Raw genomic sequence first — 72,089 nt, forward strand, 5'->3', positions numbered from 1 at the left:
CTCCCTCACGCACGCCACCGCCACCATCACCAATCGTTGGCCCTCACGCGTGTCAGACACCTGCAGAGAGCAATAAACACTCAAGCACAAGAAGACAACAGAAGCATACAACAGAAAAAAACAAGAAAATAGAAACAAAAAGTTGTTAAATGGCTATAAAAAGCCACAATGAACAATAGTTCTCTCTTCTGGCAATTTCACGAATATTAGAAACAATAAAAGGTGTTGATTTAGATATTTTCGGGGTTTTTTTTCTTTGTTTTCCATTTTTATTTATTTATTATTTTTACAAATCTATTTTAATAAAAAAGGTGCATAGAATAAAAAGAAAGAGGAGGGAGCATACCTGTGGCCGGGCATAGCACCACCGTCGGGAGTTCCCCTCCGCTTTTCAAGGCCGCAAAAACCCATTAGGATTTCGCTTAGGCGGCGGCCGAAGTGACAGGCCGAAAGGCCCTTCCTTTTTTTTTCTTTTGTTTTTTGGTTTCAAAATACCCAAATCGGGTATATATTTTAGGAAAATGGATTTTTTTTTTAAAAAAAAATTGTGTTTGGGGCATTTTTGGCCCTCCAGCATGGCAGCGCTACGGCGGGGCTACGGCGGAGCCACCGCGAGAGCTCGCCGGTGTGTGGCCAGTTTCTGGAAATGTTGAGAGAGGGGGAGGGAGATTTCTTTTTTTTTAAAAATGAAAGATCTGAAATGAGGGTTAAAAATTTTTTGACTTAAATAAAGGAGTAAAACGGCGTCGTTTCAAGAGTGGCCGACCCGCATGCGTGACCCGACCCGCCTAGGGGATCCGCACGTTTCTGTTAAGTGGGCTATTTGCGCCTTTGGTCCCTCCTCATTGTTAATCTGTTTTAATTTAGTCCCTATGCTTGTTTATTTATTTTTTAATTTGGCCCCACGAATTTTCTGCATGTTCCTTTTTAGTCTGCGTTGAAACGCTGCGTGCTGGGGTTGGGAATATTGCGCAATCAGTCCCTCCTTCTTAACTCGCGTTTTACTTTAGTCCTTTAATATCTTTTTATTTCATTTTCAAATCTGCCCCCCCAAATTTTTTTATTTTTTATTTTGTTCTTATATTACGTCATTAATATTATTATTGTTACAATTTACTTATTTATTTTTTTAAAAACTTCAAATTTTGTCATATACATATACATGCACGCATTTTATAATACACATACATTTTTTAAAATTAATATATATACATATTTATATATGTTATTATTCTATAATCCATATGCATTTTTATTTTCATATATATATATATACATATGTCTTTTACATTTTATAATTTTTAAAAAATATATGCATACATTCTTTCTTATAACCTATACATATATTTTATAATTCCTAAATATATATATATTTCCATGTTTTATCATTTTAAAATATGTACATGCATACATATGTTTTTATAATATTGGCATATATTTTATAATTTATATATATACGCGTTTTTATTTTATAAAAAAAACTATCCACATATATTTATACATATATTATTTATTTTCATAACTATATTTTCATATTTTCTTTTTACATAGTTTTATTTATTTTATTTATTGTAATCACTTGGTGTTTATTTATTTATTCACATACACTATTACTTTTCTAAAAATGCTTTAGTTCTACTTATTTATTTACTTGCTATTTTTTTTTATATGTAATCGCTTTGTCATTTTCATTTTGCCTACTCATCATTTTGTTGTTACTCACATTATTTATGCTTACTTCGTCGTATTTGTTATTGTTTCGTCATGCATATCTTACACCATACATCAAAAGGAAAATTTTTCAAATTAAGGCAATATTTTGCGTTGGAAAATTCGAGAAAACGTGCCCTAACGTACTGAGTCTCGATTTCTCGTCTGATCAAATAGCCGAATATGCTTTCGAAATTTCAAAGTGAGGCAATATTTTGCATTTAGAAATTCGAGAGAACGTGCCCTAACGTGCTGGGTTTCGATTTCTCGTTCGACTAAATAGCCAAATATCCTCTTAAATCTCAATCCATGTCATTCGAGTTTTTTAAGGATCGTACTCTAAATTTCTTTAAAGTTTTCAATCTTCGACATTAAGTCATTAACTAATCAACTAGGTACCAATTTTGGGCGTTACGAGCGTGCTAATCCTTCCTCGTATGTAACCAACTCCCAAACCTGTTTTTCTGAATACCGTAGACCAAAAGCATTGTTTTAATAAATCTAAACCATTTATTAAAATAATTATTTTACGAGGTGACCCGATCACACCTCATCAAAAAAGATTGTTGTCGACACTCCCATGTTCGTTTTTTTATTATTAAAACCCAAGTCGACCCCGTTTTCACGAAAAAAATGGTGTCAACATTTACCAATATAGCCCTTATTCTCCTTAAATGTTTCACTAGGCCACCAAGACTGCAAGTAGATAAATTTCTACATATATTCCACAAATCAAGTCAGTTCAAGTGGATCAAATGAATCTCATTTAATCAATTAACCTCCATGAAATGCTCTTTGTGCATTAGTCACAGACTTTGATATACAAGCCGTGACATACCTATGTACCCAAATGAAAAACAAAATTAAGTGACTAGACAATGTTAACAAAGCCAAATAGGCTCCAAATAAAACCTTCTAGTAATCTGTCAAAAAAGTAATTAACCAAACATTCTAACATTGATTAAAAAACAATATCCCAAAAAAAAAAAAGTAGTAAAGCTTCTAGCCTTCGCTCTTTTGTTGGCTCTTTCTCCTTTGTACCAAAATCGACCACAATGCTTTCTTCATTTTCTTGAGTTAGCTAAATTAACATTATTCCTGAATTAGTTATCCTTGGCACCCTTCTCACAGTGGTGACAATTGGAGTTTGGTTGATTGGAGGGTGTTGCTGAGTTCTTGTAGGAGCTCTCTTAAACTATACGAGTAACAATGATTTTTTTAATTATTAAATAAGCTTGGTGGATAGTTGGAATTATTGAAATTAGGCAATTTAGTTTAAATGGACACAAGAAGTTTTTCCTTAAACCTTGTAGTATTACGTGCAGTTTCAGGTCCCTGGGTTGTAGGTTTTAGTGTATCAGTTGGAGGTGTTAAAGTTGCAGATTGAGGTGTAGCACCTGCAGCTTGAGATCCAAGGACTTTTTTTCTTTGAGATTTATGCGTAGTTTTTTTTCTTCTTGTTGTTACCTCAAACCTTCCCTTACATGTTCTGACATTGTGGCCCGATTGACCACCACATTTCATGCAGTTCATTTGCATGCCCTCCTCGACCATCTTTCACCAGTAGTTGAGCTTCATCTACTCCCTTTTTCCTTGCTTTGCGGGGTTTGCCTGGTGGCCTTCTAAGCAGTAGAGGTTGTATTGGCTCTATACTTTGAACTTGACTCCACTGTTTTGCACCTCTGATTGGTTTGATCAAATGTGAGTAAATTGAAATGTATGTGGTCTTGGGGTAACATGGGTCCGCATAACTTTCTAGCCTCTCTTGCAACATCATCATGATAGTTAATACATTAATGGAATTCCTTTCAAGGAAAAAAAGATTAGTTAGAAATTATGGTTTATCCACGTGTTTCAACATCATAAATTACTGGTTAGATCCTATTTTATTTATGAACAAGTATGGTCATCCAAGTTAACCACATGTTGTGGGATGGACCACATGCAACTTGGTACATCAGCCCACCAACATGCATTGGCCAACACCTATTAACAAAAGTATGTTACACTTAAAAACAGTAGCAAAATCTTAGATATTTAAGAACATATGGCAAACCAACACTCAACTAAAACAAGACTTAGAAACAGTAGCAAAACATTAGATATTTGAGAACATAAGAAAATTTTGACATATGTTACAACAGTTTACAAACAGTAGCCAAAAAGTAGATATTTAAGAACATATGACAAACTAACACTTAACTAAAACAAGACTTAAAAACAATAGCAAAATATTAGATATTTAAGAACATGTGAAATTTTTGGCATATGTTACACTTTAAAACATATTTAAAATGGTAGCAAATCATTATATAAGTAAGGACATATGGAAAACCAACATATAACCAAAACTACACTTAAAAACAGTAGTAAAACATTAGATATTTAAGAACATATGAAAAAAAGTAGCAAATCATTATATAAGTAAGAACATATGGCAAACCAACACTTGACCAAAACAACACTTATAAAAAACTAGCCAAACAGTAGATATTTAAGAACTTAAAATGAGTTGGAACGATTCACCTATTGCACAGCTCAGTTTTGGTGTCCAACTTCTTCTGAATCTTTGGACACAATGGTTCAATGACTTTCTTAGCTTCTTTCTTTTGAGCAATCCTTTGTATAATTTTGGTCATAATGGTATCCACGCAAGTTAGGATGAGCTTATCCTTAGCACCTAGAATAAACTTGTAGACATAAACAATAAAATTGTTAGTGGTATGCAAATTAGTGAAGAAATAAATCTAAAAGACATAAAAAAAATGGTGTTAGGAGTCAACTTACCTTATTAAAATACTCTGATAGATTGTTTGACAACATGTTAGATTTGGATCTGGTGGAGAAATGAGCTTTTGACCACTAAGCTGGGTGTTTCTGAGCCAACCATTGATGTGTTGCATTTAACAAATTCTTCATTTCTACCATTACTTCAACAAGCTCTCTTCCATATGTTGATCTGGTAGCTTTCTATAAGGTACCTTTCAATGCCTTACCCTTGTGGCTATTCTTGAAGTTAGTGTATAAATGTCTAACACATGTCTTGTGATTTGCATTAGGGAATAGCCCAGCAATGGATTCCACAAGGACGTGTTTAGACATGTCATTTCCACTATCAGTTAGGAATAAACAAATAAAAAATAGTTAATAGTAAAGTAATACAAATATCTTTTGTCTGTCAGTCATAAATGTCTAATGGTTGATTTTCTGAATGTCCAAGTTATTTGCAAATAGTTCAAGGAACAAGAACCATGATGACTGGTTTTCACTCTCTACTGCTGCATATGCAATGGGGTGGGATAAATACAATCATTTGCATCAATCCCAACTGCAGACAATAGATGGCCTCCATAGTAACCCTTTAAGAAACAGCCATCAAGGCTGGTAATTGGCTTGCACCCATCTCTTAACCCTTCCTTACAAGCAGCTAAACAGATGTACATTCGTTGGAACAACCTATTGTCTAGCTTACATATATGGTTGTGGTCCTAGGGTTTGTGTATCTAAGTTCCCCTAGGTATTCATATCATCCCATATTGTTTATTGTGGCTTCCTATAACCATCTCTAGTGTCGTAATCTTGGCCCTACCACATTTTCTATGGGGCACATGAATTAGGAAGTCTTTCTTCACATCTTGTTGTAGGTTACGAATGGAATACGTAGGATCAGTCTGAAACTTTTCCAGGTAATGTTGTACCAACAATTAGCTAGAAATATTCCTATTCTTGGTCTCTTTCAAGCAACTATGTCATTGTCTTCATCTGCCAAGTATTATCTTGGGGATCTTTTTTATTCATCTTTAAACCCTATAAAAACCATGGACAGGCTGACCTATACACTGCCTTTACCCTCTTCTTGCCATTCTTGTCAAACCTCACTTTTGTATCTGTTCAAGCTACCATATTGCCTAATAGCTTCCTTCAGAACCTCCCTATTAGCAAATACCATCCCAGTCTTCAAGTCAGGGTTTCCCATATCTATCCTAGTGTCGGATTTAGGGGAATTGTTTCACTCCGAGTCAAAAGAGTGAACATCGTGTAATGACTCTAACAGCCCGCTTTTAGTGTCACTCTCAACCATTAATCCTTGATTTTCCCCTATCATCACCTTATAAATCCATTAGGTTCATTTCTACAACCTGAACAACATGAACTTCACAAACCTTCACATTAACTTCACCGATAATATTGTTATTATCTTCAAAGTCAGAGACAAAAATCTATTTTAGTTTTATAAGCATGGTAGTTGGAATCTTTTGAATCAGATTTTGTACTCCTTGTTTCCCTACCCTCACTTGCTACCTTACCTTCCCTACCTTCATCACCTACTGTCTTTCATTGACTTTCAACACTAGCATATGTTTTATCTTCAACATATACATGGAGATAATGATTTCTAGGCATACAAGGTACCGTATTAACTGTATCACTATCAATTTTCAGTGGCCTAACGTTTACCCCCTTCTTCTTACCAAGACAAATGAACCATATCCTCCTTCAGACTTATTCGAGACATCATGCCATGCATTTCAATCATGGAAATAGCCTCTACATGGCAATAGTCAAAGTAACCAACTGATCTTCCTTTGCATTTCATGGTTAGCGAGTTCAATAGGAGCCCATCATGATTCATGACAACTTGTAAAATAGTCCGATCTGGATTCTGTAAAAAGCATTAACTTCTAATCTATTTCTAAAAAAACTCTAATATTAAACATAAAACTGCTTCTTGTACTCCAAAACAGTAAAATTTTCTTTTAATTTAAATGCATGAAACAGTAACAAATCTAAATTTCCTTATACTCCAAAACAGTATGAAAAGTATAGCGTTTGTTAACCATACTCTAATTAATTAGATACACTAGTCATACCATAGCATCACTGACCAGACACATGTTTACACCTTATTTTATTATTATCAACTTGCAGGAAGCATCAATATTCAGATACACCTTTGGCATATTTACAAACATATGGTCAAGTAAAATTGTTTGAATCCCAACTTATGACCCACAACGACCATCAAACGTACAAGCAAACATGGAATTAACTTTTCCAGCTATGCCTTTTTGTGCTTCACCAGCAGACAACACATAGTCCACATTCCTAACAATTTTCTATTCAACAATACTGCTATACGAAGTTAACATTTCCCATCTTTCATCATGCATAAAAGCACAAAGAATCCAACATGCTAACCATAAAATGACATCAATAAGAAAGCCAACACTTTCAGGTCCTCTTATGTTCTATCTATAGATATCATTTTAAATTTCAATGCATCAAATACCAGTGCCACAATTATTTCATAGATACTTTCAACAATCAGCCCCAAAAAATTCAATCAAACAATGCAAACAGTTATGAAGGCTCAATAGAATAGAATAAATCAACAACACAAACCCAACAATCCAACATATTTTACAATCATAAACTGAAAACGTGTTACCCCAAACATAGTAGAATCTAAACAAAAAAATACACGAAGCATGGGTCAAGACTAGTTACAACCGACATTTGAACAAAACCCAAAATAAATTTAGGAAAATTTCATCAATAAATTAAATAAACATCGCAATAGACCACCATTACCGTATTTCACTGGCTATGCCCCTTCAAACGAAGCTGTCTCCTCGCCATAATGCTTTGTTGTATCCCTCACCACACCTTTGTTTACTATGCTCTCAATTCGTTTTCACCAAATTTCCTTTTGCTCCTCAAAATTTCCTCCCAAATCACTATTTTTGCAACTAATTTCTCTTCTCCCAAATTGAAATGTTTAGGGTTTTTTTTCCACCAATTCAATAAAATTCAAAAAATTATTTCGATCCATTAGGGGTTTAATTTTATAGGTTTTGTCGCTTTCTTCATTTAGCTTCACCGTTTAATCTTTAGGGGTTATTAAAGCATTGTCATTTTGGTTGTAACTGAGAGTATAATTCTTTAATTATGTGGAAAAAAATTAATTACTTGTATTACATAGTTAACAATCCATTAGTGAGAAAACAAAGGAGTGATCAGTTGGAGTAATTATATTAACAACTGTGATTAAATTGAGAAAAAATATTAAAGTGACTAAAATAGGATAAACTCAATTTTAGAGTGATCATAGAAATACCCTAATTAAACTGATACAAAAGATGATATGGTATTAGACTTTCATCCCATATTTTGAAACTTTAACACTATTGAAAATGTATGATTACAAGCTTAATGTCATCTTTGAAATCAAAACTTGAAAATGTCATTCAAGAATCTTGTGATATTCTTTGAACTAAACATGTTTTATAAACTTAATAATTGGTATCTATAGCTATAGTGTTGTTTAGATGTATTTTGGTTGGTGTTATCCAAAACAAAACAAAATCAGATCAAATACTTATACAAGTATAAAGGTGTTTGTATTTTTTTTTAAAAAAAATTATAGAACATGCAAAAAAAAACATTTTAACTCTTAAAACTCGTCAATATAGTTATCACAAATAATACCTAAAGTACTTTTTATCTTTAGTTGATATCTCTCTTAGTTCAATAATTATTCAAACGATTAAGTTTATATATTTTTTTTAAAATTACCAATTAAAAAAGTTCATGTGGCAAATTATTATTTTATTTATATGTACATCTTTTTATTTTTATATTTTCTTCCTTCCTTCCTTTTGTATTGAGTTTCTTCTATGTGTGAGCATTTGAACTTCATGTTTTGATTAAGGTTTGTAGAACTGAATAGATGGTCAAATCGATTATGACACTAATTTTTTATTTGGCAGATTTGTCTGGTTCAATTAAATACATTATAAAAAATTCATAAAAATTAAAAATATATATTTTAAAAATAAATAAAACCAATTCAATCAATTTTTTACCTCAGTTCAATCGATCTGTATCAATTCATGGGCCAACCGATTCAACCCCTATCTTCAAATTAGTACCCAACTGATTCCCAAACCAATAAGTCCAACCGACTAAACCATTTTCAAAAAACTGATTTTTCATCAAAAAAAATAACTTTTCCAATCCTGTCAAGTCAAACAAACAACCTTCAAAAACAAAATCAATCACCAACATCTCTACCTCAAGAGGGCAAATTTCGGTCATTGTCAAACATTATAACAATTTATTATCATTTAGAATCTTTTAACAGATATAACATTTTGATGTAAAAAGGGCAACAAAAGAATAATTAATATAATTTAAGTACTAATTTGTGAATCATACTTTTTTAAAATAAGCATAATGGTTGGGCAAAAAAATAGTTGAAGTATCACTTGTTACTAAAAAAATTTAAGTACCAAATTAAAATAAAATAGGAGTAAAATATTTTTTTTCTTGAATATGGTGGCTTTGTGAAAATCTAGTGTAAAGTAAGTGCGAGGTCGTATAGAAAACAGGAGGTTTTTTAGAGGTATCTTCCGATTCCAAAGCATACGAGCGGTTGGGGACAAATATCGAAATTCTAGGAGCCGAAGTAGAACCTGGAAAGTTCTAATACCTAGGGGCAATCATTGTTTATCAAATCTCATACAATACAAATTATGTTGGTATGATATTCTAAAATTAAGTTTTAATCCTAAAACGATTGATACAATTTCATATCATCATCTAATGATGAAATAATCAAAATTCTGAAATGAAAATATACACAAATAAACAAACAAACAAACATGCCCCAAGATCAACCAACCATTTTTATTTGATAGACAAATGGGTCATATGACTACACTTTCTACTAATTAAAGCTGGGAACTTTGTTGAACATGAGAGCAAAAGATAATAACTAAAACATGGTACAGAACACGACACGAAACTTGACATGAAAAAATATCTAACATAAACAAATATAATACGTATGTGTCAATTTATATAACAAGTTATTAACATATCAATATTTGCATTACGCATATAAAACTTTAAACATGATTATAACACATGGAAATACATGAGCACAACACAAGTCCAAGTGCAACTTCTGATGCACCATATATTTGTACCCATTACTGCAGATTTATATTTCAAATACTAACATAAATCTGCTTAGACATAAATGCAAAATGACTACAGCAAGAAATATATTCCGAATTTGAGAGGGAGGGGATGGTAGCTACTAATTGGGTAATTAAAACAAAAATTCATATAAATCACCATGTAATGTAATGTAACCTCATCAACATCAGGATGACAATAAAATTTGACTATATCATCAATAGTTGAATGAAAGACCCTACTAGCCCTGATGTTAATCTATACAAAACCATCTTTCAACTATTGGGGGAAACAATCTTTGGAAAGAACCCAAACCACCCATCTAAATCTACCACTTTTCTTTTTTGAATCTAATAACTTCCCACTCACCCCCCCCCCCCACAATTCACGTATCCTCCTAAAAACTGGGCATTCCTCTTTGCACTATTATATGCTATTTGCTCCTTCAATGCCATTCATCGTCACCCAATCGTATTAACTGAACCGAACCCAAAGCCACCTTATTGGGAAAGAAAATGAATTTGGAGGCATAAGGGCATAAGTACCTAAAAAAACCAAAACTAGCTTCATGCTCTTCCGTTTGTCCAATTTCCTCAATTTTCAAGAATATCTACTTGTTACATCATTTCTTCCCTCAAAAACACCACTTTCTCCTACAAAAACACATTTTATCCTGAAACTCTTCCTTTTATATCACATCTCAAGATTTTCTTAACAAACCAAAACTTCTCAAACTTTCTTTGATATCAATTTTGCATGTTTATACGGTATAAACAGCATTGGTGTAAGCTGCAATGTGACTATGAACATCTTACCACCAAAAGCAATCAGATGCCAAACCCTCGTTAAGAAGTTCAAGGCTATCTGGTGTATCAAATGTCGTAACAAGATTCAACCATTTTTTTAATTTACAGCTTCAAAGAATAGAACCTGAGGTTGCAGGTGCCCCCGCTCACACATTGTAATGACATCAGCCCAGCTACCAATTACCTGGACATCAAATATCAGATTGTAACACCACAAACAACAGGATACACTGGATGACATCATAAAATAGCACAATATTACCTTGACAATTTTGTCATCGTACATAATCCATCTTTCATGATCATGACTATAGGCAAAACAGTGATAGTGTTGCCCGTAATAGCAAACCTGACAATTTCAGAAGATATATGAAAAACGCAACAAAATCAAACCTTACAAACAATGTTCAAAGTTCACCTCTTTCTGCATATTAAATTTGTACTAAAAGTAAAACTCAAATAGATTGGGGGGGGGGGGGAAGAATACACAAACATACCACTGAGACAAGATTATGCTTGTTTTTCGGATCAAGACCACGATAAAGGACACTAATATCTATTTCAGTGTTTAAGGCAGCAAGTGTTGCTGCTATGTCATCAGCACTTTCACAGGTATTCTGCCATCCAAGAACTGCAAGAAAAAAAATGACAATGGTTTTATAAGTATAAATCACTGAGTATGAGTGGCTAAGTATAAATCCACTTAAGACCTCTAAAAACAACCTGTCGCGAAAACACGTGGTGAATTTGAGAGAATGTGGTGGATATAGTTGAGCTTCCCACAGCCACCAGCCTCTGCATCACATGCTAACTGATGGTTCATCTCCACAAGATTTAAAACCTCATCAAAGGAACTTTCTGCACACATAACCTGAAAGAAACCAAAACTTGTTACGAAGAACCAAGAAAAATAAACTTGTTCAGGAATTTGTGAACTAAATTATTTTCTAAAGGATGATACCTTCATTGTTCGCAGTGCACTGGCATTTATATTATGAAAGAAAGTGGTGTATTTCAAATGTCTGGACTCCAGACCACAACTGTAGCAGTTCATTCGCTCAAAGATATCCATCCCGAAAAGGGAATGCACTATACAAGCATTGTTTGCACAATCCCAGGAGCCAGTGCAGTGGCTGTCCCCCGAGTCAGCATCACAATCGCTCGAACCAGAAGTAAAAGAGCGATGAAGGCAATCAAATATTACAGCCAATACTTCAGAAGCATCATTCATCTGAGCCTGTAATTGCTACTATTCATGTCAAAACTTTCCAACATAGGATCCATCTAAAATCATAACTATTGGTAAGAGATATATAACAATTAAGTAGCTTCACTTTTTGTCCAACTCATTTCCCTTTTTCTGTGTGAGTTTCAAGAATATCCTCAATCAGAAAGCCAAGTTGTAAGATAAAAAACTGAACCTACCTCTTGGAAAAAGTTACTATCTGGATACAAGTTGCTAAGAGCTATTCTAAGTGATGTAGGGGCAACAGGTTCTTTCCGTGCATCAGTAGATGCAATGTTCAGGGCAATGAAAATTTCATATAGTGAACAGACAACACATGGCTCTCCCACATGAACATGATCTGATGTCGATCTCCGCAAGAATTCATCACGAAACCGTCTCAAGTGCCATAAAGACTGATGTTATACAAAAGGCAGAAAGCAATTTAGCAAGAGAAGATTATATATAAAGCGAAGTTCAGAACAGTATGGCAAAAAAGACCATTTCACTCGTACGGGAAAAAACAAACCTGTATTATAACATTCAGAAAACAATTATATTCACCAACTTCATTCTGGAGGCCAGTACCAAACACATCAGTTTCATTCAAACCTTCATTGGAGACATCATTTGGTGAGACAATATGGTTGTTTACTTGCAAAGGTACTCTTTGTGCTTGGTAAGTGTCTGAAAAATAAGATAAATACAAGGTTATAAAGCTGCTGAACTAGCCAAGATATTCAATGAAACTGAAAACTAGGAACTTGACACCAAGTAACAGTTTGCCAGTTTCCCAGCCAAGCTGCAATAAATAAAGAAGAATGTTATAGAACTGAATAGAAACTACAGAAATTAATATGCAACAAAATTGCAACATTAGGCAAAACTAATACAAGTCCAATTCATATAAATGGAACTTATTTCAACATGTACTGAAGCATCAATGTGAAAATATATGTGCCACTACACGATCGACTACCAAAAACACATTTATATATTACTCACAAGGGTTGAGCCAAAACAACCTAGTTAAATACTGATGCATAACTAAACAGAACTCATCGTAAAAAGTTATAGTGCATTAGACAATCAGATAGAGGACTCCAATACTTAACCCTTCTAACAAATACCCAGCAAAAAGAACTCTCACCCAAGTGAGTCACAACATAAACTGCAGAAAAGCAATACATAATGATGCAAAATGTTCCTTAAATAGATAAAACCAAAACCTCTTTTTGCCGCTAAAAAATTCATAGGTGAAATCATTTTAAGCTTGTTCATAAGATGCTACTGAAAAGATGGTTTCCCAAGAAAAATCATCAGATATACACTACAATAGTTCTTTTATGTTCAAGAAGTAAAACTGAATTGTTTCAAGACACCCAATGCCAAACATAATGCTAGAAAGTGTAGCATAACCATAAGAAGCATGTATAAGTAAACCCAGTAAGAACATTACCAAGGCTTTGGCGAACTGCCTTCTTAAGGTCAGCTTGGAACCTTTCTTCATCATCTTCCTGAGCTTGCAGTTGTCCTAAAGTCTTTGTATTGCCTTCTCCAGATACGGAAACAACTGGTTTCACAAAGTACCAATGTCAATTTAGTTCCTATAATATGACAAAATCTGAAAAACAACCTACCATAACAAGGACATAATGCTATTGAAAGACCTGATAATGATATCCAATAAAATTTTCATGAGCATTAATTAAGACAAGAATCAAAGTGTCATGTTATTGAAAGATATAATTCCACTGCACACATAAACACATTAAATAACATGAGCAGATCAACATCGAGACAAATATCATGAAAATCCAGTTCTTCTTCCATTTTGAAGACACCCATGTGGCAGTAAAATAGGAGGAAGTCAATTAATCTCTCCTTTTCCTGTCACTATAAATGATGTGAGAAAAGAAGCACAACTGACCACCGCGACAGTTTAAATCTAAACCATCTTTCAATTATCATAGAACCATTTGTCTAATACATCCCAAGTCCTAACAAGTAAAATATAACATCATTCTTCTAGCGCAACAAGCACAAAGTAAATTTAATTTTCTAGTACTTGGAACTGCGTAAACATCAGCATAGAGTTAAGCAATGTAAAATATAACATTCTAGCACAACAAAACACAAAGTAAATTTTACCGCTATCCGTGGGGACACCATCAACATATCTAACTTGCTCTTCTACATGGACATGAGAACTTCCAACTTGAATACTTTCCTTTTCAGAAGACACTACTGGAGACTTTCCATCAAGAAATTTGTTGGAACTCTTATGTCGTCTACCCTTTCTTCCTGTCCGTCTTTCACTAGGCAAAAGACCATCCTCTGAGACTGAACCATTAGATAGTCCTGCATAATATGAAAAGATGAGATCTCCCAGGTTTGATGGTGATAATTAGCCTATTCACAAACTTTACTACATTGCCAACCTTGTTTAAATTTATTATGAGTTACTGGCACAACTGAACCATTGGCATTGCTCACTGGTATGCTATTCCAATTGTTTACAACCCCGTTCCTTCGTGCCAAATGTTCCTGAAAAGAAAGTTTATACGGTTTTCTAAATATCTCATATTCTCATTATGGTTCCTCTAAAAAGAAAAGCATAAAGCACATCTCAACATAATAGCACTGACCAACTTCCATCTCATAATGTTAAAGGAAGAGTGTTTACCTTAATATCTAGATCACCTACTTCCAAGTAAGCATCATGCAAACCATCTCGTGCATTCTTTGCATATGCTTGATTGGTTTTTTTATTTTGCTCAGCAAGATGCTTCTGTTTAGCCACATTCTCAATCCGTCTTTGATACTCCAAAGTCTCTTCAAGCTTTCTTTCCTCTGCTTCAAGCTCAATTTTTCGTCTCAATTCCTCTTCTTGTTGTTTCAAGTCATCACTATTCACAGAAACAACTTCAGAACCTAGATGATCACCATCAGAAGCAACTGCCAAAGAACTGCAAGAAAACACACATGAAAATGCAAATTAGTAGTAGACTACGCCAAATAGTATTAATAACAGTTATGTGAAGGCAGAAAACTTCAAAATCATAAACAAGAATCTCTAAATTCAAACAGGAGGAAAACATACACTTGCTCAGCAGTCTCATCAGTAAGTATATGCAGCTCGTTTCCACCAGAAACCTGAAACAGTAAGAAAACATTAGACCCGCACAATAGAATATTACCTTAGGTCCAGATGAACTATTAGAAAGAAAAAAAGGAAAAACAAGTAACCTTTGAGTCCTTGGATTTTCGGAACTCCTTGTTCTTTTTCTTATCCTTGCTTTTATCCTGTGAATGTCTGGAATTATCATTTCCCCCTCGAATACCCTTCTTAGAGTCGCGCGCAAGCTCTGCTAAAAAAGCTTCTCTTGCAGCATCAGACTTCTCAGTGGCATCTTTCTCGGCCAGATCCTCCAAGTGTACCTAATATAAAAATAATTAATAAAACATATAAAGTAAAAGCAATATCAGGATATATACATTTTGTCTAGAAGAAACAGAACATCAAATGAAAACTTTAACCGGTTTATTACATACCCTCAAGTATGATTTCACTAAAGGCAACAACACTGATTGATAATCATGCGCTGACACAGGCTCAAGTTTGACTTCCAACTGCTGCATCCCAGTAACATTTCGCATAATTCGTGCATCAATTTTGCTAAGCTGCACAAAAAATGGAACAGTTAAGAATGGCAATTTAAGAATCAATTCTTTATATTGAAAGTTGACCATAAAGTAAAAGACCGACCTCAACTGATAATTGTTCCTTCTGCCTCTGAATGGCAACCTCTATGCAGGTGTCCACTTGATGCAGATAATCCTTAGCTCCCCAGTCATCATCTTCACCAGATTCCAAGTCACATAACTGAGAAGTCAAACCAGCATAAGTATCCCCGTAGCCAAATTGATTGACATTCAGTGCTTCTGCTTCTTTTAAAATATTTGATATAGCATCCAACTCAAATCTGCCGCTGAGGAACATAACATCACTTTCATTCTCAACAAGTTCTTCTCTTCGCTTCCTAAGGACAGATTCATAGCTTCTATGAACAAATTCAGTGGAAGTCTCTCTCTTCTTACCTTCTTCAAGACAGAGATCCTCCACAGCCTGCAGTGCTTCCTCATAGCTTATATGATCACATTTTCTCTCACAGAGGCTCTGTAGGTGATAAAATTCTTTCTCCAGCATCTGAAGTATTTCAAGTCCTTGCTGCGTTTTCTCTTCTTTCATGCGCATCCATGATGCCAATTGATCCCCACTTGAGGGGCCTGCAAATATCCAGGACAGCAGAGCATCAGCATCCTGTAAAACCCCATTTCCATTGCTACCATTAGCATTGCCTTGAGTAGCATCTTCTATTGCTGCATCAGGCAATAAATGTTCATCCAGGAGTAGACAGGAAGCATCTGCACTAAGAATAATCTTCTCTTTAACCTCAAGAACCTCAGCAGCACCATTCACATCATCCATAGTAGCAGTCTTCTCAGAATATCTAGCCAGACCACAAGAATGAGATATATCCTGCAATAATTTGAGGATTTTTCTAAGTTGTGTAGCTCCTAAAAAACGAATGCACATGGGACTCTGATCTACACCGTAATTCAGAAGCTGAGAACCAGAAACCATACTCTGCAACTCATCCATTGTGAACTGTGTCACCTTGTTAAGATGGCCAGCAGCAAGGTAGTTATGTCTAATAAGCAGTTCAAAAGTAGCACGGATTCTTTCAAGCAGCCTGGCACGCTCAGCATCATCCACTGTCAGCCAACTATTCATAAGGGGATATGCTACAGAACCCTGGTTTCCATCACATTCTTTGCATTCAATGTTATGAACATTGTCACAATCATTGCCCTTAAAACTACCACAATTGTAGGGATCCCTAAATTTTTCCTTACCACTCACATCTTTAAGGCAATTATCACTATCTTCATTATGGTTCCGTGAGTAAAAATCATGAGAAAACTCCGGCTCACCAAATTTAGGCTGGTTGCCAATCATTTTAACTGCAGCAGAAATATCCAGGGGATCCCAAGAACAGTTAAGGAGCATCTCTATCCACTCTTTATCAACACTTTGTGGCAGAACAGTCTGCATTTTTGGGATGAGGTTCCCCATATGTTCCTGTTCAACATGCTGCATGTGAGACTCTGAATCCGCAAACTTCTCACTACATCTACAACAAACCCAAAACTTAAAAGTCTTATTAACCTCCGCAAATGCTAAAGCCTCTGATAAGACCTCACTCGCTAACCCATCTTTCAACAAACCAAAATATGCTTTGAGATCACTAACCCTAATCTTAAGCAAATCTTTCTTCGAATCAACACTCATTGAATTCCAAAACGATCGAACCCAATCTCCCCTTTCAGCTGTAGAACTATTCTTCCTCCTCCTATCTGCTCCTCCCCTTTGTCCACCTCCGGAAGTAAAATCCAGTCCGTTCCTCTCTCCCTCGCCCTGCAACACTGGAGAAGAAGAGGCTGCGTCAGATTTCTGCTGCTGCAACAATCTAGCAGCAGCAACTCTAACCTCAATCTCTTTCCTTCTTTCTTCTGGCGTCTTTGTAGCTTTCTTAATCTCGTTAGGTCTTCTCGCTTGTACTAACCTAACCTCCATAGGATCCTCGGGTAGTCTCCTAAGCGGAATGACCCTATACTTCTCTTCTCCACTCCCTAAATTCTTCATCCAATTAGAAATTGAAGCGATATTCGATTTCTGTATCAATGACTTCAGCTCACTCTGCACGTGCAAAATTCTTGCCTCCGCGGTTGATATTTTCTGTTGACTCTCTTCTTGCAAGCTTTCTTTGGCGGGATCTACCGGATTCTCAATGGCCAATGCGCGTTCACATTCTTGAATCACCACTTCATACTCTTTCGCATCGTTGGCTAATTCGTACAGTAAATTAGCATAAAAATGAGCAAATTCGATCGAGTTCGGAGACAATTCCACAGCTTTTTTGGCCGAATCGATAGCGTTCTTCAAATGCCGCTGCTTGGCGTTAGAGTCATCGATGATGGATGCCACTTTCACGCAGACCGTGCCTTGAACGCGGTGGATTAGCGCCGCATGAACCGAGTTCTCATGACGAGTACACGAATCTTTCATCAACCGAAGCGCTTTGGTATGATTGCCACGTCGGAGTGCCGTTAGGGCTCGTTCACACTCCCCCTTAACCGCCGCATAGGACGACGGCGAGGAAGAGGGAGAACCATAATCGGATTCAAGTGGAAGCGCCAATACATCGATCTTCGCATTATTGGGAGTCAGCTCGGGCGCCTGTTTTGATCTTGGAGCAACGTTTTTCTTCCTGTGCCCCATCTACTCTAATCTCAATAACATTAACATGCATAAATCTCTGTTTTTCAGCAAATTAATTGGAGATTTGAAGAGAATGATGGAGCAGAAATGGGAAGAAGATCGGCCGAAATCCAATCGTCGATCAGACTCTGATGACAGACTAAAGGCAAAAATAGAATCGCTTCGTCTGCTGCTTCTTGTTGCTTTGGTGCGTGTGAAATAAATAATAGAGGCTGAGGCTTTTTTTCTCTTTTTTTTTTTTTGGTTTTTTGAGAAATTTAATTTGGATCTAAAAGTTAGATGTACTTATATAGCTGGGGGTATTTACGACGTGTATTTGTGTTTGATTGTTGCTTTTCCTTATTATTATTATTATTATTATTATTATTATTTATAACTATGTTTCGAATCGAGGCTATTCGTAGAATAGGTGAATATCAATTATTATTTATATTTTTTTAAATAAATAATTGGTCATCAAATATGTTTCATTTGTATTAGCACAGATAAAATTTTTGATCTCGTGATTAAAGGATGATGTTGACAACCATCACATTACATCTCATTGTTAGGGTTTAATTATTTTAATTTCACAAAATCAATGTTTAAGAAAATACATTCAAATCAACAAAGTTTTGGATTCAATGATAATGTACATTGCATTCTTAATGAAAGACAACAAATTTAAACTTTAAAAACCATGTTGGAAACTACAAACTTGAACCTTGATCATAATAAATTCTTTTAGAGTACATCAATACCGATGGGTATCAAGTTTGGTAAGTTTGACTTAAGGACCTCGACATCTATGAGTGTCGAGTTTGGCTTTTCTCTATCGAAGCCAGTGTAATGATTTGACTTTTTTTCTTACGTATTTATTTTTTCTTTCTTTCTTTCTTATTATATATACAATAAACCCTCGTTATAACAGCCTTGTTTGTTTACCAAAATTTTATCTATTATAGAGAGGTGGTTGTTATACACCTATAACAACATGCTGTTACAGAGAGAAGTGTTGTAAGTCTACCATAAGTTTCATATTATGAATTCCCATCCAATGAAAAATTGAGAATTATGTTCAAAAAAGAAACAAAGTGAGAATCAAATCAACAAAATTAAAAGATGTATAACATATGCATGCATTATTGCTTTTATGCATCTTTTAGTTTACATTCTTTCACATAACTAATTATGAAGTTCATATATCTAATATGTTCAATTAGTCAACATAAGTTATCAAATTAAATTGATTAATTTATCATGAGTTGTTAATTCAAGTAATCAATTTATAATAGAATATTCAATTATGGAACTTAATAGTTTATTGAATTGATATCTTTAACTTCACTCATTTAATATTGTTAAGGCAAGGTGTGTTGTATTGAGTTAAGTGGCACTCGACAGTGCCCACTACAGTCTACTATTGAGATAGTGGAGTTAGTTGTCATATTTAAGTTGGAAATATAATGAAGCTAAATCTTTGGACGAGTTATTGTGATGATATTTTGAAGATACTATGGTACATCTATGGGAACCAATCCGTGGTTAGTGAAGATTAGATTGGATTCGAATGAATTTAAGACAACCCTTGTTTTGTAGACAATTGGTCGGGATTGTGATGTTGATTTTGAAAGGTCATTATGCTTTTATTGGTTATATTGTACTAGCTTTTTTTAAAGGAGTTATTGTGTATTCATTTAGTTTCTAAGTTAAAAAGTTGAGATTGATATATGTTAGAGAGGTTTGTCTAGGTTATATAAGAGAGCATATATGAGAGCACTTGATTTTGTTCATTGAGGAACTGTTTTGTGTAAGAGTGCAAACTGAATTGTAAACTTTTAGTGTTTATTGCCTAAATCCTCAATGAGAGAATTTAAAGGTGAGTGTTCTAGCCTTTAGGTGCAAAGGTGAGATCTCTATACTTGGAAGTGATAAAGTGTGATTCACTTGTTGTATTGTGGACTAAATATAGTGGAATTACTCATTGAGCTAGACTCCGCAGATGTAATACCCCGAAAATTACTACAGTAAGAAAGTAAAATAATATCCTTATATAGTAAAATAAGGAAATAAAGTGATAAAAAGGGTAATATTGAGTTATATCAACATTAGAAAGTATATTATGACATATTAATTCAAGAAAGGATGAAATTGCAAAAGTGAGAAAAGTTTTGTTGCCCAAGAGTAAATACGTAAAATTTGAGGGGTTAAAGTATAAATATGAAAAAGTTGAAGGACCAATAGTGTAAATATTTTAAGGGTGGAATAATCTAGAAACTAAGGAAAATGGATGAATTAGGACCAAATTGAAAATGTGAAGAATCTTGAGGGACTAAATTACAATTTTACCAAATTAAGTGATGACTCAAGGATGAAATTTCAAAAGATTATAAAGGACAAAATGGTCAAATAGAGAGAGAATTCTAGAAGGTAATGATGATGTTTGTGATATTTGTAATTAATTAATTAGATAAATCTTTTTTAATTAATATTTTATTAAGATTTTTAGTATTATTTTATTATTAAATGATTAATATAAAAGGGAGGAAAGATGATGAAAAAAAATTATCATCTTTCCATGCAACCAACATTAGAAGAGAAGTGAAGAAAGAAAGTTTTGCTTTCTTTACAATTTGGTCCTTTCACCTAAAATTCACTATTTTCACCTAGAAATCAAAAGAATTTTCATAGTTTCTAAGAGAGAAAAAAAATAAGGAGACAATGGGGAGATAGAATGTCAAGTTAGATTCAAGAAATAGAAGCTAGAGGAGAGAGAAAATCAAGTTAAAGATTGAAATCAATAGCACAAGGTAAGAACATCAAGATTTCAATATATTTTTAAGTTTGTTATTGTTGAAAAAGCATGGAAATGATGTTATAGTAGAGTTTTCTTAAATAAAGTCTTATGTTTTTGATATATTAGTGAAGGAAAATAAGTGAAAATGATGGGAAATATTATAGAGAAAGGGAATTAGGGAGTTATAAACTTAGTAATCAGCATCTTGCACTAAAACAGTTTTGGACAGCAGCAGTAGGTTAACTTTGAAAATTCACCATAAATTGTGGAAATCGAATTAGAGGATGAAAAAAAAGATGGAATTAAATCTTATTAAGTCTAGTTTCTCATAGAAGAAACGGTGTAAGTAATGGAATTAGATATAATAAATTTTGTGAGACAAGGTCAGAATGAATTCAGGTTCCCCTGTTCTGAATTTGGAAAATCATAAAAAATTGAATAAAAATAATTAGAGGCTTAAATTTATATGTTTAAAATCCTGAATGATTCTATTTTCAATAGAAACAAACGGAAACATCATCTAAATTCTGTACAAATAGATAATTAATTTTTAGTGAAGAGAGGTCAGAACTGTCAAATAGTGAAATAGGGGAAACTTTAAAGAATAAACTGTACTTATTGGATGAACCAAAAATTCTGAAAATCTTATGGCAAGAAGATATGTGAGTCTAGTTTCATAGGAATTTAGCAGATCTTAATTTGGAGTTCCGTAGCTCAAGATATAAATAATTTAGTGACTATGACTCAAGTGGACAACTTTGAATTAATATATAAATAAATGGTGGAATTATAGATAATGTTACATATAAGCATATTATACATTAAGGATGTGGAATGGAGAGGAGGAGGAGGAAAATAAATGATTATTCAACTAGCATGAGTTCTCATTAAAAATGACCAATTTGCATGTTTTAGGTTCAATGACTAAATTGAATAAAAGTAATATTTTAAGGTAAATTGGTAAAAATGTCAAAAAGTGACCAAATTGCATGAAATGAATTGTTTTATTATTTAAATTAATAAATTGAATGAAATATTAATTTATATCAAGATTGGGTGGAAATTCGAGGAAAATAAAAAAATACCAAAATGTCCCTAAATTTTGGTATTTCTACAATTTAGCCTGGTAAGTTCGTGTAACTTGAATTATATTATTAGATGATTGAAATATATATTGGATTGAGAAATTGATTTGAATTGTGAACATTAGAAATTGTGAAGTGAATGAAATGGAAATGAAGCTTTGAATTACATGAGTAAATATCGGGTCTCGTAGGCCCTATTTGTTATGAATATAATATTTCGAGGATATGTTGTAAAGAATTATAAAAGCACGTTAATAATCTAAAAGTTTTAATTCGGATGAAATTTTGTAACTCGGTTTAATACGTATGCAAATGTATGTCTTCTAGTAATGCCTCGTACCCTATTCCGGCGTCGAATACGAGTAAGGGGTGTTATAATGTGACATCGCCAGATTCGGTCATAACGTTTAGACCGGGTTTGGGGTGTTACAGCAGATGCAAGATATTGAACTGCATAAACAAACCTTGGTCTTCTTTGTGTTTATGTTTGCACAGTTTTTTGTAGTGCCAAGCCGTAGTGACCACTATAGTCAAACACTTCCATTAATTGTTGTGTTATTTAGTAAACATCAATTGTAGGTAGCAATAAAGGTTATTTCATTTAATAAAATATTATTAATAGACTTTTTTCATGTGAAATTTAATCATTTTATTGAAATAATATTTTAATTAAGATCATTTTTCTTTAACAAATTGTAAGTAATAGGCTTGCTTATATGAATTAACTATAATTTTACTTAAAATATTAGATAATGTAGGGGATAAACCCGATTAAACAATGAACAAAGTGAAGAAAATAAGAATCGAAAAGATTGAACACGCAAATTTTACGTGAAAAAACTCCTCTAGAGAGGATAAAAAACCACGAGCAAAGGAGATTTCACTATAATAAAATAGAGTGTAAAAGATGGAGAGAATTAAAAGAAAAACCCGAAGCCCCACAAGAAAAAAAAACCTTCGAAACAAAGAACAAAATTCTCTCAATCTAAATATTTTTTGTTGTGTAAAACCAAAAATAACTAAGGCCTATTTATAGGCAAAAATTCATAGAATATATTACTACAAAAACTCTAGTTAATCAAAGTTTAAGTGGAAAACTAGAAATAGAGTTTAATTGGGAGAAGAAAAGCCAAAATAAACTTTAGTCAAAATAAGAGACATTCTCCCACAAATCACCACCTTAACTCGTATTTGGACCAACTCCCTTGTCGAGCCCTATTACAGGCTTCACTGATTCTTCGTCGAATACTTACCAATTCCAAGCAATCCTCGAACTTTGAAACTGGAAGGCTCTTTGTCAACATGTTGGTCGGATTGTGTTTTGTGCCAAGTTTAGGAATTTGAACATTCTCTTGAACGATCACCTCTCAAAAAAAATGATAACGAATGTCTATGTGCTTCGTTCTCTCGTGATGCATTGATCTTTGGTGAGATGTATGGCATTTTGACTATCACAATATACGACAGTTGCCTCTTTAACCAAATTGCTTCTTTTACTACTTTTATAATTGCCATATATTCTGCTTCAGTAGTCGACAAAGCCATTGTAACTTGAATTGTTGCTTTCCAACTAATGGCACAATTCCCAAAACAAAAAAGTAACTTGTGAGAGACCTTCATTGATCTAGGTCTCTTGCATAATCAGAATCAACATATCCGATTAAACCCTTTTGAGTTCTTCCAAACTCTAAGCACATGTTAGACATAACCCGTAAATATTTGAAAATTCACTTAACTGCATGCTAGTGTAACTTATTGGAAACACAAAATTATATAGACTTTTTTAGCACATTTTTAGCTCTAATTCATGTAGTTTCGTAGTAATTTTTGTCGAAATTCATACTTTAATTATAAAATAATTAATTTGCACTTAAATTATTAACATATTGAATTTTAATTATTTTTATAATAAAATTTCACAAATTTGGTTTATTTTTGACAGTTTTGCACAAAAGGTGAAAATTGGCTCGACAGTCACCTCGAAAGTCTTAAACCGTTGGGGGTAATTTTATGTATCAAGTGAATCAAAAGCAAGACTAATTAATTTTCAAGTAATGGACGGTCCAAAAATATTTATTAAACATACTTAATATTTAATTTTGATCCAACATTAACTGGGTTAAAAATTAATATAAAGTTTGAAGGAGAAATGAGGTCTAGTTGTGCTAAGTAAAGAAGATTGATCCACCAAGTAAAATTGGCAGCCCAAAATCGTCCATATAGTTGACACAATCAGTTGATTTTAGCTTATTTTTACACTTGCAAAACAACCCTCGAACTTCTCCTAAATTCCATTCAACCGCTCCACTTTTCATGCATTTTACTTTTTGGCCCAAGCTAAAAATAGCAAGTTTGAATCACTCAAACTTGCTCAATGCATGGCCGACCAAGGGAGAGGGAGTGGTTGATATTTTTTTGATATTTTTAGCAACCATTCCCACCTATAAATACCCCTCTTCCTTTCCTCATTTCACACACCACAACTTTCACACATCTATCTGTCTCACTCACTTTCTTTCTTCCTTTCCCTTCTTTGTTTTCCCATTTTTCTTGTTTCATTATTCTTTTGTGTTGTTATTATTTATTTATTTAAAATGACTTAAATTTAAGTCGTGTTAGATTGATATCATTCTGTCCACTTAAATTATGATAATTGTGTTTGTGTTGTTATTAAGCCTTGGTAATTTGTTCAATTAAATAAAATCATGCCTATGTTATACTTGCATTATAATTGTAAGGTAACAAATGAATTAATTATTAATCATATTGAAATTTTAATTCATTGACACAGTATTTAATTGATGCATGTTTAATCTTCTAAGGTAGTTGAAGGCTAAATTAACGATGGTATTAAACGGTACATTAGCCTTGCATAACTTGTAAAATTATTGTGATTAAATTGTTTCAATATAGGACTATGTTGTTACTTCAATTAATCTTATACTTGCTTATGAAAATTGATTAATTTTTTGAATTAGCATTGAAAAATGTTCAAGAGATTTGTTAATTTAGTAAGTACGTATGAGCAATAGTTAGCAAATTACCTAGTTGTCGTGAAAATATCCGTAACAACATGAACATGAGTTTAGTAATTCTAAGTTAATGAATGTAATTGATCTAACACAATTATTTCATCTTGATTAAAACCATCTTTTGAAATCGTGCATTGAAATTTTTATTTTTATTTTATTTTACTTAGTTAAATTTTAGTTTTTAATCGCTTCCTTAAAATCAAAATATTTTTAATCACCAAAGTGTTTGATTTACATTTCATAAATATTTTTCTTTCACAGTCCTTGTGGGTACAATAACTCAACATTTACTTGTCACTTTATTACTTGATATGATTGTGTACACTTGCACATTTTCGTTGTTTCAAGTTTTTGGCGGCGTTGTCAGGGACTGTTTAAAAAGACACTATTTGTGAAATTGTTAATTTTGCATTTTGGTTTATTTTTCTATTTAATTCTAATCTAATCATTTTTTTGTGATTATTTTAGGTGTTTATGAGCATTGATCGAATTATCGACTTACTCCTTATAGATCCTGAAATTGAAAGGACATTTCGACAAAGAAGAAGACAAGTAGTTCAAAGAAGGATCGATGAGATGAACTTTAAAAATCAGAATCAAGGAAAAAGAACAAATCATACTCAAAATCCTATCCTTATTGTTGATGATAGAGATGGAGACTTAAGACAATATGTCGTGCCATTGTTTCACAAGCTTAATCTAGGTATTAGGAGACCCAAAATCGAGACACAATAATTCGAGCTGAAGCTAGTCATGTTCCATATGCTTCAAACAGTGGGTTAATTTAGTGGAATGCCTACTGAAGATCCTCACCTTCATCTAAGATTGTTCATGAAGGTGAGTGATTCCTTCAAGTTAGCCGAAGTAACCAAAGATACATTACGATTAAAGTTGTTCCCATATTCACTAAGGGACAGAGTTCGAGCCTGGTTGAATTTATTGCCACTAGATTCCATTATCACATGACAAGAGTTAGAAGAAAGATTCCTTATAAAGTATTTCCTACCTAGCAAGAATGCTAAGTTGTGGAATGAGATCACTACCTACCAACATATGGATGACGAGTCCTTGTATGAGGCATGAGAAAGGTTTAAAGAATTGTTACGAAAGTGCCCTCATCATGGAATCTCGCATTGTATCCCAACTAGAGACATTATACAATGGTCTCAATGCTCATGCGAGAATGGTAGTAAAACTCTTTTCAAAGTCTTATAACGAGGCTTATGAAATCATCGAAAGGATTGCCAGCAACAATTATCAATGGCCAACCAATTGAACAGCGTCAGGAAGATGAGTCGCTGGAGTACATGAAGTGGATGCTCTCACTTCACTTGCATCTCAGGTATCCTCGATACCCTCAATGCTTAAAAACTTTACTGCTAATGGGTTTAATAATTTTGCAGCTTAGCCATCGAATCAATTCGAAAATGTAGCATGTGTTTATTGTGCAGATGGGCACTTGTTCGAAGAATGTCCATCAAACCCATAATCTATTTATTACATGGGTAACCAGAACCATAACCCAAACTAAGGTAGGCAGGGACTGCAATCCAATTTTTATAACCCATCTTGGGGAAACCACCCTAATTTTTCTTGGAGTAACCAAAGGGATGGACTTAGTAACACTTATGCACAACCTAGACCGACCCAACTGTCGCGTGCAAAATGATATACGATTTGTGCAAGTATACACGTCAGTTCAAATAATAAAATGATGAGTGAGAATCATTCTCATGAGGATTGGATTGACGCACAAAAGTGGCTAGGTTATTTTAATAAAATGAGATTAATGCTATGGAAAAGTCAATGATAAATATGTAGTGGCAATTAGTGGAGTAATGATGTAAGTAATGTGTGGAATTAATGAATAACTAGAAATTCTGTGGCAAAAGTGAAAGCATAAATGTAATGGCAATAACGAGAGTGATTATCCAAATAGAATGTAAATAAAGAAAAAAACAACTAAATATATTGGGATAAAGATACTACGACAAAGAATAAGGATATAGTGATGTTGATTCGGAAGGTCGGGATTACCCAGAATTGACTACGACTGTCAATAATGCCTTGGAAAAATTGTATCTACTTTACTGCACATAAGAGATCTAAAATGGCCTGCCTCTCACGAGGACAAAACCTAAAGTTACATTGCTCGTGTCTAGAGGCTTTTTAGATATCTTGCATGGGTTCCTTTTATATGATCGTGACTCTATGTCTAGAGTCAACTACAAGTGTCGATTGAATACTTGCTCATTCCATTTAATTTTAATCCAACCAACCTAATTGTATCGAAATTAGAATCAGTTTATAGCATGTAAACAACCTTCTATGTGTAGAGATCATTGCATTTTATTTAAGAAATAAGAACAATCAAATGAAACAGCAAAGTAAATTAGATATATACAACATCTATAAAAACAATTAAATTTTCATCAAAAGTAATCCCAACCTTAAGAGATTTAGCTCATGGGCTGGGAAATACAATTCCAAACCAAAGTATTATCTGACATTGCGTTCAACTACTTCAATTCAGTCTTTCGAAAGAACACTAATGGAAATAACGGAATAATTTCAAGAAACAATTTTAGCTTGCCCAGTCCACACTTCGACAGCACAACGTCCTATGATGGCTAAGAAGGATTGCATTGGACTTCTTATCCTTTGCACAGCCGAACCCTTATTCACTTCTAAAGATCTTTCTCTCTCTTTTTCTTCGTCATTTATGAGGTCCCCTTCATCGGTTTTTATAGATAGATTAAGCTAGGGTTAACTAACAGCTCGTGATTATCTTCTCCTCTTTTAGGGGGTTTATCTGGTACAAGTTTGAATTTGAATTTGAATTTGAATTGGGACTGCTATGCGAAAAATGTTGACTTGGTCTTCCTAACATTGCGACGACATCCGTGCTGGCAAACTATCTGCACTTTGCCCTGACAAAACTGCACTCATTTATTTCCTCATTCCAAAACCTGTTCCTACCACACCAACATAGAAAAACTTCATCACAAGCGATTAAAAGCACCTAATTCCACCACAGTCCAAGTCCTAATGCCATATTAAAAATGCTAACCAAAATATCCTAAAAATGTAACAAAATTTACTTAAGTACAAGCAATTAGCTAGGTCTAAAGACATGAAATATAACTCTTTTCAAGAGTTATCACACCCTTAAACCTGAGTTACTACTTCTAATTGCATCTAAATGCATGAATGCACCCATCTTACCTTGGCAAAATATACTTTCTCGTACTGCCTAGCTATTCAAAAAACAATTTATACCTCCGTTCTCAACAATCTTCTCTTTTCCTAAAATTGATTCAATTATCAAAGGTTTGTTCAACAAAAGTCGTGCAAAAATTTCACCCTAAAAAAATATTTCCTAAGTACCCATGCATTCTCTCTTTCGTCCTATAGGAAATATCTTTTTTATTTACTTAGTTCATTTGTTACCTAAACAAAAGTCATTGGCTTTAAGTCTATAGCAAAATATGTTATTTTTCATATATTTATTCTTCTCTATTTTTTTTAAAATAGTAAAGTAAATTATTATTAAGGGATTTAACATGTCACAAAATTAACTGACTTGACAATCACGATGGAACATCAAACGAATTGATGAGTACTCAATCATGTCACAATTTAAACTAAAAGTCACTCATGAAGCTAAGGCTTTTAACTAGAAAAGATGGATGGAGCATACAACTATCTCCTTAGCTACTCAATCCTTTGCTACAGTCGAATGCCCTTTAAAGGTATACCACACACTCTTACTTAGGTCCTCCATTCTAATCAATAGCATGATGGAGCAAACAAAGTGATGCTGACCCACTTAGCAACTCTAAGCATTGGCGTGCATATTTATTTAAACAAAATGACGTGGCAATTTACTAATGTTTGGTTTAAAAAATCCCTAAAGGCATTAAAAAGATGCTTATTATATTTCGAAAAACAAAAAAAAACATAGAGTATAGGACATCCCATTTTTAGAAATCAATTTCCAAGTAACTTAGCCTAAGTTAACTTCAACCAATCCATTGTTGCCTGTTCTAGGTATATCGAAAAAATTTTAAGCTCATCACCAAACATCATAAAGAAAAACTGTACTTTTTTATAGACAATGTAGTATTTCAATAGTTATTATGCCATGGAAAAATATCCTATATACCAAAATGAACATACAAAATGCAACCTAGATGCACAATACACCCCCAAACCTAAGGGATACATTGTCCTCAATGCATGTAAAATCATGAACAGTATATAACAAGTATGAATACGCACACAAACAAGAAAAAAAATGCAATGCATAAGAGAAAATCAAAACTTAACCTCATTGGACTGAAACATTGGCACTTTATACAATTCTTTCTCGTAGGCTTACGAGCACTGACTTTGTATCGATCTTTCTTTTACTTAGGTCGACTTCGTCACCTTCTTTGTTGGTCTCCATTAGTTCATCGATCAGTTGATCGATTACTTGATCTTGTGCAGTCATGGACATGGGTGAAGAAGTCGGTTCAGGACTTTTACCTTTTTCAATGTTAGTACCTGGTGTAGTGGTAGGGACACTTGTTTCTTCCTTTCCTTCTTCTACTTCCTTCTCTTGGTCGGTAGAGGCTGACTTCTCTAATTCCTCCTCAACAACTTTTCCTTTATTTGTAGTGACTCTTTCAATCACGAGGTCAGTTCTAGTAACGGGTGGAACTGGCTCTTTTCTACACTTTATAGACAAGAGCAAAGTAGTTGGGAAAGTAGGAAATTCTGGCATGGGTCTTGAATTCTTTTTCTGAAGTGATTTTTTTTAATGCCAAATCCCTATCCTTCACATACGACCAGTATCTAGCCTAGCATTCATTGCTTTGTTCCAACTTTTCAATCTTCTGGTATTGTTGCACCTCAAATAGAGACAACCTCTATTCTAACTATTTTAGGGAAGTCAAGATTTTCTGGTCATGAGAGGTGAGAGATGTTGCTATGGGAATACCTGTGGTAGGGGAAGCTTGAATGTGCTGGGAAGCTACGGTAAATTCGGTTTCTCGTAGCTTGGTAAAAATTATTCGCGTTATCCCACCTTTATTGAGGGTAACGTCCTCAGCATCATCTAAATGTACATTTGTTGTCTTACATAGGGTAGAAATAAGGTAAGGAAAATTCAAAATCCCGGCACTCTTATTAGTACACCAATGGACCTCTTGAAAGATAATATTCCCTATATTTATCTGTCTTCCTTGTAGAATAGAATGCAACAACAACTTTCTTTCTTTCGAAACAGTCATGTTATGCGTAGATGGCATAAGACGACTCCTTAAAAAATGGTACAACACCTTCCCAATTGGTTTTAATGCAACTCTTTCAACCGTGTAACACTCCTGGCTTAAAATAATCCACTGTGTTCCTTCAATGCATAAATCCTCTAATACTCTTGCCAACCCTTCATGTGTAATATTCTCAGCAAATTTAAAATGCTCATCTCTAATCTCCTCGATGCCAAACTGCGCATTAGTATAGTCTTCGTCGAATGGCACAGATTTACCCAACACATAAATGAAGGGAGAATCTAGGGAATTTACATGAGCGTAAAACTCTCTAACCACTTTACCCAACATATCCCCTAGGTGTAGACCAAATCTACTTCAGTTGTGCTTTTTCATAATCGATGATATCGATTCATCGTACCCCATGTTTGGTTCATCCTTCGGCAAAAATCCCTGTTCAAAACAAAATGACCGCTTTAGAATATTAGTGGAATTCCTTGTGGCTGCATGAGCATTGAAGAAAATCTTTGGTTGCGGGGTGCCAGCACGCAAAGATTCTGCTGCTTTAGAAGTGCTCTCACTAGCCATGAAGAAAAGGTTAGGGAAACAGAAAAGGGAAAATAATGGAGTAAAAAAATTAATAGGAGAGAGGTTGAAGACGAGAGAACTATAAAAATGTGAACTTTGTGACAAGTGGGAAACATGAACCAATTGAAGAAATAAAAAAAAAGGGATAATGATGGCAGTTTTTAGGGAATAGGAAACATGAGGGAGAAGGTTTATGACATAGAGGAAAAGTTAAAAACTAACAAGACTTTTGGGGGGGAAAATGAAATAATAAAGCCCCACATTGTGGGCCTCATACTTTGGGTTTCCCAATATTCACTAAATACATTGCCTAAAAATCTTTCCTTTGGAATTTTCTAACCAGCCAACTCTTTTAATAACACCTCATAATTCAGTTTGTCACGGCATAACGCTTCTTTGTAATGCTGCGACAATTGTTGTTCTGTATACACTGATAAATCTTGCTTTTTTTATTCTACTCATGTTCATAATAATAAAAACAGAAATGAAATTTTATTAAAAATAAAGAGAATTAAAATAAAAATAATAACGGGAAATAAAACGGAAAAACTACTTATTAACGAAAACAAAAATTCAAACATCATGAAGGCTAACGCTTTGCTTGTCACACTCTATAGGAGCACCCTAGTAATGCTTCAAGCATTGTCCATTAACGTTGAATGTAGCCCCTGTTATTAGGTCTTTAACAACAACACCACCATGTGGATACACTTAAATTACTTTAAAAGGTCCTGACCATTGAGATTTTAACTTGCCAGGAAATAATTTGAGCCTTAATTGAACAATAATACTTACTATCCAGGTTTAAATGGCCTTGGTAAAATTCTAGCATCATGCCATTGGTTGGTCTATTACTTATACAAATAAGCATCCCCATATGCTTGTGTTCAAAACTCTTCCATCCCATTCAATTCTAGCAATCTCTTGCCATCAGCAACAACCCAATCCGTGTTCAGCTTCTTAATCGCCCAAAATGCTTTATGCTCAAGATCAATAGGTAAATGACATGGCTTACCCTAAACAAGTTTCAAAGGTGACATCCCTAGTGGTATTTTAAATGCAGTTTGGTATGCCCATAAAGCTTCATCCAATCTAGTAGACCAGTCCTTTCAAGATGGATTTACCACTTTTTCTAGAATTTGTTTAATTTCTCTATTAGAAATTTCAGCTTGGCCATTTGTCTAAGGGTGATATGCCGTGGCAATTCTATGTTTCACCCTATACCTGCGCAAGGCATTGGCCATCAATTTGCAATCAAAATGGGATCCCTCGTCACTGATAATGGCTCTTGGTATACCAAATTGTGTGAAAATGTTCTTATGCAAAAATTTCAATACCGACTTAGCATCATTAGAGGCTAGGACTACTGCTTCTACCCACTTAGAAACATATTCTACTACTAAAAGTATGTATAGCTTGCCCACGGATTGTGGAAATGGACCCATAAAGTCTATTCCCTATACATCAAATAGTTCAATCTCCAATATACTTTGCAACGACATTTCCTGTCTCCTAGACACATTTCCTGTTCTCTGACAACGGTCATATGAATTATAAAATTCATGAACATCTTTAAATAAACTTGGCCAATAGAATCCTGACTGGAGTACCTTGGCAGCTATTTTCATCCCTCTAGAATGTCCTCCAAAAACTTGTCGTGTGTAAAATGATATGCAATTTGTGCAAGTATACACGTCAGTTCAAATAATAAAGTAATGAGTGAATATTGTTCCCACGAGGATCAGATTGAGGCACAAAAGTGGTCAAGTTATTATAATAAAATATGATTAATGCTATGCCAAAGTCAATGATAAATGTGTAGTGGCAATTAGTGGAATAATGATGTAAGCGATACGTAGAATTAATGAATAATTGGAAATGCTATGGCAAAAGGTGAAAGTAGAAATGTAATGGAAATAACGAGATTGGTTATCCTAATAGAATGTAAATAAAGAAATAAATAACTAAATATGCTATGGCAAAGATGCTACAACAAAGAATAAAAATAGAGTGATGTTGATTCGGAAGGTCGGGATTACCCAGAATCGACCCTCACTGTCAATAATGCCTTGGCAAAATTGTATCTACTATATTGCACAGAAGAGATCTAAAATGGCCTACCTCTCGCGAGGACAAAACCTCAAGTTACCTTGCCCATGTCTAGAGGCTTTTTAAATATCTTGCATGGGTTCCTTCTGTATGATCGTGACTCTATGTCTAGAGTCAGCTACAAGTGTCGATCGAATACTTGCTCATTCCATTTAATTTTAATCTAACCAACCCAATCATTTAGAAATTAGAATCAATTTATAGCATGTGAACAACCTTCTATGTCTAGAGATCGTTGCATTTTATTTAAGAAATAAGAACAATCAAATGAAATAGTAAAGTAAATTAGATATATACGGCATCCATAAAACAATTAAGGTTTCGTTGAAAGTAATCCCAACCCTAAGAGATTTAGCTCATGGGCTGGAAAATAAAATTCCAAACCAAAGTATTATCCGACATTGTGTTCAACTACTTCAATTCAATATTCGAAAGAACACTAATGGAAATAACGAAAGAACTTTGGGAAACAGCTTTCACTTTCCCAGTCCATGCTTCGACAGCACAGCGTCGTATGATGGCTAAGAAGAATTGCCTTAGACTTCCTATCCTTTGCGCAACCAAACCCTGATTCACGCCTAAAGATCTCTCTTTCCTTTTCTACTTCATTTGTGAAGTCCCCTTCATCGATTTTTATAGATAGATGAGGCTAGAGTCGGCTAACAGCTCGTGATTATCTTCTCCTCTTTTAGGGGGTTTATTTCGTACAAGTTTGAATTTGAATTTGAGCTGGGATTGCTGTGCGAAAAATGTTTACTTGGTCTTCTCGGCATTGCCGCAGCATCCGTGCTAACAAACTATCTACATTTTTCCCTAACAAAACTTCACTCATTTATTTCCTCATTCCAAAACTTGTTCCTACCACACCAACACAAAAAAAACTCCACCACAAGCCATTAAAAGCACCGAATTCAACCACAGTCCAAGTCCTAATGCCATATTAAAAATGCTAACTAAAATGTCCAAAAATACAACAAAATGAACTTAAGTACAAGTAATTAGCTAGGTCTAAAGGAATGAAATATAATTTTTTTCAAGAGTTATCACCAACCACCTATATTTACCCAAGAAGTTCAAAAACAACCTAAAGCTGAACCATCCAATGGTTTGGAAAACCTGTTGAAGGCATACATAGCAAAAAATTATTCCTTAATCCAAAGCCAAGCTGCCAAATTGAAAAACCTTAAAAACCAAATGGGCCAGATTCCAACTGAACTCAAGATTCGACCATAGGGCACATTACCTAGTGATACAAAGAATTCAAGAAATCCAGGGAAAGAGCATGGTAAAGCATTGACATTGAGGAGTGGAAAAAAGTTAGAGCCCTATACCGTCAAAGTTGAAGAAGAGACAGTTGATGCTTGAGATAAAGAAGAAGTTCAACCAAGTATTGAAACTCCAATATCAGCAGAACCAGAATCTGTAAAATCTGATACGGTAACTTCAAAACCAGTCAATTCTAACAAACTAACAACTTTGTTACATGCAGAAGTGCCACAGAAAAAGAATCAGCTAGTTCTAGTAAAGAATCCTCCACCACCCTACCCTTAAAGACTTCAGAAGCAGAAATAAGAAGTCCAGTTTGAGAAATTCCTAGATGTATCCAAGCAACTTCATATCAACATTTCGTTGGTAGAAACACTTGAGTAGATGCCAAACTACGTCAAATTCATGAAGGAAATCTTGTCTAAGAAAGAAAGGCTTGAAAAATTTGGGATGGTAGCTCTAACGGAGGATTGCAGTTCATATTTACAAGATAAACTACCCCCAAAGATGAAGGACCTTAGATGTTTTACCATACCTTGCAACATTGGAGCAACTTATTATGGCAAGACATTATGTGTTTGGGTGCAAGCATCAACTTGATGCCTATGTCTATATTTAAAAAGTTAGGGATAGGTGAATTTAGACCTACTACGATTACACTTCAGTCAGCAAATTGATCTTTAGCACATCTAGAAGGAAAAATTGAGGATGTATTGGTATGTGTAGACAAATTTATTTTTCCTACTAACTTTGTTATCTTAGACTTTGAAGTAGATAAAGAGGTGTCAATCATCCTAGGAAGACCTTTCCTAGCAACTAGAAGGACTCTTATTGATGTGGAGAAGGGTGAGCTTACCATGCGTGTTCAGGACGATCAGATAACTTTTAATGTTTTTAAGTACATGCGATTTCCTGACATATTTAATGATTATTTTTCAGTATCTGAGTTAGAAGATTTAGGTGTAGAATGGGAACTCAACTCTGTTGAGGACCCATTGGAACAAGTTTTTGATGTTAGACCCACCAAGTGATGAAGAGGGAGAGGAATACTTAGCTTTGCTAGAAGCTAACCAAAAGGGATTTAATCCATAATCCCGTTTTTAATCTTTGAAATTAGAAAGTAAAAATTATGTTCAACCAAAAGTATCAATTGAGGAGCCGTATAAATTGGAACTAAAGGTACTTCTCTCACACTTAAAATATGGTTATTTAGGTAAAGTTTCGACTTTGCCTATGATTATTTCAGCACAGCTAACTAAAGAACATAAAGAGAAACTTATTATAGTGCTAAAACAATTTAAGAAGGCTATCAGATGGACCATAGCCGTTATCTATGGTATTAGTCTATCCGTGTGCATGCATAAAATTATCCTAAAAGATGGCGAGAAAGGGACGATTAATAGACAACAAAGATTGAACCCCATTATGAAGGACGTGTTAAAGAAAGAAATCATAAAATGGTTAGATGCAAGTATAATTTATCCTATCTCAGATAGTTCATGGGTAAGTCCAGTCTAGTGCTTGCCAAAGAAATGAGGTATTACGGTCATAGAGAATGAAAACAACAAGTTAATACCGACCAAAACAGTTACATGATGGAGAATTTGCATAGATTACCAAAAATTGCATAAGGTGACTAGGAAAGATCACTCTCCTTTACTGTTCTTGGATCAAATGTTGGACAGACTCGTGGGGTGAGACTATTATTGTTTTCTAGATGGATACTCAGGGTACAATCAGATCATAGTAGCACTGGAGGATCAACGCAAAACAATATTCAGATACTCGTATGGTACATTTGTATTTAGACGCATGCCATTTGATTTATGTAATGCACCTACTACATTTCAAATATGTATGATGGCTATTTTCACTGACATGGTTGAAAAGTATTTAGAAGTTTTTATGGACGATTTTTTAGTATTTTGAGACACTTACGATGATTGCTTCGCCAATTTGGCTAAGGTACTAAGACGAGGTGAAGAAGCAAACCTAGTACTCAACTGGAAAAAAGTATCATTTCATGGTACAGGAAGGTATTATTTTGGGGCATCGAATATCGAGACAAGGGATCGAAGTAAATAAAGCCAAGGGAGATGTCATTGAGAAACTTTCACCTCCAACATCTGTAAAAGGTGTTAGGAGCTTTTTGGGACATGCCAAATTCTATCGAAGATTTATCAAAGACTTCTCCAAAATTGCTAAAGCCTTATGCAAATTATTGGAGAAAAACACAACATTCAGCTTTGATGAAGAATGTTTGAAAGCTTTTAATTATCTGAAGAATTGGCTAGTTTTGGCACCAGTTATCGTCACACTGGATTGGGATTTGCCATTTGAGTTAATGTGTGATGCAAGTGACTTCACGGTAGGAGCTATGATGGGCCAGTGAAGGAACAAGGTTTTTCATCCCATCTACTATGCAAGTCAGACTCTGACGGAAGCTCAACTAAATTATACGATAACAGAGAAAGAGTTACTTGCTATTGTTTTCATTTTTGACAAGTTTTGATCTTATCTTATAGGTACCAAAGTGACTGTCTATATGGATCATTCAACAATTAAATACTTACTTGCCAAGAAAGATGCTAAGCCGAGATTGATCCAATGGGTACTTCTACTTCAAGAGTTTGATCTAGAAATTCAAGATCCAAAAAGGATAGAAAACCAGGTAGCAGATCACTAATCTAGATTGGAACTACAAGAAGAAACTTCTCTCCTTACACCCATCCAGGAGACATTCCTAGACGAGCACATACTCAAGGTAAATCATGTCCATAATACCCATTGGTTTGCTGATTTTGCTAACTATTTAGCTAGTGGTTTGATACCGATTGATAAGACGTATCAATAAAAGAAAAAGTTTCTACATGATGTGAAGTACTATTTATAGGAAGAGTCATACTTGTTCAAAAAATGCACAGATCAAATGATCAGGAGATGCGTGACAGAAGATGAGGTATATAAGTTTTTATATCATTGTCACACAGCTCTAAGTGGCGAACACTTCGGAGGTTCACATACTATGGCCAAAGTATTGCAAGCTTGATTCTTTTGGCCAACATTATTCAAATATGTGTATGCCTACGTAAAAAGTTGTGATAGATGCCAGAGGGTTGGAAATGTCAGCAACAAAAATGAGATGCCCCAAACAAACATTATTGCGGTACAATTATTCGATGTTTAGGGTATTGACTTTCTAGGACCGTTCCCTTCTTTTGGCCACAAGTATATATTAGTAACAGTATACTACGTATCTAAGTGGGTTGAGGATCTTCTTGATGTACCTTTGTTGCGATAAAAACAATTTCCCAAAATGTCTCTCTAAAAATTTCCATCCCCAAAATTTGCTTTATTGCTCCTAAATCCTTTATCTCGAACTTAGAGTTAAACATAGTTTTAAGGTGATCTATATCAGATGGATTCTTTGTCGCAATTAACATATCATCAACATAAAGCAACAAATATATAAAAGAATCATCATTAAGACATTGTAGATAAACACAATTGTCATACTTATTTCGAGAAAAATCAATACTCAACATGAAGGAGTCAAACTTTTTATACCACTACCGAGGAGGCTGCTTCAAACTGAAGAAAGACTTTTGTAAGAGACAAACATGATTTTTTTTACCTTCAACTTTAAAGCCTTCTGGTTGTTGTATATAGATGTCCTCCTTAAGGACACCATGAAGGAAAGTAGTCTTTACATCTAACTGCTCTAACTTAATATTAATTGATGCAACAGGGGCTAGAAGCACCTGAATAGACTTATGTTTCACAACGGGAAAGAAAAAATCATGAAAATCAACTCCCTCCACTTGATTGTAGCCCTTTTGAAACCAGTCTTGCCATGTACCTAGTGTTGTTAGGACCCGAACCTTTCTTATTTTTAAACACCCATTTGCAATCAACGATTCTTTTACTGATGGTTGGTTTAACTAGCCTCCAAGTCACATTTTTTTGAAGTGGTTCCATCTCTTCTTCCATTACGACAAGCCATTTGCTAAAATCAGAGGCTTGAATTGCCTCATAATAACATGAAGGATCAGTTGAATCAATGCTCTTGACAACATTTAAAACATAAGCCACTAGATTTCCTTCACAATATTTCTGTGGTGGTTGGATTTCTCATATTTTCCTATCACGAGCCAACTTATAATTAGTTAAATAAGATGGTGAAGGTACCTAAGGGTCGAATGGAGGCCTAAAAAGATCCGAAATAGCTTCAATCTTGCAGGAATAAGAATTTTGTCATGTTGGCGCGATGTCATGTTACTCTTTTTCGGGATGAGAATTCTATTCGTTGTGTCATTGTGACATTGGGCATTTTCTCATTGGGAATCGCCCCTTTTTGGGCTTTTGACTCCACCTTGCTTAAAACACTTTGATTTTTCGTGTTTTTAAAAGTACAAGTGCCATTTTCTGATCAAAACATGACAGATTCATCAAACATAACATCTCTGCTAATAATTGGGAGGATTACCTGACCATATCTGCTCTGAAACTTTAACGTTCAATGCTCGATGAGAAGATCGATTTACCAAATAACTTGCCAGGTTTACAGCTTCAGCAAAAAAAATCCTTCCTTGAGCCTACATTAGAAAGCATGCATTGAGCCTTTTCTAGCAAGGTTCTGTTCATTCTTTCTGCTATGGAATCCCAACAACAACTCGATGTTTTTCAATTCCTTCTTTTTCGCAAAAATCATTAAACTCTGATGAATAGAAATCAAGACCATTATTTGTTCTCAACCATTTCATTAATTTTTTCAGTTTGTTTTTCTAACAGTGTCTTCCATTGTTTGAAGATTCCGAAGACTTCGCTTTTCTATTTCAAAAAAAAAATCTAAACTTTTCTAGAGTGATCATAAATAAAAGCTAGGAAATATTTATCACCTCCTTTTGAGATGTTAGAAGATGGGCCACAAAAATCAGAATGAATATCATCTAGAGTCCCATTTGTTTTGTGTATTGCTGAATTGAAACTGACTTGGGTTTGTTTCTCGAAAATGCAATGCTCACAAAAACCTAACTTACCAACTCTAGTGCCTTTTAGAAGACCTCTATTGCACAAGGCTATCATACCTTTCTCACTCATATGACCCAGTCGCATGTGCCAAAGTTTGGTTGAATCGAAATCAGTAGAGAAAGAGTCACGTCGTGTCATCATGACGTCAAGTTGATTCGAGTCACGACGTGGTGGTGATTTCAACTTTTCTTCGATAATCGCAGCCGCCCTAGTAACCGTTGACCCTTGCAGAACGTGTAGAGTGCCCTTTTTTGCCCTCTCATCACAACAAGAACCCTACGAGAAACTCTTAAGCCATTACTACCCTTTTTTGTCCTCTCATTACAACAAGAACCCTATGAGAAACTTTTAAGCCATTTGACTCAATGACTATCCTTCAACTGTTAGAATCCATAATTTTGAGTGAGATAAGATTTTTCTTTAAATTAGGATCATACCCAACATCTGACAGTGTCTGAATAATTTCATTGTATACCCTAATTTGCATTGTTCTAATTTCATATATTTTACATGGAGAGTTATTCCCATTAGCACAACTCCATCTTCAACTGAAATTTACGTAGAGAACCAGTCCCTGTTGAGACACATGTGATAGAAGCACCCTAAATCTAAGATCCATTCGGAAGCAAGTTGAGAGCTTTCGCTCGTTGACACCAACAAGAAATCATCACCTTTATCCTTGACTACACTAGCATCAGCAACTTCAGATTTCTCCTTATTTTTCTCGTTATTTTTGGCATCCTTTTGATTTTCTTTTGATGTTTCCAACATTCTGCCTTTACATGACCCACCTTTTTACAATAGCCATAATATTTATCATGATTTCTAGATTTGGACCTTACTTTAGACCTGTTTCGATATGTCTTTCTAGTTTGTTGTCTGCCTCTTACAACTAGAACTGAGGCTTGCCCATCTGATTTTTTCTTTGGGCCTAACTTATTATCAATTTTATCCTTGCTTAGAAGGTTCCCCTTCACATCCTCGAATGAGAGATGATCTCTACCATAAACCAGAGTTTCCTTGAAAGATTTATAACAAGAGGGCAAAGAGCATCACAACAACATAGCTTGATCCTTGTCACTAATCTCTATTTTCAGATTCTTTAAGTCATTAAGAAGGGTAACGCACTCGCTAATATGAGTTATAATGGTCCCACCTTCGACCATTCTAAACGTGTATAGACATTGTTTTAATACTAACCTGCTGGCCATAGATTTCATCATATAAGGCTTCTAGTTTCTTCCATAACGTAGACATTGTTTTCTCCATCAGAACCTGCTGTAACACATTATTTGTGAGGTATAATTGAATAGTGGATAGAGTGGAACGATGGAAATGTGCAAGTGTAAACAATCGCAACAAGTAATAAAGTGACAAGTAAATGTTGAGTTATCGTACCCACAGGGACCATGCAAGAAAAATATTTATGAAATGTAAATCGAACACTTTGGTGATTAAAAATATTTTGATTTTGAGGAAGTGATTAAAAACTAAAATTTAACTAAGTAAAATAAAATAAAAATTTCAATGCACGATTTCAAAATATGGTTTTAATTAAGATGACATAATTGTGTTAGATCAATTACATTCATTAACTTAGAATTACTAAACTCATGTTCATGTTGTTACGAATATTTTCACGACAACTTGGTAATTTCCTAACTACTGCTCATAAAAGATTAAACAATTTAATCACAATAATCTTACAAGTTATGCAAGACTAATGTACCGTTTAATATCATAGCAAATTTAACCTTCAACTACCTTAGAAGATTAAACATGCACCAATTAAATACTGTGTCAATTAATTATAATTTCAATACATTTAATAATGAATCCATTTGCTACCTTACATTTTATAATGCAAGTATAACATAGGTATGATTTTATTTAATTGAACAACTTACCAATGCCTATAACAACATAAACATGATTTTAATGATTCAAGTGGATATAATGCAATCAATCTAACACAAATTAATTTAAGTCATTTTAATTAGAACAAGAACAACAACAAAACAATTATTCATATTCATGATCACAACATAAATAAGAAAATTAAAGAGAATGGAACTAGGAAGGAAATCCAGGATTTCTCCAAAGCTAGACTAGTGCGATCCTCTTCTTCTCTACTCATTATCTTAAATTGAGGCCTCCACAAATAATTGAATGATGCTATTCCAAGGTGAAAGAGGGCTCTTTTCAAGAGGAAAATCTGCAAGGGAAATGGATAAGAAAAAAAGGGAAAAATAAAGAAGAGAAAGTAAGTGAGAAAGAGAGAGATGTGTGGGAATGAAGGTGTGTTGAATGAAGTAGAGAAAAAGGTATTTATAGGTTGGAGTGGCTGCTTAAAATAGCAAATAATTAGCAGCCATACACTCCTCTTGGCTGCCACACATGGAGCAAAGTTTGAATGTTTCAAACTTCGCTAAATTTAGCTTGGGGCAAATCTTCAAAGGCACAAAAAGTGGAGGGGTTTGAATGGAGTTTAAGGAAAATTTGATGGATATTTTGCAAGCATACAAATCAACAAAATTCACCTGATTCCGTCAGCTTGTTGGACGGTTTTGGGCTGCCAATTTGCTTGTTGGATTAGTCTTCAATGCTTAGCACACTGGACCATTTTCTCCATGCTTTATATTAATTTTTATCCCAATTAAATCTCAATAAAAATTAAATATAAATTGCATAAAATAATCATCATTTGGACCGTCCTCAGCTAGAAAAATATTCAGTTCACTTGATGCAAAAATTTCTCCAACGATTGAAGCCTTTCGAGGTGTCTACCGAGCCAATTTTCATCTTTTGAGCAAAACTGTCAAAAATAAACCAAATTTGTGAATTTTTTTCTAAAACTAATTAAAATTAAATATGTTAATAATTTAAGTGAAAATTAATTATTTTATAATTAAAGTGTGAATTTCGAAAAAAATTACTACGAAACTGCATGAATTAGAGCTCAAAAGGTGCTGAAAAAGTTTATATATTTTTGTGTTTCCATAGAGCCTTCACATGAAGCTCTCCCCATTCTGACTGATCCATATCTACGGACATTTTCCTTGTAACGGCCTTTTTTAGACCGTTTTGAACCAGTATTGTCATCATCCGAACTTGCCACAAACTAAAATTTGCAATTTCGTCGAACTTCTCAATATCGAAACTTGACACTGCCATTTCTGATTGAGTTGATTGCAAAAATTGAACTAGCTCTGATACGAATTTGTAGGGGATAAACTCGATTAAACAACGAACAAAGTGATGAAAATAAGAATTGAAAAGATTGAACACGCAAATTTTACGTGGAAAAACTCTAGAGATGATAAAAACCACGACAAAAGGAGATTTCACTATAATAAAGGAGAGTACAAAAGATTGTGAGAATTAAAACAAAAAACCTGAAGCCTTACAAGAAACAAAACCCTTCGAAACAAAGAACAAAATTCTCTCAATCTAAATATTTTTTGTTGTGTAAAACCTAAAGTAACTAAAACCTATTTATAGGCTGAAATTCATAGCATATATGACTACAACAACTCTAGGTTAATCAAAGCTTGAGTGGAAAACTAAAAATAAAGTTTTACTGAGAGAAGAAAAGCCAAAATAATCTTTGGTCAAAATAAGAGGCATTTTTCCACAAATAATATGTTGTTATAGAGAACTAATTTAATAAATAATGTACTTCATAACTCTAGTTGCTGCTTTTATAAGTGAAAATATATCATAGAAGGTTAAAACAAAATATAAATATCGGTTCTACTATAATCTTAGTTGTTATAGCAAAATGTTATTATAGCGAGTGACTATTATTGAGAGAGCTGACTATATAACACAAGACTTTAACTATAAAGCTTTGTTATGGTATTTCTTCAATAAATGAAACTCCCCAAAAGCTTGAGAAAAATATTAAGAGCTTGGCTCCATTTCTAAATGAAAGCATAAGCACACAAAAAGCTTAAAATGCTACAGAGGTTGTTGGAAATTTTCAAATTTCACCAATTCAAAACAAAAGAAATAAAATATTAATTTCACTCCAAATGGAAATATTTCAACTTGCAAAGAATAAGTGAAATTTGTAAGTACAGACTGTTCAATCTCTGACTTTAATTGTTGTTTGTCTTCAATAGAACTGTTTAGGCCGACCATAATATTAGTTCAATGCCCCAAATAGTGAAATCTTAAATAAATTACAGAGGACTTGTTTGTATATGCATTTCGAGATAATGTTAGTGTCACTTACGGCCATAGCTAAAAGATAGATGTCGAAGACGTATACTTTGTTAGGATTTTGTACTTTTGGTGTAGTATTTTCACATTAAGTGTTGTATTTATTTGAACTGATAAATTAATAAAATTTTCACATGTTATTCATTATTCTATATGCATTTGTCCTCAGTTGTTTATTATATGTAAAGAAATTGTTAGAAATAAATATCAGCTAATTAATTACCAAAGGTTTATAAGTTGCATAATAAATATTGTTTTGTTATATAAAAGATAACTTATATTAATGAGTAATCTAAATTAAGTTTTTACTTTATGGAATCATTGTGAGGAACTGATTCATGTTAAGACTATTATGTTGTTTATAAGTACAAATAGGAGATAACTTATTTTGACTATCAAAACATAATTGACTCCTAAGATAGAGATTTAAATGCCATTGTTTGGACCGAAAATATATTGGATTAAACCAAGATGAATTATCCTAAATCTGTTTATGAATTAATTCACTCTTGACGTTCATTGTGCAATTACTTTAATCTTGTGTAAGTGAAGTCTTATGTACGCATGGCTTGCATAATTTGATATATTGAATACATATGCGTCTCAAAGTAGTAAAGAAAATATTGATCCGCTAGGTATTTAACTCATACATGATGTAACTTCACTTATAAATAGTGGAATAACTTATAACACCTGGATATCTCTATTGAGCCAAAATTTAAGGAAAGTTAGGGTTAAATTGAATTGATTGGCAAACTGTCAGGCTCCACCAAAACATTTTGAAGATTTTAGTGGTTGAATTGTGATTTGGTAGATCTCAATTCTAGTTTGGTTAGGATGAAACAGGTTGGATCCATAGTGGGAGACATAATGATTAGCAGTGATTGGCTATAAAGGACTAAGGAGGCCATGCCAACTTTGGCTATATATATGCTTGTGGGGAGGAAAGCTTTCTCCTAAATCTAGTTTATAATCTCCTTCTCATCTATAAAGTCATTTTTGGTTGGTCCGAAGAAGAAGAAGAGGAGGTTCAAGAAAGCTCTGCATGAGGTGGTAAATGTGATATTCGAAGTCTAGGAAACTAAGAATTTGATAAATTTGAAAGCTTAAGCCTCCTTATTCTCTTGGTTTAGAGAAAAAAGAAGTAAAAATTTTCAAAAAAATTTTATGGGTTCTGGGTTTTTAAGGTTTGAATACCTTTTGTTTAACCGATAAATGGTTGACATGATTAGATGTTAGGACGAATGAGCCTCTAGCGTTTGGACAAGCTAAGCTGTCAAGGATAAATGAAGCAATGTGAGTATTTGCACCTGGTTTTTAGGTGATTTTTGATGTTTTGTTGTTCTTTTAAACCACATTCATGGTTGTTTTGAGTTGTGTCTTAAACCATAGTTGTGCATGATAATGGAGGTTAAGTAAGCCGAGCATGCATATGTTTGTAATTATATTTCTTGAGTGTTATATAGTTGTGAATTGATGAATAGATGCATGATGAAACATGTGTGATAGACACTAGCTCGATGAATTGCATGAAATACATGAATATAGTGTATGTGGAGTTCGGAGGTATTTTACCTTGATGGGGGTAGATAAAGTTAGGAATATCGACAGAATGGAGGCATCGACAGATTGCTAAGGGAATACAGGAAAGTATAGTTGTGCTATAGAATGATATCATTTGGCTCGCTAGAATAAAATTGTGACAATAGTTATCGATTGGTCCTTCGAGGTGACATCGTGACGACGATTTATAGGTTCCATAGAGCAACACCGTGATAGCGATTTGTAGGCTTTATGCGATGACACCGTGACGATGATTCATAGGTTCTACGGGGCGACACCTCAAAAAAGGTTCAAGGTGTAAGACCTTAGCTTGGCTAATGCAACCAATAAAGTCCGCAAGGATGTTAAACATGGGGTTACAAGGTGTAAGACCATGCTTAGCTATGGTAACCAATAGAGTCAGACATGATGTTAAATATGGGGTTACAAGGTGTAAGACCACAACTCGACTATGGCAACCAATAGAGTCTGCTATGAGGTTAAACATGGGTTCAGACTGTGTAAGACCATGGCTCGGCTATGGTGTCAGGTAAAGTCCGTTAAAATTTTTTTGCTAGGAAGGTGACAAGACAGGGTAAGAGAGGTTAGAGTATGACGCACTCGAAGAGTAACGTGAACAGATGAGTACGGTGTGTTTGAGAACGCGGGAAAGCTGGATAGCCCAAGGATTCACCAAATTATGAAGATAAGAAAGGCGAGTAGGAACACCTGAAAATGTTAACAAGAGGTAGACGAGGGATAACTACGTAGAGGTATGAGTGCACGAATTTTTAGTGAGTAAACCAAAAGTGGGTGTGATAGTGGAATGATTAAGCAAAACCTAAGTTTAAAGGTCTGCGGGTAAAGGTTTGCCAGAAACGGGACAAACCTCAGGGGTTAATAGAAGAAGACAGTCGCCAATGGCTACCTTAGATAAACAGTCCATCGGGAAGCAGTGGAGGATATGGTTCGTCAAGAACTATCTACTAATTTAAAATTTCTAGAATATTGGAACAAGATGAACTAGCAACTTAGGGCTATTTGGAAATTACGAATCTGCTAGGAGGATAGGGCGTCTAATTAGTTAGCTTATCATCATGTTTGGAAGTGTGAGTTTGGACTGAAAGGAGCATTACAGAGAAAATTCTTAAGGTTAATCTAGTACAGGATGAACGAATTAGGGTGAGGACCATAATATAAGAGCATATATAAAAGTCAACCAGTAGTAGGCAACGAGCTTTCTTTCCAAGTCCATGGTTGATTGTAAGAGAGTAAACTCATCAAAATATAAAGAAATTTGATATGAGGTAGAATCGAGCTAAAACCATACAGGAACGCTTCGTAAATGTCACATTAACGTCTCTGATAGAGAATAAGTTCACTGGAGATGAGCCACGAAAAAAGGGCAAGTGTTGACCACTCCGGTGAAATTTGCGAAAGACAAAGGATAGATAGGGAGTTTAAAATCTCTTATTAAAAATTTGTTTCTTAAGATTCTAAATTTTTGCTATAGCACCGTTTTCAGTATATCACTAAGTTCATTTGAACTTATGCGCCTACTGCCTGTTTGCAGAACAAAAGTGTGACTGGGACATCAAGTGGAGGGACCAAGCTAGATGCCGCCAGAATTGTGGGTTAGGCGTGGAAGTCATACATGCGTTTAAGGGGGGATCGCTTTGAGGCCACACCTTGGGGGTTAAGTCGAACGTAAAAGCATAAATTTCAAATTTTAAAATTGTACATATTGCTAAGACAGTAAAGCCAAAATTTTCAAATGTTATATTTCTTAATATAGTTAAATGTGCAAATTGAACGTTTAAGAATGTAATATGAATAGAATTCAAAATCTCTTTAAGTTAAATGGGTCTTTGTTTCATTTAGTACCAGAACTTGATGATCAGGTCGGGTATAGGGTGTTACATAACTCATATAAAGAATTAATGATATCCTCTAAATGGTATTGTACAATTTATGAAAATGAAACATGACCATGGGTCATTTTTCTCAGACAAATGATTTAGTCATTACTTTTGAAGTGATAATCATTTTCATTATAGGAGAATCAATGAAATATTGAGATAAAAGTGAACAAATTAAGTGGATGGATATAATCTTAAGGAAACATTAATACCCTACAAAGGTAATACACAAATGACAGGATCATTGGATAAAATCTTTTCAAATATAACTTTCATAATTATATATATAATTAGGAGTACTACCACGATACCTTTTAGTGATTTGACTGAATGATTTAATAACTACATAATTAATAGATGAAAAGTCCAAATTAATTACATATTATTCAATCCACATTGTATATGTCAAATCAATCATAGTTCATTATAACTTTATAACGATATACATGTCAAACCGTGAACAATGAGAAATGAAAATGAGAAATAAATTGCACAAAATTATTTATTGAAGTAATAACATTTTTTTTTACATTGGAAGAGATGATCTAAGAATTAATTTAATTACTTTAGATTATCATTTGATTGAAAATAAATTAAATAATTGAGTCCAAAGTGGATAATTAAATTAATAGATCATCACGGTTAATTATTTTGGAGTTGAAACAATTTATAATTAAGTAAAATTTACATATATTCTAATACGATAAAATTATTTTTTTATTTTAACAAAATTAGAATTAGATCATGTAAAATATTTAATTATAGAAATTAAGTCTAATTTAATTAATCAAACTAATTAATTATATAATTCTGGAATTCAATTAAAGTGTTTTGGGCATGATGTTTTTTATTAAATTCAAAGGGTGGTTGGTGATTCTTTATTTGTGTGTATAAAAATTTATGTAAAAGTTAAAAGTTGAGATTTATTCGCAAGCATACTAAGTCAAGTAATTGTATAGTTTTTATTACAATGAAATACTCTTCGAAAGTATTCTGAGGATCTTATCCTCTGGGAGAAATATAGTTAAATTCTTTACTAGAAAAGTAAAGTAGCAATCTAGTCGAATTAAGAATTATCGAACATAACCGAAAAACATTTTCATTAACACCTAACCTAAGCAGTTAAACAACTCTAATGCTAAAAACTACACTCTTAATTAATACTACCACCAACAAGTTTTGATAGTGATCGATTGATCCATCTATTGATTATGGAAAAAAATGCTAAATTGACTCAACAAATTATTACTAATCGTAGGTCATCATGGTCTCTTAACTCGCCTCGAACTCTAGAATTCAATACTAGAACCTCCGCTCTCACATTTTGGCCTTAGCACAGATTGGGTTTCCTGATTGGTCAGTGCTTAGTGAGGTTAATTGATTTGGCTAAGCTAAAGTCAATCTCCATTTTCTCTAGACTAAGATTTTACCCAATGTTGTCAATCAAAGGTAATTTGAGCTCATCAATCAATACAATAAATAATGTATTTCATCACTTTAACATAATAACTAATTTCACATAATCATTAAACTTAATAATCAATCACTTCAACAATTTACCCAACCATGAATAAGTAAGCTAAGACAAGATCATCAACATACATAATGATTTATCAAGTAAAAGCAAGAACTAAAATCTAAAGTACAAAAAAGATCTTAGCCAATTTTGTAGAAACTCTTTCACAAGCTAATCCAAAAAGCCTAGCTCGTCCATTTATTTACTTGAATTCTCTAGCATCATTTGAGAGTTCAAAGACAAAATTAAATGAAAACACTTAAAATCTACTAGAACTTGTAAAAATTACAAAGTAAACACAAAGTTCGCAAATGCACACAATAATGCACCTTCAGCCTAAAAATTCCTCTTTGTTCCCCTTAGTAATCGTCAATGATTAGGTGATTGACTTAGCAAAGTCACGATTTCAAGCATACAACATCGTGAAATTGGCCTCTATGTTGCTCTTCTTAGGTCATCAAGCTTTAAAATGTCACAACTTAGCCTTAGCCATGTCGTTGCATCAACCATTGAATTGCCACTTCCTAGTTCCTTTTCACTAGCCACGTTGTGACTTAGCCTCAACCACATCATGACTTTAGCTACTGATTAGCTCCCATCTTGATCTTTTTAGGCCAACTCCTTTCTTTCACAGGAATACTCTAATTAAGCTTTTAGTATAAACTAAATTTTAAGATACTACAAATCAAAACAAAATAACTATATTAACTATATATAATATAACTTAAATACAAAAATAGTCAAATATCACTAAAACACAAGGAATTTCACTCTAAGATAAGCTTAAAATAAGGTTGATAAAGAGAAAAAATGTATCACAATTAGACACCTACAACTGACTAGGGGGTTACTTCCCCCTAAGTAAGTCATCGGCCACTATGAGCCCCTACGGGACTAGAACTCTTGCATCTTAGTTGTTTTCAAACCATGGAATAAGTTTAAACTCTTCCATATATTCTCTCTATAAATAAGAAGACAACCTATACGGTTAAGTATGCTAGAAAAAATTCGGTTCAAAAACGATTTTCTAGCACAACAAAAAATAAAAATTTTAAAAATCGACCCATTTTGTGATATTTATAGCAATAAAGCCTAGACTAAATTTGTAACAGCCCAATTTTTAGTAGTGTTAGAACAGTGATTTGAGATCACTAAATCCGATGAAAAATTTAGAAAATTTATTATTTAATAATTATAAGTTAAGCGTGATTTTAGAAATATTTCAAAAATTTAGTGAATTTTGTGATTTAAAAGAAATTATTAGGTAAATTGGGTAAAAAATGAGGTATCGAGACCTTGATATTAGAAACTAAGCCGTAAATATTTTTATAAATATTTACGGAGTGTTATTAGGGTAGTATTAAAGTTTCGTTAAGAAATTTTAATGTTCCGATGGTTAATTGATTAAAAAGGATCGAATTGAAAAAAAAATGTATTCTCAGGATTTCGTTCCGATAAATCAGACTCATAAATATTTATTATAAATATTACGAAGTTAGTTGTGTAGTTAGTTAGGTTTCAATTAAGTGAATTTGTCTAAATTGAGGTTAATTATAAAAAAGGATTAAACTGTAATAGAGATAAAAGTTTAAGTATAGATTAAAAAAATTAAAGGGATCAAAGAAGCAATTATGCCATTGCTTAAAGTTGAGGCGGTTTAACATTGAAAAGTCTAAGATATTTTTAATTTAAAATATATATTATATTATATTTACTTAATTAATAAGTATGTTTTTATATTATATTATTATTAATATATTATACTATATTATTATATATATATATATAACAAAAGAAAGAATAGAAATGAGAAAGAAAGAAACAAAGAAGCAAAACGAAATTTGAGAAAGAAAAAGAGAAAGAAGAAAAAGAAAGAGAACCACGGCTTAGGGGTTTCAAAAGTTCCAAATTCAATTGGTAAGTTAATTTAGTCAATTTTCTTGTAATTTTGATATTTTTAGAATCCTAGAACAAAATACTATTTGATTGAAGTTGAAATTTTGAAAGTAAATTTTTAGATGTTGTTTATGTTGAATAAATTGAAGAATTAGGGATTAAATTGATTGAATTTCAAGTTAGAAGTTAGCAAAAGGTTGATTTGTAAAATAAAATATAAGTTTTGAATTAATAGGAACTAAATTGAGAGAATTTTGAAATTAGGGGTTTATGGTGAAAATGAAGAGTTAAAATGAGTTTATAGTAAGAATTAAGAGAGAATATGGAGTTAGATTGGGAAAATAAAATTAGTATTGATAAGGGATTAAATTAGAATTTAGGTAAAGTTTAGGTATAAATGAAAATATTTTGATGAAATTGTGTATTAATGATTTTTAATTATTTAATTACGTAGCTAATGCCATGCAAGAGTTATTGTCCGAGAAAGGAAAGGAGAAGGTGGACAAGGAGTGATTCGAGAAAATTCCTGTTAGTATTACCATAATTCAAATTTTATTATTAATTGTTAAATTTTAAATTAATATACATGATAAACAAATTGAGCTAAGTATCATGATTGAATTGAATGATAAATACGTATTGGTATTGAATTTATTAATAGTAATTGTTGAATTTTGAATAATATGTTTAATAAATAAAAATAAGGTGAATATCGATATTGAATTAAATGATATTGAATTATTTGTGAATTGAAATAATATATGTTTTGAATTGATTGAATATTTGAAATTGTTTTGGAAATGAATTCGAAATTAGAAAAGTAAAATAATACCTATTAACTTATCGGACTAGATTGGATACAAATGGCATGCCATAGGATTTGTGATGTGATGAGGAGATTTGTAGTTCGGCCGAGAAGATGATTCTATTAATATATGTTTCGGTTTATCCAAAGAGGCATCTAATGCCTTATTGGTGTGTTTGGGAGGATATGATATACTGGTGTGTTAAGAAGGATTTATATTATTCCGGGTGTGTTAGGTTGGATATTCTGGTGTGTTTTGTTGAATTCGTGTATCCATTAAGGTTCGAGTCTTGTCAATAGGAGTAAATAATTGAAATGAGAAATTTTGAATAAGTGTGATTGATTGAGCTATGGAAAGAAATGAGAAAGTAAAATTGTGAATTGATATGTGAATTGGAAATCAAGATATGAGATTTGAAGATATGAACCCAAAGTTCATGATGTGATTAAGAGTAAATTTTTATATGATATTAGTGAGTACAAATTGCAATAGAATTGATATTGAATATAGTGATAATTTGAATGAATTGTATATGAATTGAAATGAACTATTGGAATAAGATGTGAAAAATCCAATGAAATTGAGATAGTGAAATATTGCTTATTGTTATTAATGATCAAGTTGATTTAAAGTATGAGATAATTAATGAATAATTGTAGGCATAAAATAAAAATGTATATAATTTGTCGATTAATGTTATAAATTTGAATTATGGTAATACCACTGAGTATACCCATACTCAGCGTATGGTTGTTTCCGTGCACAAGTTAGTAGAAAGCCAGTGACCGGTCCAACATCCAAAGTAATCTCGACCTTAGAGAAATTTTAGTGATGTACCTTTCTTTTGATACTGTGGCATGTATCTAGGTGATGTATTGATTAAAGTACGTTATGTATGTTATTTACTTGTGAATTAGTTATAAGTTATCCGATATGTTCGAAAATGCTTCGTAACCCTGTTCCAGCGATAGTTTAGGGTTAAGGGGTGTTACAAAATTTGTACCTATATTTTCGGATAGATAGATACTTATCGTTCCTAGCTTTCAACCAAACGATCTTCTCCACTATTCTCGTACCACGAACTACTTCAAGTGTGGGCTCGAACAATTCGAATCAAACATAGAACCATAAATAGTTTTCTTTATTTAAGTGTGAAAATGAAAATCTCTTCTCAAATAGAGCCTGGCATAGATTGTTATTTAGGAAAATAAGTTTAATGGTTAAGAATAAATTCTCTCTATTTTCGAGCAGAGTAATAATATCTTAAAGTTCTGTCAATAGCCCTATCGATATCATCTATTTATAGGTAGAGAATGTATAACCCTTGTTAAATTGTAGAAGTTTATTTCAACTAGAAAAATGAACTCCTAGGTAAACTAGAAGTATAGGTGGCAACAACCCTAGTTTATTAATTAGGGTTTTCCATCCACCCCTTTTCCATAAGAGGCTTTTGAGCCTCTTCCATATCGGGTCTAATTACAATTACTTCTTAGACTTTTAACCCTATACTTTATAATTTGATCCAACCAAATATTTGTTTTTCTATTTTCCAGAAACAAACTTCAATATATTTCCAAGTAAATAATCTTCTCAACCCAATTTTATTTCAGTTAAAATCATGATGACTTTACTGTAAAAGAATCTATGAGAAAATATATCTAATATTTCTTCATTCAATGGTTCACTATGACTAAATGATTATTTCCATTTTAAAAGTTCATTTAATTTGAAAAATATAAATTTAAATCCAGGTCATTGTCATTTTCATTTTGGAGAAACCCACATTCATTTCCAAATGATTCCTGTAATAGGCCCAATTTGCCCTGCCCGTTAGTGAAATAAACCAAATTCGGATTTTAAGCCCAATCACTAAAATCCCAAATTATACGCATTAGCCCAATTACACAACAACCCAAACCCGAATTACTCAATAACCCAAATGAGCCCAAAACACTAAACAACACACGGAAACCCTAGAATATCCAGGCACCGCAGCCAAGCCCTTCGCGCGTGACGAGCCTCCATACGCGTGCGCCTTCTCCTCCGTGCATGCCACGTCCACCACCTCCGTACACCTACAAATGGGACGAAAACAACACAACAGAAAGAAAATGGATATATTGTATTTTTATTTTATTATCTTTCTTTTTCTATCGGCTATAAAAGAAAGGGAAGAACCTTTGTATTTTTTTACGCATACTGTATCAAAAAAAGAAATCAAAAACAAAAGATCAGTTTTTGAAGGTGGTTCTTTTCTTCTTATTTTCTTTCTCTGCGTTTTTAGTGTGGTTCTTTCATTTTTTATTTTTTATATACATATAACAATAAGGAAAAAGGGAGGAAAAGAGAAGGAGTTTACCTTCGCTGGTACGCCGCCGGAATCCTCGTTCATTCTGTTTGAATCAGAGTCGACTGGGGATTCTAGGGTTTGAAATAAAAAGGGAAGGGGGTATTTAGTTTTTTTTTGTTTGGTCAGTTTGAAGAATGGAAAATGCTCTGATTTTAGGGGTATGAGTGGCCTTTAAATAGTGCATAAAACGGCACCGTTTAGGGCTTGCTTCAGTGGCTCTAAAACGGTGCCGTATTGGTCGTTTAGAAGCCTCCGACCCGCGCGGTGACCCGACCCGGGAAAGGATCCGCGTGTTTTCCAACACTTGGGTATATTGTGCAAAAGGTCCTTCTTCTCTTGCAGGATTTTTAAATCGGTCCTTTTATTTTTTTTTAATTTTTGCCCTGCATTTTGATATTGTCTCATTTCAGTCCGCGTCACTGCGCTGCGTTTTGGGGAATGGAATAATTTCTAATCTGGCCCCCCTCGTAATTCGCAAATTACAGTTTGGACCCTCCGTGTTTTTTTAACTACATTTGCGGTCCGTTAATTTTGTTTTGACTGCAGTTTAGTCCCTCTTGCATTTTCTAATCACTTAATTATTTTTATTATTATTGCTATTATTTTTTATCACTATTTATTATTGTTATTATTATATTTGATTATATTTCTATTTACCTACATATATATATGCTACTTTATTATTTACTATTATTTTTAGATTGTTTTTATTATATATATATATATGTACATATGTAATATATATTATTTAATTCTAAACTATATATATATTTTATACATGTATAACTTTCATTAAAATTATTTTTACCTCATATACATGATGTTGTTGGTTTTATATTATTTTTTATTTAGTATGTAATACTTATTTAGGTTAAGTATATATTATTTTGTATGTTATATTTCATATGTTTTTAACTTTATTTTTGGATTTCTTTTTGAAACTCTCATATATATATTATTTGCTTTAAATTTATTTTCGCATACGGTTTATCAATGATCATTCCTATTCTTTCATGCTATTTATTTCTTAAGTTATTTTTAAATTTGTATGTTTTATTTATGTTTATGTAAATTTGCTTGGTTTCAATTAGTTTTCTATTACTTGCCAATGTTATTATTTGTATGATATATGGTTGAGATAATTATTGCTATGCTTGTTTAAATTTATTTATTGATTATTCATTATTCATTAGTGTACATTTTAATTTTGAATTATCCTTTTGCATTGTACGTTATCACTCCATCACACTTTATTCGTTTAAAAGGTCACGTCTAATATCGTTTAAGTATCAAAACCAATTTGTTCAAAAACTTTCAAGATAACGCAAAGTTCGGTATTTGGGATCTTCGAAAGAATTGAGCCCTAACGTAGTGGGTTCCAATTTTTTTCGTCGAATCTAAATAATCGAGATTATTCTTTAATCAAAACACACAAATAAAAGCTCATTCTCGGGAATTCGATACATTGTGTCCTAACGCATTGGATATGACATATTGTTTTCTCGAGATGAGGTTTCTTCTAACAAATGAAAATAAATGCAATATTCGATATTTAGGAATTTTGTAAAATCGAACCCTAACTCACTGGGTTTTGATTTTCTCATTTGACCCAACTAATCAGATATCCTTCTCAAAATGCATAGGTTTTAAATGTCAAAAGATAAACTTAATTTTGAGGATTTAAGATGTTGCACTCTAACTTACTGAGTGTGACAATTTATTTCTTTGAAATAAGAGAGTCTCATCGTTCAATTCATTTTACTCAAAATTTCTTTTCAAAGGATCGTATTTTAAAATTTTTTCAAAATTTTGGCATTAAGACATTAAACAATTGATTCGGTACCAATTTTGGGCGTTACGAGGGTGCTAACCCTTCCTCGTGTGTAACCGACTCCCGAACCTATTTTCTCAAATCTCGTAGACCAAAATCGTTTTAAGGTGTACGATCACACCCCAATATGTTTAGAATTATTTTATACATATTAGTCTTTCAATCGGTTTGCTCATTTCCAATTACACTAAGGACATGTCTAGGTTCATCTACTAATATAAGTTTTCTTTTCGTATTACAATTTTCGTATCTTAGTTTTTATTGGTCAGTGTCGTACTCAAGGTAGCTTCAGGGGTATGTTGCGACATCCTTTGGTTATGTCACGACACTGAAGGCAGTCTTGGAATTCTGTCTCTTTGCTCCCTATGTTGCAACATCAAACTCCCCGTATTGCAACACAATGACCAATATTGAGTTGGTACGCCCTCTATTAGTCTTCTACACACTCACAAAGTGTATTAGCTCACCCTTAGGCCTCATTCGGCCCCTAAGGTCGACAAAAGACTCAAATTACACTTTTTATTGAATATAAATGTAACTAAGACTTAATTAAAACATAATAAAAGTGTTGGTATTCAAGCTTCTCAAATGTGAAAACTAGTTTAATCTGCTACACTAAATTACAACAGATCATGTTGTTGCCTTAAAAATGTCTACACCTTCTTTTGTATGTAGGCTAGGCTTAGTATAGCCAATCATGAAATCTTCTGCTTCCAAGTAGTCAATGATAAATCAACTACAACCAAGGAAGATAGATTATTCTTCAGTTTGTAAGAATGAATAAGCAATAGTATTATTGAGGGAAACGTGCCATGCCTGAGCAAATCAGTCCATGATGTAATCACTATGACAATGAAATTGGCGTACTGTCCTAATACGGGCAAGAAAATCGTGAAGTCCCAGCCACGAAGTGCAAACGTGTTTGTGATGTGTTAATAAGGTATGAAAACCCTTTAAGTTCTTTAGAACTTAGTTGTTTTATATTTTAATGCAGGTCAATGGGGTATTTTGAGAGTTCGAGAAAGGACCAAGCCAGAGTTTATCGTGCAACGAAAAATTTGTTTCTTAGTTGTAACATGCATACAGCGAGGCGACCCAGAGACAGAGTCTCAAGGTCTTTGTTGTAAATGAAATTAAGTGCTTATTTTAATAGGTTAAGGTTTACTTGGTCAAATTGTTTTATATTAAATTAAAGTTTTATCATCGATATAGACTCTTGAAAATTTTGAATTTACTTAGTAATGGTATCAAATTTATTCTTTGTCTTTGTTCTTTTATTATTGTGGATAATAATCTGAAAGTATAAGTAAAATTTTAATATCGAATGTAGCATCTTATAGTTCAGACTCGACGATCAGGTCGGGTATAGGGTGTTACGCCGATACTCTCATCTATATTTTTTTTAAACATTATTATTTTACATGTTAATTCGATTACTCATTCCGTGTTATTCGTATTACCGGCTGAAATTCAATAAAAAAATCATACCATTTCGTTATTGATTCATAATTTATATTAACCATTTTGTCCAATGAACTCTAGTAAACCAATTCAGATACATAGATAACTACACCACACCAGAATGCACCATATTGCTGAACAGAGGCACCGAAGTGCAATCAGAGGCAGCGAAGTACAATCAAAGGCATCGAAGTGCAATCAGAGGCGTCGAAGTACAATCAAAGGCACCAAAGTGCAATCAGAGAGTACATAAATGCTAAATAGAGAGCACAAAAGTGCAAATTAGAGAGCCTAGAAGTGATAATTAGAAAGCATAAAAGTGCTAAATAGAGAGCACTGAAGTGCTAATCAGAGATCCAATTTCATTATAAATTCGATTCTCTTTATATCGATCTCAATATCATTAATTCATCAATTAAGATATCATTTCATACATAGCACAGCATGATTCGTCTCAATTCCAAGCCAATTTCACCAAGTTACATTATTTTCAATTTAGTCATCTATATCTTTAATAAATCAAATTCATACCAATACGATTCAATCAATCATAATCAACTATCAATTCAATAAATATCTTAAATTTAAATTCATCATATTCAATTTATCATTTCTTTACAATTTAGTCCATATCTCACATTTTGTACCAAATTGAAACAGTTTAAAATTACTATCTAACATACAAAAATTCATAATTAAATTATATAAAAATTTAAATACAATCATACCATATGGACTTACATGGAAAAAACAACAACGGATAAGCTTTCAGGGACTAATATACAATCTTCCCTTTTTCGTGATTATCCTCCGATTAGTTTAAATCTCGATCTATATCATAATTCAGTTAAATTATCAGTTCCAAACATCAATTAACAACCTACTATAATCATGTATCATTTCAATTTCATCTATCAGATATTCCTTCAAGTTTTGCATTTTATTTAATTTAGTCTCTAAAACCGGAACAATTATAACTTTCACATTTAAGTTTTGTTTTTCAATCTGATTTCAATTTCATCATTTTATAACCCTAAATTATCTATAATTACAAAAATTTCATGTAAATTTTGAAATAGTTATACTTTAGTCACTAAGTTCAAAACTATCAATTTTCACTTTACAATTTAGTTCTTTTTCATATCTAAGCATCAAATCTAACCAAATAATATCAATTTCATCGAGCATTCTTCAATGGTAACACTTTGAAACTTTAACAGTTTTGAAAAATAACACTCGGGTTAGCTAAATCGAGCTTCAACGATCCCAAAACATAAAATTTAAGAAAAATGGGCTTAGTTTGACTTATCATGCAAGAGGATCAAACAAGTTTGAAGTAAAACAATGGTTTCTCAAAGTTTTCTTTTGTGTTTTTGGTTGAAGATGAAAGAAATAAAATGGATGATAACTTTTCTTTTCATATTTTATGTATATCATATTATTATTAAAGTTTTACTATTTTAATAAAGGAAATCAATCCAACCATCCACTACCATTAAAAAGTAGTTAATTTCCACTTTAAACCTTGGTTAATTTACCATATAAGCCTTTTAACTAATAAAAATCTATAGTGATTAACTTTTACCACCTTTATGGTTTAGTCCTTGTACCATAATTAGTCACTAATTCGGCAATATTACTTATCTAAAATTCGATTCACCTATATAACAAATCTGTACACATTTAATAAAAACACTTATGGGCTCGTTTTACTAAAAAGAGTAATATATAATTTTTTAAAAATTTGTAAAATTTATGTTTTAATTTTTTTGAACAATTTCTGATTATATTTGTTTTTTTGACACAATGTCTAAACTACTCATAGCTCCTCCCAACCCATACACATCGACACACTAGAATTCACATCCACCTATTAACAACAATATAAATATTAATCAAAGTTAAAAAACTCAATCCACTAATAGTTTTTTTTTTTAAATTTCAATTAAGAATCGGTTTCAACTTTTGCATCCAAATATATCAATTGGTTGCCATATCTTAGAAACGTAGTTAGCAGCACGTTATTCGTATAGGCCCCACACCTTTTTGAAGATATCATCTTATATTATTATATATATTACGAAAAGATTCAATTTTTTCTTTTTTCTTTTTTAACCGTCAGATCTTCTTTTCCCGTCACAGCCTTCCCTTCCATAATTCAGTTTCACATTCTCCGTTTCTTCCTCAATATTTTCTTTCTAGCCAAACAAACAGAAGAAAGAAAAAAAAAACACAGAATCATGGGCGTCGATTATTACAATATTCTGAAAGTGAATCGTCACGCCAACGAAGAGGATCTCAAAAAGGCTTACAAGAGGCTGGCCATGATTTGGCACCCCGACAAGAACCCTTCCTACAAAAGACCCGAAGCCGAAGCCAAATTCAAGCTTCTCTCCGAAGCTTACGATGTTCTATCAGATCCGATGAAACGACAGATCTACGATCTTTACGGCGAGGAGGCTCTCAAATCCGGACAATTCCCGCCTCCTAACCAATCTCACGCTTCCACGTCGGCGTCGTATCCCCGCGGAGCTGGCCATTACTATAATAATAGTAATAATAATCAGAGGCAGCAGCAACCGAATACGGGTCCTTTCAGGTTTAAGCCGAGGGACGCGGATGATATATACGAGGAGCTGTTTGGGGCGGAGGCCAATGGTGGAAGAGGAAATAGAGGGTTTAGAGAAGGGAATTTTAGGAATAGTAATGGTTACGGGACTAGTAGCACTACTAGTAATGGAGAATTGAGGAAAGCCGCTGCCGTGGAAAATGTGTTGCATTGTAGCTTGGAAGAGCTTTATAAAGGTGCCAAGAAGAAAATGAGGATTGCGAGGAATGTTTTTGACCCTTCCGTCTCAGGGTAAGCTAAGCTTCTTCTTCTTCTTCTTTTTTTTTTTCTTTTTTTTAAAATTTATAAGTCTTTTAACTTTAATGATGGATAAATTGATATTTGTCTTTTGATATTATTATTTTTTTATTGGGATTTATGTCATTGAAAAGACGAGAACTTTGTTTGTCTGATAGTGAAATGTTTGTTGGAGTACAAGAACCCTTTTGTTGCTTGATGGCAGGCAATGCTATATTTTTAATTGCTTCTTATAAAGATGCAAATGATATATTTTTACTAGAGTTGAGTTTGAGCTACATTCTATTTGGCATCCAATGCTAGTGGTGTGAGTAATTAAGATACTTTTCCTCCAACTAGTAGTTCGCAATTTGAAGAGGATGGATTGTTCTACATGATTGTTTTTTCTTTGGATTAAATTTCTTGTTCTATTTGGTTTTATTTATGGTCAGAAAGTATTTCGAGTTGTTTGCTATGAATTCCGGTCAACTGAAGCACTTTCGCATTTACTTAAATCAATGTTGTGGGAGTCATTGCCTTGCATGGTTGACTCGAGGAAGGAAAGGTCATCTTCTGTTTTCTTGATGATCATAAGAAGTACCAAACCATAATTTTGTGGAATGTGAGATTAGCAATAGGCAAGCAGAGACTGTTGACTCCGTTAGCATTCCCTAGTCAGGTATTTCAGGTTGGTTAGAGATCATATGTTCAAACATTGCTACCCTCCTACTGTACAGAATAAGTGAATTCCTGTTAAGGGTGATCAATTATTTGAACATCACAGCTTTGAAGATGCTTTGTGAGGGAATCTAGTGATTTTGAGTCACCTAAATCTCCTCAATAATCTTACTTAAAATTTCTGTAAGGTACTTTTCTCTTCTAGACTGTAAGATGCATTAGTAAGGACATTTTGTTCTCTGAAGTAAAGATTCTGGGAGTTGAATAATTCTGTTTCATTTTTTGGCAGGAGAATATTCTGGGATAAGAATTGGTTTATACACCCCGTATCATTCCATCTTTAAAGGCATCACCCCCAGTGGGGAATTCTGTTTATGGATCTTGCTAACATGTCATATTGTTCTTCTGGGTTGGCATAAATAATGGTTTCTGTCTTGGATTTTGTAGTTGGTTTGAAGTGGGATCCTTTTATTTGTTTTGGATGTATGGTTAAGTTTTAAAACAGGATTACCCAAGTCAAAGATGACTGTGTTTACTCCTGAAGTAATCTGCAAATGCAAGGACTAAATGTTACTGCAAATCTAATTATCTAAAGTGCCAAATGATGCTAAGATACTCCTCGCTCTTATGAGTTATGAACCAAGTATGAGTAACTCCTCCATCCCCAGGTCTTTTCCTTCTCAGAATCTCCACAAAAAATGTGATTATCTACTTACATTGAGACAATATCTGGTCATGTTGCCAACAGGCTACTGTCTCTTGTGTATTCCCTTCTGAAATCTTGGGCTTTGAGCAAGAAAGCATTTTCCCAACTTGGACATTAAACTCCATTCTAGTGAGTTGTAATTTGGTCATTTTAACTAATGCCCTTCCACATATCATAGAGGTTGATTAGGACCAGTATTATTGTAAACTTCGATGCTTCTGTATAGCACATGACAACTTAAGCTGTAACAGTTGAGGAAAAAAAATGGAAAAGAGAATATAAAGCCCAAAAATGTCTACAATAATTAGATCAACATTATAATTAAGATGAGTAAGAGCTTTGTCTTTAGTTTTACTTTTCCTCTTTAGGTGGATGCATGGTTTATGCCTATGAGAAATATCTAGTACCTATCTTTCCTTTTTCACTACGGACCTAAGTGATATTCATACCCTTGATATTCCTTTGTGGCCTACTACACCAACATTTGCAGGAAAACAATAGCTCCTCTTGTAGTGTATGCCATTAGAACATGTCAGTTATTTGTGGCTATCTATGTGGTTTTCAAAATCATCTAGAGTAGAACAGAATAATAATCATGAACTTTTTGTAGCATTCTCATGTCAGTTTGATAGATGATGCTAGGTCTGGCATTGCATTAGTTGGTTTCTATTCATTTTCGTTAATGGTCTTTGTGGTGTTATTTTCATGATTCCTTCCCTCTGTTACTTTGACCTGACAGCTGGGCTACTTTCGTGCAGTAAGTTTAGGACTCTGGAGGAGATATTGACCATTGAAATAAAACCTGGTTGGAAGAGGGGCACAAAGATCACATTCCCTGAGAAGGGTAATGAGGAGCCCGGTGTAATTCCTGCTGATGTGATTTTTGTGATAGAGGAGAAGCCACATGCTACTTATAAGAGGGATGGTAACGATTTGGTCGTCAATCAAGAGATTACTCTGCTAGAGGCCCTCACAGGTAGGACTCTTGACCTGACTACCCTGGATGGGAGGAGTCTCGTGCTACCACTAACTGAGATCGTCAAGCCTGGTGCCGAGATTGTGGTTCCAAATGAAGGAATGCCTATCTCGAAAGAAGCGGGGAGGAAGGGTAATTTGAGGATCAAGTTAGATGTCAAGTACCCATCAAGGCTAACCACAGAACAGAAATCTGAGCTAAGGAGAGTTTTGGCCAGTGTTTCGTAACATTTTAAATATTAGTAGGTCTTGAACTTTTGGTTGCATGTAAATAGTGTGTTTACAGTCGTAGGATTGAAGGCTTGGAAGTTTTTGGGTTTCCCATTTTTCTTCCTTTTGGTTTGGAGGAGCTGAGAATTGGCTATCCATTTCAATCAACCATTTGGAGATCAAGTGGGAATAGGTTTCATTCTAACTGGAAGGATAGGGTTCATTTGGGGCTAAATAGGTAATTAGACCGGAGCTTTTTCTATAATTTATATATTTTTTGTGTGTGGGTTTTTCGCTCACAAACTAAATGCAATATATAGAAATGTGATATGCCTTTGGATTTTTGGCTTTGCTTAAAGGAAACAATTGATTGGTGATTCTCTTGATTTTTGTTCTTTTGGGAATTATGTTATGATCCTTTTGAATCATAAAATACCGTTTGGAAATGTAATAATGTCTTGCCTTGATTAGATTCATCAAAATATTGTTGCTTGTCAATAGCTGCTAGTGTTAGCCCTAGAAATGCATGCATGAACATGAAAATTGAAGTCATAAGCAATATAACTTATTGGAGATGTGCAATCTTAAAGTCTGATAATGTACATGGGTAAAGATTGGTAGCATATTGTGTGGTATATGATGCATCTAATAGGTCACTTAGCTCCAAATAAAAGTATCATAGAGGTCCATGTACTAAGAATTGGATTGCATTTTGTCTCGTTTATTTTAAAAAAATGAGTAAATTAGTCCATATATGTTAGATCAAATAATAAACTGGTTTATCTATTAAAAATTTTATCCATTTTTGTTGTTAAAAATTAGTTTTTGTATGTCAGCATGAAATATACATGGCACTTCACATTATCTGGCTATTCCATCAGTCATGCCAATAATTTTTACTCGTACAAATAGATGGAATATTTAACATAAAAGGGTCATTTTGTTCTTTAATTTAATGTATAAAGATTAATTTGTTCATTTATTGAGTAAAAGAATTAAATAGTACATGGACTTCCATAATACTAATGAATATATATATATTTGTTAAGGTAAGAAGTCATAGTCTTATAGACATTGGGTTGGAGAGCAGAAGGTAAACTACCAGTCTTAAAAGTCTTATCGCATGGATTATGGAGTATTATTGCTTGGAAGCCAGACAATTTTTTATGACAATGAAATAGGACAGGCGAGCAGGTCATAATTGGGTTGACAAATTTGGTGTTAAAACATGGGTAAAGATATGATGAGATGGGTCCAAATGGAGCCCTTTGTCTGGATAGGGAAATGACATGGTTTAGCTAATGTATAGATTTAAATTAACCATCTTCCATTCAATCAACATTAGACTTGAAACTAATTTTGATTGAATCAGAATAAAGTCGGTACTATGAATTAACTTTGCACATCAAATTCTATACCATCTTCCCTTTATGAAATTATCTTTTTAGATTATATTTATGACCAAGCGTCCATAATTTTTTTTCCTTTTTACATCATTAACATAAAAGTTAAATTTCAAATCTAATCAAATTTCAACTTTTATTTTTATATTACATTGAAATTTGATATTTTAATTTTTTTATATAATTTGATAACTCAACGTTTATATTTCCATTAGTTATTTTAAATATTTTGTTCTAATTAAAATATTGAAATGAATTTTAAAAAATGTTAACACCATTAAAATTTTATTAAATGTAAGTCTATTACAATGCTTTTTTTTTATCACATAGTTACCAAGTGTGTGTTTAAGTTTTAGAATTTCATGCCAACAATTTTAATAAAAAAAGTTTTAACAACTAAACCCCAATTTTTAAATTCGAAAAATACAAAAATTAAATTCTTAAAATTAAATTTTAAATCTATAAATAACACAAAACTTAGAACAAACTATAACTCTATAATAATCCAATAGGAAGCAAGGTTTAATCAATTTATATAGTGATTGATGGGAATGTGTGACAAAGGTCATTGGCATGCTAAAATTTGTGACAGACAAAAGACCTACCTTCAGAATGAAGCCTCCTAATCCCTTGCATTTCATGTTACTAAGGATTATACTTCAAATATTAAACCCCATCATTCTCTCCATATAATATACTATCTTTACACTTTCTTTTTCTTACATGTTCATAAAAATAGTTACAAAATTTATCCAACTTTTTGGCCAAAAAAACATTTCATCCAACTTAAATAATTATCGTGATAAAATACATTATTTTAATTAAATTTAATTATAATGATATATAAATAATATCTTTTTTTAATTAGTAAAACGATTATTTTATTAGACGGTTTTATTCTCTAATGTATTTTTCTTATTTATTTTAGATTTTTAAATAATAAATTATATTTGAAAAGTTTATTGTTGAATTTTCTATATTTAAAATTTATTTAATCTTATTCATTTGATATTTATAATTATTTATATATATATGTATTAAATATTTTAAAAAAGGGTAAGTTATATTAGTGAATCTCTTTTTTCGGTCATTTAACTATGAAAAATTACAAAATGGTCGTCTAACTATTCAATTTTATTTTTTATTTTGGTCACCAGTTAACTAACGTAAAAATGAAAACACCCAAAAATCCAAGATAGTTGGATCACCAAAAAAGACCCATTTATAATTTATAAAATTTTAAATTAATAATAGTAAAATTATACTTTGACTCCCAAAATAATAAAAAATTTTGATTTAATCTTTTTAAAAAATATAAAGATATAAACTATTAAAATGATAAAATTATATTTTTACCATCGTAAAAATATACAATTTAATTTCGATCTCAAAATCGATGCGGATACCAATACATATATAAAAAAATAAGTAACGGGGACCACTTTTTTAGCATAAGTTTTCAGTATAAAAGTTTGGGAGGCACAAAATTGTAATAAAATGATGGTTGAGCAGGGTAGGGGAAAGCTTTTGTATTTTAAAATTAAATTTTACATCCTCACATCTATTTAATTTCTTCATTACAGTTTTCGTAGAAATATCAAATGTTTTAAAGTTTTAAATGACATTTTTTTATGATGTCTGTAAATTTAAATTTTGAGTGATTTAATGTTTTTAATCCATTTTATAACAAATTTTAAAAGCCATTTAATTTAATTGTTTTCAACCACTGAAATAAATAAATAAATAAATAAATAAATTAGAATTACTTACTCTTTAAAATTTTAAAATTTATCTTTAACAAACAATATATTTATATTTAGTACATAATTTTCAATAAATACCAAATAAATTTTATAATTCAATTCGGTATTCATTCAATTTTTTTTTAATTTTTTTTGTATTCTCATTGCCTATTTTACGATCCATGTACGGTATGCTATATTACCCTATTTGGGCTCATTTAGCTAAAATGTAATATTTAAATATTTAATTGATGGAATGTAAGATTACTTAAAAGCACATTTCATTAATTTCTCCTTATTAGAGAATTTTTTTTTATAATAACCTATTCTATCTCTGAAATCTTAGATAACCTAATGAACGGGTGGTATTGATATTACACCCCATATTACAACATCTTGATAGTATTTGAGAATGTGAGATTACGGAATGACTAAAACGTTGATAATCAAAAAAACATAAACTTATTTCGGAATGTAACCTCCCCAACCTGGCCTAGACGTTAGACCCGAATTCGAGAGATTACATTGACCACCGAGATGGCCCAATAAGCTATCAGAGTTTATAAAATAGACATTTTAAAACATTTGTTTATTTTTAGAAGAAAACTTAGTCTATTTTCATAAAAACTCGCAAGTTATCAAGAAACCGATTTAGTTTAACTATGTAACGATGCCTACTTTTCTTTTAAGAAAACTTAGTTAATTTCCTATTTATTTTCTACTCAAAATCTTAAATAAAATTTAGCCGTGGAAAAGTGATAATAGTTTGTATTTTTAATAAAAACTGAAGTCCATTCATATTTAATTATTATTATTTCGATGTCCTAAAATCAAATTAAATGTCATGCATGCTAAAAGAAAACAAACCTTAAGTCTCATGCCACAGTTCAAAATAAAACAATACAACCTCTGAATAATATAAATATCAAATACAAATTTTAAAATATTTTAATAAACAAATTGAGCTAAGACCCTCCAGATGTCATGTCTGCGTCCTAATCTGGTGAGTTATCTGCAGAGATGGAAATAAAAGGAGAGTGAGCTATGAAGCTGTAACACCCCACACCTGGCTCAGTCGTCGAACCCGAATAACAGGATGCTACAAAAAGCATCGAAACTTACATACATGCACACATAACCTTAATCAAGAATAATAGCTACCACGTTTAAACATTTAAATAACAGTGTTCATGTCTAATTTACATCATATGACATTAGGAACCACTTAATACATAATTAAGGTCTATTTATTAAAGTCCTAAAGAAATCAATGTAGGTATTGTTACAAAATCACATGTATCGATATTTAGCAAAGTAGGTATCAATACTAATAAGAAAATCGATACCAAATTAGCATTTTGCCAAAATTTTTAATTTAAATCGATACTTAAACAAATGTATCGGTATTTCTACCTTGAGTATTGATACTCGTGAATGGGTATCGATACCAAATTAAGCTACTATTTTTCTTGCACATACGTTCCAACACCGAGTTATCGATATTTATGCCTTAAGTATCGATACCTCTGCACAAAACAACAAAAATATAGCAAAACTAGGAAACATTCATGCTCATACAATATTCCCATCCAACATGCATTATCAAACACGGTAACAGTCATCAAATTGTTCATAAACATGATCCCAAGCAACATCAATACTCCAAAAGTCTAAAACCATAGTAAACTAATAAAAACAATTATGTTTACCAACTGAAATTCTAACCCACATTACCTTTATTCAAAATACCCAAAGACTATAAAACTACCTACTAAAAAGTTTATTGCCTAGCTTGGATCATTTCCTTGGCCGCACTGCTCACACCAATTGCACTATATATCTACAAGAATTTAGTGAGGAATGTGTGAGCTTTAACAAGCTCAATGAATGATCGAAATTATTGCAAGTATACACAACATCATGCGTTAAACAAAAGCAACTAAAGCACAATCACAACCATATTTAATTACAATGTCAAACTGATATATTCATACCTCACTTATCTCATACGTCTAACTTATGTACTCACATGCATATACATACAACATATTTCACATACAATTCATTAAGTGATAATTTGGCAACTTGGGACTATGAAATGTAAAAGTGGGCTATAACACCACACATTGGATACACGAATCTCCATCACACCAATAACTTAAAGAGTCTAACATATCCAGTAAGTGTAGCTTTAAGCTAACACTCTCCAACACACCAACATGTCCCGATGAAAGAAGCTTAACTCGCATTCCCTTATCCCTCCAAACTGTCTTGGGCCTCAATGCCCAAATCACAACACAAGGGTGAGTACTCACAAATCCTATGACATGCCAACTATATCTAATGGTTTCAAGAGATCACAAAGCCAAAATATCCACAATTACACAAGTTTTTTACTTACGATTTTAATGCACGCTATCACTGCTCTTAAATATCATACACATAACATTATCACTTCCACATAGCATCTTACCATGCACTCTATTGTTGCACTCACAAGTGCTAACATATTTCCTAATAAGTTATAACCATATTAAACCACATATATGTGCATAAAACCAGTAATTCCATTTTACATATTAACACAATCACATAGTACTCGTAGCATTAACCACTATATTGCATATCCCATATCACATAATCATAATTTTGCAAAAATGAACAAAATGAGTAAAAAGGCTTACACTTGGAACTTGGGATAGGTGTTTAGGCTAACCTAAGCTCTCGTTTAACACCATGAATCGTGCCTACTAGCAGCGAAACCAAAACAATCACCGTTCACGCTTCCGATTGATAATCGCAAGCTCAAACTAGCTTTTCTTTACCTTCCGTCTTGCTCGAAAAGAGACCCAATGATTCCGAATCTTCTCACATATTAACCACACAACATATGCAAACAATTAACAGCCAAAACACACCTTAATTCAAACAAAAATACAGGTTTAAACTAACTCCTCTTTGAACCAAAATTTTTTATTAGCTTAGCCGAAACTCAAATTTTCTTAATCTGAACTTATTATCATTACTTAAAATCCGTTCTAAACATCTAATTTTTCATCTAAGAATGATTTTCAAACCTTAAACACCCAAAACTCTTTAGATTTATGGTTTCAAAAAATTTCAACATCTATGGCCATTTTCAATGAAAACTCAATATAATTTTCAAATCCTTTAACGAAAGTTTAAAATGAGTTTAAAAACCTTCTAATCTCATCAAAATAAGTTGAAAAACATTTAGAAGCAATAGTTTCATTTAAAAATCTAAATTCTGCCATTAATAACCCCAATTTCGGCTAACACAAATTTCTTGTTTCAATGAATTAAAATTTGATTTGAAAGACTAGTTTGCATCAAAATATAATATGAAAACAAAATCTTACCTTGATTGAGGAGGAAAACAAATGGTTGATAGAAACCCGAGAAAAACCTACAAGATGAATGATAACAAAATTAATGGTGTTCTTGATGTTCCTCTTTGAATTTAGAAGAGATTTGGTATTTGAAAGATAATAGAAATCAAAGGATTAGAGTATTGAGGACCAAAATTGGTGAATGATAGTTTAGGGTTTTCAATTGATGGCAAGAAAAGAGAAGAATGGGTGTTATGTGTCAATTGTAGGGTGAAGGGGAAAAATGGGCTGATTTTAAAATTTTGGTCTATTTGCCTTTTGAAAAACAATCCTTTTTCTTTAGATTAAAGGTTATTTTTCCCATTTCTTTCATAAATCGATTTTAATTTCAAAATCTATTTAACGAAGACATTTTTTAGTTACCAAATCCTAAATTCCCGAACCCAATTTTGGGCCACAATTTTTGAAACTAACCTCAAAAATTTCAGACCAAATTTTGGGATGTAACAAAAGCTCAATGTGAATTCAATCACAAGAAAACCAGTGCGAACTGTAGATACAGTATACTAAATAATAATGTGTAAAATAATCATCATCGAACAACAATTCAGAGTACCGTTATTTCGAATCAATTCAACACACTATCATTACAAAGTTCTTAGTTTTATATTTACATGTTGATGAATGTAATGCAGTTTCAGTTTAACAGAAAAAGGTCCTACCCAACTCCACTACACTCCATAGTAATAATTCCCAAAAACTCCTCTACCTTTACACCACGGTGTAGATGAACCACTAAATGTTGCAGATAAAAGCTGCTAATACAGTGTGGATAAACCACTAATTAGTATAGATAAAAACTACTAATACGCTATGGATAAACCACTAATCGTATAGATAAAATCTGCTAATACGACGTGGATTAACCACTAAACGGTGAAGACAAGCTGTTAACACTTCCTCTGTTCATATCATCCCACCCCATGCAATTCAACATGACATGTTGTAATAGATTAGTACGGTAGCATTAACATGCTTTTAACAAGTACATACAATAGTAATTATCATGCTTATAACAGATTATAACAGTAGCAATAAATTTGTTTAATGTGAGTTCAGTTTAATAGTGATAGTAGGCATGTATATCGTGCAATCAATAACACAGTGGTATGGAAAACATTATCATTTCATCAGAATTACAGTGTCTATAAACATGTAATATTTTCATATAATGCAAATACAATAATAATTTAGTCAATCAGATCATGTATTCCAACATTATTCGTATTATCAAGGATGCAATTGAATGAAATAGAGCACCAAAATAGTTTGGGGACTATTCTAGGACTAAACTGCACAATTCACAACATTCTAGGAAAAATTGTAAAACAGAGGTCACACGGCTGTGTGGAAGGTTCTAGGTCGTGTGGTTCACGAACTACACTAGGGTTTCCAGGGCACATGGTCGTGTGGTGTGCCGTCTGGTCCACCCATGTGGCCATATCCTAGACACAGTTTGTCTCAATTCACTTGTAAAAGAACACACACCTTTCACCGGAAGCTCAATTGAAGTTCCTCACGAACAAATCTAATTCAATATTCCTAAAACGAGTCTTTCAAATGACGTTTATGCACAAGTTAACGATAGATTTCAAAATTCGTCAAGATTATCAAAAGATTTTTCTAACACCGTAAAAGATTGAGTAATTGAATTGAAATATTATCGTCGAATAGAAATACTACGAAAATTCGGGATCTAAAATTCGGGAATGAAATGTACTTACCGATTCTTGGCAAGAAAATGGATGATATTGGTGGTAATTACGAAATCGATAGAAAGGATGATTGAATGGAGGATTATTTGATTCAGAAAAACAAAATAATTATCAACAATTAGGATAAAACTATGGATTAAAAAAAGGAAAGAAAATAAATAGAGAATGAAGAGCAAATTCTATTTAGGATTTGAAAAGGACAATATGAAAATTCCAATTAGGAAAAAGAGAGAAAGATGGTGGAATTCTAATTCTATTGAGATTTTGAGGAAGGGCAAGATATGAATTTTAGTTAGTGAAGAATTGGCTGCACTTGCAATTCTCCCAATATTTTGCCAAAAATTTTAAATTAAGATGAAAGAGGAAGTGAAGAAAGCTTGAACTTAGGTTCTTAAGGGAAAATAACACCTTAACCATTGGACTATTACCCACTTCCTGTTAATTTTTTACCTTAATCATATAGATATATTTTGGAGTGTCCTTGGCAAAATTATTAAATAAAAAGAAAGAAAAGGGATCAAACTTAGAATCACAAGAGAGAAAAACTAACACTTAACCATTGGACTGTTGTCCATTTCTTATTAAGTTTTATCCCAAGCAATATATATTTTAGAGTAGCTTTTATCCTAGGTTGCTGAAAATAAAAAAAAAAAAACAAATGAAAGAAGGGCGCCTCAAACCTTGGTTTCTAAAGAGAAAGCATTAACGCCTAGCCACTCAATCCATATCTTGTCTCTTATTTACTTTAGTCACTTAATTGTATATATTTATTTCGGCCCCAACTTATATATTCTTTATTAGCTTACATATTTACTTATTTTTTTTAATCTTATTTAACTTTATAGTTCTTAGCACATTCCACTTTAGTTTATATATAATAATTAATATTTATAGTCAAGTTTCATGATTATTATTTTAATTATTTCATTCCTTTTCCAATTAGGTCCTAACTCAATTAAAACACACTTATTTTCAAATTAAACCTAGTAATTAAGTTTTGTTTTAGATTAATTAATATAATAATACCTGATTATATTATTTTAATACTTTAATTGATTATTTATGACTCTAATTTCGATATCTGTATCAAACTCTCGGTTTATTTACAATGCACAAAGATAACCTTATAAATCGAGACATGACCACTCTCAGTTTTCACAAACTCAATTCTTCTAACCTGGTTTTTGGAGTGTGACACGGAATGTAACATTGTGAGCATAATGTAAGATTTGACCAACCAAACACATCCTTCTAATATTAGAATTATCAAAATGTAAAATACAATATTAAATAAATTTACATACCCAACCAAAATATCAAAACAAACCAAATCTAAATGTAAACCACGGTAAAAAAAATACTAATTTTCAAATATCAAATTCAAACATATTAAAAATCTAAAACAACTAATAACCAAAGAACATTTTCAAGTAAGTCAATTAATTTGCTTAATCCAACCAACTTAACCAATAATCAAGTTTTTAAAAGATCTATATTGTTTATTAAACAAAAATTTTTTTAAGGTTAATTGATTAGTCGAACCAAATAATAAACACCCTTAAAGAAATTTAATAGAGCAAAACAGACAATATGCATGTCATATGTAGGGGGATGGGGAGTAAGACATATTAGTAGAAATGTTCTACCT

The 72,089-nt window shown here is 33.0% G+C and overlaps 3 protein-coding genes and 1 non-coding gene across 4 annotated transcripts; 1 reads left to right on the top strand and 3 right to left on the bottom strand.

Moving 5' to 3' along the window:
- Positions 1-2,447: 2,447 nt before the first annotated feature.
- On the bottom strand, positions 2,448-8,637 carry LOC121215473 (uncharacterized). Its single transcript, XM_041090054.1, has 4 exons — positions 7,303-8,637; positions 4,498-4,752; positions 4,237-4,400; positions 2,448-3,515 (listed from the first exon to the last, which is right to left on the bottom strand). The coding sequence occupies exons 2-4, from the start codon at positions 4,531-4,533 to the stop codon at positions 3,191-3,193; spliced, it is 525 nt and encodes a 174-aa protein (XP_040945988.1). The 5' UTR covers positions 4,534-4,752; positions 7,303-8,637; the 3' UTR covers positions 2,448-3,190.
- Positions 8,638-9,823: 1,186 nt separating this feature from the next.
- On the bottom strand, positions 9,824-18,324 carry LOC107950099 (uncharacterized). The gene is made up of 15 exons (XM_016884842.2): positions 15,494-18,324; positions 15,280-15,408; positions 14,974-15,165; positions 14,828-14,880; positions 14,411-14,693; positions 14,166-14,271; positions 13,876-14,085; positions 13,184-13,297; positions 12,254-12,411; positions 11,925-12,140; positions 11,461-11,736; positions 11,223-11,370; positions 10,997-11,130; positions 10,762-10,848; positions 9,824-10,683 (listed from the first exon to the last, which is right to left on the bottom strand). The coding sequence occupies exons 1-15, from the start codon at positions 18,068-18,070 to the stop codon at positions 10,597-10,599; spliced, it is 4,770 nt and encodes a 1,589-aa protein (XP_016740331.2). The 5' UTR covers positions 18,071-18,324; the 3' UTR covers positions 9,824-10,596.
- Positions 18,325-25,983: 7,659 nt separating this feature from the next.
- On the bottom strand, positions 25,984-26,090 carry LOC121215750 (small nucleolar RNA R71). The gene has a single exon (XR_005911725.1). It is a non-coding gene; the product is annotated as a small nucleolar RNA R71 (small nucleolar RNA).
- A 32,765-nt stretch (positions 26,091-58,855) lies between these two features.
- On the top strand, positions 58,856-62,513 carry LOC107950098 (dnaJ homolog subfamily B member 4). The gene is made up of 2 exons (XM_041090055.1): positions 58,856-59,617; positions 61,745-62,513. Exons 1-2 carry the CDS (start codon positions 58,998-59,000, stop codon positions 62,187-62,189), a joined length of 1,065 nt encoding a protein of 354 aa, XP_040945989.1. The 5' UTR covers positions 58,856-58,997; the 3' UTR covers positions 62,190-62,513.
- The last annotated feature ends 9,576 nt before the right edge of the window (positions 62,514-72,089 follow it).

This window comes from Gossypium hirsutum, chromosome D03, assembly GCF_007990345.1.
Source record: "Gossypium hirsutum isolate 1008001.06 chromosome D03, Gossypium_hirsutum_v2.1, whole genome shotgun sequence".
NCBI classification, from domain to species: domain Eukaryota; kingdom Viridiplantae; phylum Streptophyta; class Magnoliopsida; order Malvales; family Malvaceae; genus Gossypium; species Gossypium hirsutum.

Excerpts from the sequence above, each read along its gene's own strand:
- LOC121215473 (XM_041090054.1), bottom strand. The coding sequence starts at position 4,533 with ATGTTGTCAAACAATCTATCAGAGTATTTTAATAAG. Across the intron at positions 4,401-4,497 it reads TATCAGAGTATTTTAATAAG|TTTATTCTAGGTGCTAAGGA; the intron begins GTAAGTTGACTC and ends TATGTCTACAAG. Across the intron at positions 3,516-4,236 it reads AAAACTGAGCTGTGCAATAG|GAATTCCATTAATGTATTAA; the intron begins GTGAATCGTTCC and ends TTTCCTTGAAAG.
- LOC107950099 (XM_016884842.2), bottom strand. The coding sequence starts at position 18,070 with ATGGGGCACAGGAAGAAAAACGTTGCTCCAAGATCAAAACAGGCGCCC. Across the intron at positions 15,409-15,493 it reads AGGAACAATTATCAGTTGAG|CTTAGCAAAATTGATGCACG; the intron begins GTCGGTCTTTTA and ends TTTTTTGTGCAG. Across the intron at positions 11,737-11,924 it reads ATAGTAACTTTTTCCAAGAG|GCTCAGATGAATGATGCTTC; the intron begins GTAGGTTCAGTT and ends TAGCAATTACAG.
- LOC107950098 (XM_041090055.1), top strand. The coding sequence starts at position 58,998 with ATGGGCGTCGATTATTACAATATTCTGAAAGTGAATCGTCACGCCAAC. Across the intron at positions 59,618-61,744 it reads TTTGACCCTTCCGTCTCAGG|TAAGTTTAGGACTCTGGAGG; the intron begins GTAAGCTAAGCT and ends ACTTTCGTGCAG.